At 35.1% G+C, this 66507-nt stretch overlaps 4 protein-coding genes and 1 non-coding gene across 6 annotated transcripts; 3 read left to right on the plus strand and 2 right to left on the minus strand.

The window, feature by feature from the left end:
- Positions 1–5506: 5506 nt before the first annotated feature.
- On the plus strand, positions 5507–5588 carry Trnas-gcu (transfer RNA serine (anticodon GCU)). The gene has a single exon. It is a non-coding gene; the product is annotated as a tRNA-Ser (tRNA).
- Positions 5589–5880: 292 nt separating this feature from the next.
- LOC118272230 (uncharacterized) lies at positions 5881–14459 on the plus strand. Of its 2 annotated transcripts, none has more exons than XM_035588606.2 (13): positions 5881–6075; positions 8574–8814; positions 8997–9171; positions 9285–9439; positions 9536–9837; positions 10006–10265; positions 10417–10615; positions 10894–11163; positions 11251–11442; positions 11561–11716; positions 11919–12144; positions 12940–13148; positions 13600–14459. In XM_035588606.2, exons 2-13 carry the CDS (start codon positions 8582–8584, stop codon positions 13737–13739), a joined length of 2517 nt encoding a protein of 838 aa, XP_035444499.2. In that variant the 5' UTR covers positions 5881–6075; positions 8574–8581; the 3' UTR covers positions 13740–14459. The 2 variants fall into 2 exon arrangements, with proteins under 2 accessions (XP_035444499.2, XP_035444507.2); XM_035588614.2 differs by lacking the exon at positions 5881–6075 and adding an exon at positions 8443–8460.
- Positions 14460–14972: 513 nt separating this feature from the next.
- LOC118271582 (RING-box protein 2) lies at positions 14973–56538 on the plus strand. The gene is made up of 2 exons (XM_035587667.2): positions 14973–15221; positions 56289–56538. The coding sequence occupies exons 1-2, from the start codon at positions 15068–15070 to the stop codon at positions 56468–56470; spliced, it is 336 nt and encodes a 111-aa protein (XP_035443560.1). The 5' UTR covers positions 14973–15067; the 3' UTR covers positions 56471–56538.
- On the minus strand, positions 16578–20756 carry LOC118279046 (facilitated trehalose transporter Tret1-2 homolog). The gene is made up of 3 exons (XM_035598578.2): positions 20553–20756; positions 18328–18447; positions 16578–18244 (listed from the first exon to the last, which is right to left on the minus strand). The coding sequence occupies exons 1-3, from the start codon at positions 20634–20636 to the stop codon at positions 16976–16978; spliced, it is 1473 nt and encodes a 490-aa protein (XP_035454471.2). The 5' UTR covers positions 20637–20756; the 3' UTR covers positions 16578–16975.
- On the minus strand, positions 26666–33070 carry LOC118271571 (facilitated trehalose transporter Tret1). Its single transcript, XM_035587640.2, has 4 exons — positions 32584–33070; positions 29580–30035; positions 28761–28874; positions 26666–28554 (listed from the first exon to the last, which is right to left on the minus strand). The coding sequence occupies exons 1-4, from the start codon at positions 32656–32658 to the stop codon at positions 27304–27306; spliced, it is 1896 nt and encodes a 631-aa protein (XP_035443533.2). The 5' UTR covers positions 32659–33070; the 3' UTR covers positions 26666–27303.
- Positions 56539–66507: the final 9969 nt, after the last annotated feature.

Below are 66507 nucleotides of genomic sequence, written 5' to 3' on the forward strand. Positions count from 1 at the left end.
TATTAGATTACGCGATTCATTTGTAAAATTTCAGTTTATTACTGATATTGAAAGCATTAATAGCGTCACTGAATAATTTGTTCATTTCTAATAATACACTATTGAAATCTCATTGAAGTAAAGATATACTGAATTAGTGTTAGATGTGGTACAACCAACCTAAATAAGCAAGAACAATGTATATCAATGCGGTATCCTGCCCACAGATTCCACAAAGGTATGAATATGCGACAACAGCTCTCCAGGACACGCTGCGGTGTAGAAAGGCGGGCGCTCCGTCCATTGCCCGCTCCGCCGCACATTTCCGACCTATCCACACAATTTGCCTGCGCCTAGATTGAATAGCTTCCGACGACCGGCCCACTGAAGCCTTTCCACTACACACAGAATAAACTCGGATTCGCGCCGTAATAAAACCTTATCAAACTTTCGCGCTGAAGTTGAGTTATGATGCTTGTTTGTTTTTATACACTGCGTAATAGTTTAACGCTGGAAGCTCTAGTAAAAATAAGAGTAAGAGAGATTTGATACAGCAACATATTATGACGATGTCGGTCCCTACTACGACAAATTGTTTCATCTTTTACCTAGACGGCTAAAACTTGTCCTGAAAATGAGATTGTAATAAAACAAGCTCAAAAAATTGCTGCTTAAGGAAAAGCAGACAGATTTTATACCTTCAAGAAAAGGTGGGGAGAAAATCCATCTCGGGAAAGTGGATAATCCTTCAGGCCGCGTCACAGTGGTGTGTTGTACTCTTGAAATATATTATAAAGGAAACCTTTTATGATCAAAGAATAGTTTCCCACATAATAAGATCGATAAAGCTATGGCGGAAAAGGCGATATATCACTGTTTAACAAAAGTCTACGAGGGTTTCCATATTCCTGAAAAGGATAACCTTTTTAGTTATTGAACACTGACATGGGAATGAATCACTTCCGAGCTTCTGACCTCTACATAATACATGCATTCTTTGTGCTTTGTGCAAAATAGTTTCCATAGTAAGGAAACCTTACCTTTGTGCACATGAATTATTATGTGGATCTGTTATCGTACCAGATTTTTTATGGTTTAAGCCAATAAACGAGCAGACGGATCACCTGATGGTAAACAATAGACGCCGCCCATGTACACCCGAAACCTCAGAGGCGTTAGAATTGCGTTGCCGGCGATTGAGGATTCGGGCATTGGTAAGATTGGGCCTCCGGTTACCTCATTCACACACATTCGTTTCAATTAAATATGTAATTTCATTTAATTTGAATGGTTGTTTTAAATATTGTATATGTATTCATATATTTTTTTAAATAAGTACACTTCACTGGCCATTTTGTTGAAAACAATTTGTGATGATGCCAAGAACTGTAAAGAAAAAAAGATTTTTTCTTTTTTTTATCGATCACTGTAACAGCATCTTCATATTTAGATAAATAGATACCAGTAATTAATTAATGAAATCGTTTTAACAAAAAAGGTTCAATACTGCTTTTCATATTTTAAAATGTCACTGGCCATTTCGTAGAATTAAATCGAGATGACGCCGTGAATGCAATAAAAAAGAAAACTATTTTTATTTACTGCTCTAATGGCATCTTCATACTTAAATCCCAGTACCTATTTAATTAATTCTTTTTGAAAACAAACAGGTTATATTCCAAGCAAAAACAAACCACATTTCTATTTCAATTTTGTTTTATTAAAATGACACTTTTATCGGTTTCAGAATCCGTACATTGTGTTGAACATAAGCCGAAAATATTCCGGCTCAATAGGAAATCTCAATTTACGTAAAACAAAAGAAGATAAAGTTATCACGAGGGAGTTTCTGCAATTTTTTCCCCGCAGTCGAAGTTGTAGGGAAAATGCGGCTCAGTCGAGGCATTAGATCGATTGAAATAAGAGCCCGCAACCTTAATCCCATGAAATTCAGCGAGTCTGAAGACCTTTCGATGTCTTCGCTTTAAACCCGACAAGTAAGTCTCGACATTTTTATGACTTCATTGAAAAATATAACCATAAATATGGATATTGGTAGAACTTGTCGCTTGTTTTTCTTTGTCTTCTTCGGTTTTTGTAGCTCTGAATATCAGTGCGTGTGACTAGTGCGGTACTTTTAGGCGTTCTTTAGACTTTTCTAAAACTAAAAGTTGTAAGCAAAATATTGAATACACAATTTGAATAGTACCTAACGACTATGAGCAGTCACTAGTATGACCATTTCTATTTTGTGGATAAAGGGTATCTCGTGCAGGTACCGACCGCGACGGCAACAGAGACGACCAAAAATGCTCCGTAAAAAGTTCAAACATAAACTTTAATACAAAAGTGAAGCAATGAAAATAACAAGCAGCTTTTACTTTTGCTTGCTGTCGCTACATTTTATGTTGCAATAAACTTTTTACTGTACCTAGACAAAGGTACAGAAAAACCAATTTTATTGAAGATTTTAGTACAAACCGATTTATGGTGTAAGCAGCGAGTTCAAAAACCGCAAGCGACATGAATATTAGGATTGTAAAATACTGACTTAAAATGTCTGACCGTACAGGGCAAGTATTTATTTTCTTAGGTAAAGTTTAAGGCGGAGCGTGACTAGCGCGGGCTGGCGAGGCTGCGGGCTGCCGGCTGTCGAGACGATGTCGTGGAAGCGAAGCACGTCTCCAATCCTCTTTAGTGCTGCTAAAGTACTTGGCCCACAATGAAATGCAACGGTGAGCTTCAACATTACGTAAACGTATGTGATAGGACCGAGAACATTTTGCCAAAGAGCACCGTCTCTTGACGAACACATGCAATATATTTGAAATTCTCCAGGGCATCTTAGTACGATAGTTGAGAGTACCATTTTAAAACTGCATTTTATTGAAACTTTGTATGATCAAAGTCTTAAGTATTTGGTCGTTTTGTATTGGTCCTATGAATTTGTTCTTTGACCGTACTTCACAAACGATTTCAGTTATAAAGTAGGTACTTACTTAAAAAGCTTTTAACGTAAAAATAGAGACAAAGCACCCTAAAGCTGCAATTCCAGGACTAGACAGTTCCATTCCAATTGTTCAAAAATTAATTTGTATCGGGAAACAGTTCTGTTTAATATCAAAATAATAACAACTGCTGCTCAACAGTATTGCGACGTATTTTCAAGTGCTATTATTATACGGATCCGATTCCCGTGCACAATGCCACATTGGTTGCAGACAAGGGAATTGAAGAGACGATATTGGAAATGCAATTCGATACAACAATGATATGTTCACGTAAAACCCTATTCCCTGTGTGAGTCTGAAGAGAAATGGAGTGTTCGTACGAGACGGTCGGTCGGACAGATCAATGTGATGTGGTGCAAACTCGAAAGCAATCCAAATGAGCCCGTCTAGACTGCGGGCCCTAGATCGCAGTTTCGCAGCTTAATTAATAAAGTCAAACGGATCGGACCGATGTGTTCGACAACGGCGTCGACAGCGCGACTATTTACCGCAAACCTCTTCACTCTAATGCCAATTAAAATACTGACGTACGGTCTCTGTTTTTTTTTTTCATTTATTAGATTCAACAAAAAATAAGTAGGTAAGACTTACTTACTTATTTTTTGTTACTTAGGTAAGTATATCAAATAACGAGTACAGTTTAATTGATAATGTTCTTTTTGATCCGATTTTATTTAAGAGTCTCGTGTAGGCACGCTCTTACTTTTGTAAAAAGAGGTCGTGACCCTTGAACTTAAGTTCAAAGCACCTGTTTTGACCTTCTTTTACTTAGAACTTGAATGAGATTTATAAGTAGATCGTGGGTACACATACGTAAGTTAATAAAATATCTATCCAACTACATGTGCTGTTTGCTATGAAACTTAGACATGAGTTAAAGTTTACTTTCTTTTGCTTTTTGTAATTTATTAGTGTCTACTAAAATAAAAACTTAGTTCAAAATTGTTCACATAATAAAAGATATAATAAACAATTGTTTTTCATATTTTTCATCATAATAATTAAGATTAAAGTAGGTTAACTAGTATTTTGATTTACGACGCGTATGAGTTACGTCTTAATTAATTCGTCATTTACCTACCTATTCAATGTTCAAGTGCCCAGTCAGTAGGTAACTATGAGCTAAAATACTTATGCTATATTGCTATATGACGATATACATGTTAGAAATATTAAAAAAGTGTTGTTGATGTGATGAGTACACATTTAGATTTATCAGATTTATAAAAACCTGACGTAGATATCACTTAACATTTAATATTATACATATGATATTATATTAAGAAGTTACTGATGGTGTAGTTAAATATAAATACAATACCTTAATCTATGCTAAAAATAATCGTCTTTACCTACGTATGAGTTTATTTATATCACTTCGACCGGTTGCTAACGAAGCGTAAATATCACCCAGGTAGGTACTTATTTTAAGGTATCCCACAGTCCACAAGAACTACTTATAACGACTTACATTAACGTAAATTAGAAGCTATTATTGTTTATGTGGTTATTTTGGGCCTGCGCCATTTATGAATGGAGGGAGGCCGACAGCCGGCAGGTTTGCGGTTGCCTAGCAACGCGTCCCTCTCCGAGTCTCCGGTCTCCGGTTGACCCTGAGGTCGCATATCCCAATATATTCCCCTGTGCTAACATGTTGCCAAATTTTTTGCTCGATAAATTGAACTTTGTTAGCAAGATGTGTTTTGTACGTTTTTGTTCGATATTTTTTTACATCATAAAGGTCAACAGTTTTTGTTACAAACGTTAGTTAGGGATGATACATTTCTTTAGTACCTTACGCTATAAATATATGAAGATCATGATTTATGGCAGTAGCGTTTTTAAGCCATTGTTAGTTAGACGAAATCCGAAACAAAAATATAAACAAACTTGTTTATGTTGTCGTTAGTCGTATTCTGTTCTGCTAGAAGGATTACACTACACTGGGATATATGCTCAAACTGCGGTTGTAAATATATTAATAGCATAGATTTTCATTATATTTCGAAGAAATCGTTTTGTAAGAGAGTGATTCCGTTTCAAAACGATTACAAACAACTATAGAAACTAAAGATATGCTATACTAACGCCATCTGTCGATCATATAATAAAAGATTCACTTAGAGGTTAGGCAGAAAATTCAACAGATGTCGCACATTACTCACGCCTATAACATAAAAAAAGAAAAATATAAATTCAAAAATTTAATAAAAATCGTATTTGCCAGTTTTTTTGTAATTTATAACATTTCAAAGGTTCCTAACATACTTACATTTCACTCCGACAACCAAACAGTACGTAGTGCACAGTTTTGAACATAGATGTCGCTGTAAACAAGATAAATACAAAATGCTTTTTGTTCATAAAACAATACCTAATAAGTACGCTTTTATCTTGATTAGATTAATTAATAATGATTTTAACTTAGAAGTTTGTTAATTTTGTAGTAAAATTATTATCTAAATAAAAGCAAGGTCAATTCATTGTAGTCGCTAAATTTGCCATTGATGTCATAAGACGAGGTGGCCGAGTGGTTAAGGCGTTGGACTGCTAATCCAATGTGCTCTGCACGCGTGGGTTCGAATCCCATCCTCGTCGATTATTTTTGTTGCAGCTTACCATTTTTTGACCATTTTATACATATTGTTTGGTAAATAAAAGTATTAAAAATAGAACTATTCGTTTAATTTTAAAGTATTACTGAAATTATGGGTATGTTTTAAATTGTGTAAGTTTTTATTTATTGGCTCGGGAGCAAGTCCCGTCTATAATCAGGTGTTATCTTTGTAATCGCTAGCGAAAACTGATATCAGCATCGTATGGCTATCATTTGTTACGAATTTATCTAGACCTGTTTTCATTATCTTATCAGGTACCTGGCACCCTTTATTTTACAAGTTGCTAGTGTTGGCCGCGCCTTAACTAGGCAAGGACTGTGTGCCGTGTTATAGTGAAATAAATTAACTAGACTATCATAGTTGCTTCTAGTGGTGTCTAATTGGACATGTGATATTTTTTCAAACTGTTACATACTGTGTTTGGTTCACAGAAGGATTGCAGGCTCACACGGTGATTTTACTCGAATGTAAGTCCTTATCATTGTTCTATAGAAACATTCGATGTTTTTGAAGGTTTTAATATAATAAATAGGACAAACTTATCGCGACGGAAAATGTTATCGCATTTTAATAATCGATCGTAGTGAGAATGAGAACGTGACAATTAATGAAATATTTGATCTTTTTACCTCTGTAATGTAATTTGTTCAGTGATTCGTTCGACGTGAACACTCACTAAGTAAATTGGTCATTATCTCACCTACCAACAGATTACCAAGCTGTAACTGATTATGCACTGTATGAAAATTGTAACCTTGTCATATACCTACCTACTTACTAATTACCTACCTTTAATAAGTTTTCAAATTTGACATAGGTAGTGTTGTCTGTGTCCAAGACATCTGTAATAAAAGACCGTACCGAATTTCTTGTTATCTTGTTGAACGCATTTTTAAAACCGTTTCCTTAACTGTTTTTCTTTATTTCAAATGATGCTCTTTGTTATACGGCACGTGGTGGTATGGCGTACGTAATATGTAGGTACGGTCTATTGGAATAACAATGTCCAGTTAGAACAAAATACTTTGATAAGTTACCAAAATTCAGGCGTCACTACAAAGGCAATATAAATGTGTCATTTGATAAACACCAAAGTCACATATAAAGCAGTTGATCACATCTACTTAGATTTGATAACAGAATACATGTAGATAGGTAATACACAATTATGTGTAAAGAAAATTCAAATTAATTTCATAAATGTAATAAACCGGAATCCGTGTTAAGTAGTTCTCAGTAAACGGTTTAGTACCAAAGGTAGTACTAACATAGTTATCGTTAACAGAACCAAAGTACTTCAGAAATAATTCATACGTGATTCATGAAAATGCGCCCTATCAGTGTCCACATAATATAGCTGCCGTTATCAAAAGTAGAGCGAACAAACAAATACCTAGGTACAATTGGGCAACCTTCTAATTTTGATTGCATTTTCTGATAAGAATAACCTTAAGGTATAGGTACTCATTAACAATTTTACGCTAGAAGTAAACTCATTCACCCATTTTAGATTTTACCCATTAATGATAGATACAGAAAAATGATAACATACATCTCGATCGATTTTTATTTTCCTAAGCCCCCAAGGGGTACTATAATATTCCTTGTATACCGCTTATGAGGCCCAAGTACCTACTTAATAATAAATATTATTTTGCTAACAAATAGTATTTGAAAATATTCAACCAATGAGGTACGGTATTCAAAATGAGTATCTATAAAAGTACCCTACACGAGCAGTATCAATATAATGATATTGACATAAAATAGGAACATACATCGACTAGTCTAGAATAGAAATTTCGTACCGGTTGTCAATTTTGAATAAATAAAAATGCTTAATAGTTGTTACGGAGTACCTATTAGAGTTTGTCAGCAAAATTGACTTCCATTGGACCTATCACAATCCTGAACCTTAATATAGATCAATCAATGATGGATATAAACCGAAAATGTGGAAGCGTACCTACCGCTTATCATAACAGTCAATTAAAAATGAGCTCTCTACACCTTACTCTACCATAGAATAGTCTTTTCAAATACATATACATATAGGTAATTTCAACGGAACCTACACTTTTAACAAAGCTTCAGAGAAAGATGTCACATGGTGTGAACAAATACACTAAGTAGTGGGCTTTTACTTGATAAATGTTTTGTAGTGCAGTGTACCTACCCTTTACCTATATTTTTATTACACCTTCAGGTATTGCAAAATAAATAAAAGATCGTATGAATAGCCATTTCGGACCACTTTCTCCACCAATAGATGGACCTAAAACGATTGATTAGCAAAGTTATAGCTCTAGCAGTGACCAGGTTAAATACTGGTCAGAATTGTTGTGCCGTAAAACTTCACTTTGTCTTTGAAGTTGTGAGACATTCAGATGCTTTTTGTAAAATGTTGTCTAATCTGGTAGAAATCAATAGAAACAGATATTTAAATTTCTACGATTAATGCTAGTCTAGTGAAAAGTCAAGTGGAAACGGAAGAATTTCCGATGAATCATGAACTAACACAAAAGACTGGTTATGACCGATAGGACATCGTTTCTAGATCTGATTCACGTTAAAAACTGAAGTACTAACAATGAAAATAGATTTTAATTTCCGTGGCCGCTCCCTGTGTACTGATAAAATACGTTGTGAAATACTTCAACAAAATCGTCATCGACATTTTTTTATCTTAATCTTGCTATTCACTACCTAAGTATATCTTCAATACAAATGTTACACCCGCATTAATGGACGTTGGATTAATCACTGTGCCAGTGCTTACTGAAGTACTTATAATTCGAAGTAACTTATAATTTATTTTTATGAATAGTTTAGCTTTTGAAAACGGCTCAGAGGTAATGAGGAAATATTTTTATTGATAATTTAATTCAAGCTTTTGAGATTATTGATAGGTATTGTTATTGTTTTAAGTAACAAGTTATTTAAGTATATTTTTTTTTAATTTCAGATATCAAGATGATTTGGTTACCAATATTTTTGGTAGCCGCGGTCGGCTGCGTGAGCGGCCAGGAGACAGCACAGACGAGGGTTGCGAGCTCACTCAGTGAATGTTACAGCAGTCCATATTTTTTGGACAGGAACAATTTACCACCAGTCACTATGCCAGTCCTCATTGACGTTATACGTAAAATAGAAGATAACACTACCACATTGAATTTAAGAGAGATAACTACCCTACTGCTTCACACGTAAGTCTGTTTATTCTATTATTTGTGCTGATCAGACTACCTATGATGATATTTTTTTGTACTTTTGACATGTGAGTTTTGTTATCAGAACTCAAAATTACCGCATTTTTTATGTATTCCATACTTTTAGCGACCTCATAATAAAGTGCTATAGAAATTAACTTGCATGGTTTTCATTCCAGATATCGTCAAGATGGTATCCAGTTCCATCAACCAGAGAACTCGGTCGCTTCTGCTAACGTGCTTCCGTTCGCCCCAACTTTCCACTCGTTCCATCGTAACAGGCTGCTACTGACCAAGCTTCTTCCTGAAAACAGGCTTACTTTGAGTGCTGACACACTACCCTCAGTTTTGAAGGTAGAAATAATGTAACATTGTATAATTTAATAAGACTCCATCATGAGGTGGAGATCGATAGGTCCCTGAACCTAGTTACCATGTTTCTTATACGTTTATGTGATACGTTCCAGTGTGCTCTTCATCACATGCTCTCGACAACTGTAGACACAAGAGTACGAGGTGACGAAAGCAGCTGCAGTCAACTATCCCAATACCGAGCTCTAAGAACTGCGAGATCCGGTCGCTCTATTAGCGACGATGTCGAAATTATGAAACCATCCGACTTGTAAGTATAATATTATTCGACTGCCGCAGTGCCACTATTGTAGAAAGATAGATTAAATTATGGTACAGGTGTTATAAAGTTAAAACCTTTTTTCAGACGATCCGCTAACAAGAACGGAAAGATGAGGCAGTACGATCCTAACAATGACGTGGAATTCGGTAACATGGGTGTCGGATCCATGTCTGAGCGACAAGTGGCTGAGAGCACTTGTCCTCTGTTGGGTGGTGTGGTGGACACACCGTGGGGCGCCGTGTCTGCAGGAAACCTGATCGCCGGTATTGCAACGGGAGCTCAACCACAAGTAGTCAACATCATGCAGCTGGTCAGGGATGCCAGTCCAGTTAACTACAGGAATGTTCAGCAAACTGTCAATTCATTGTTCCCAGCCACATTATCTGGTGAGTATTGTTTATTGAAGTGTAGAATTTTATCCAAAACTATTATTGAATTTTCGTTTTTTTAAGAAGCAATGTACTGTTGTTACACATAGAGTACCTAAAATAACAACATAGTCTGGCATATTTTACAAAAGTTTCATAATTTCATAATATTTCGTAAATTTTCAGGTGATCTGGCTGAAGCCGTTCTCATTCAAGGAACCGAGCGAGGCAGCAGCTCTATCTCAATTGGTACTGCTGGTGGCTGGAACAGTACTCAAGCTCGCAGACACTTTATGTTGCAAAACCGCATTAACGTTGAGATGACAGACCCTGAGATCAGAGGAGGTATCGATGGATTTGTTCTTGGTAGCAATGTTGTTGCCCAATTGGGAATTGCCAGCAATATGAAACTCTCACAGCTCTTGGATATGTACTACTCACCTAGGGTAAGGTTTATTTTAACGAAGTATTTTTACCCGGGCGTACCACAATATAACCAGTGCCTTGTATGACTTGATATGACTATAACAATAGCTACAGCATATTAATCTTGCCATATGACTATAGTATAAAGTTATACTTACATACACTTCACAGAATGGTGCTTTGGACCCCAACCTGCGTGCTTGCAACCGCCGTGAATCCTTAAACAGATTTGTAACCAATGAGCAATTGGTCTCTGAAACAAATGCCTTCGCCGCCGCCTTGGACACTAACATGCCTCTACGTGGCACTATTATTGGAGGACTTGATCAACTCGTCACAAGCGCCGTCACCAATCTGCGATCCTACACCAGTGAGTATAGCATTAATTAATGTATTAGTTTATAGTATTTTATATGGGCCTATGAAGCCTGAAATAAATGAATAAATAAAAAATATTAATTACTTAAACAGATCTGCTTTAACACCAGTTTACAATTGTTTTTATACCTTCCTATGTGATGATTGATTGTTATTTGACAATTGGTACAGGTACTTTAACTTCATTTTAATTAATTTGGTTGTATTTGCAGAGGGAAAACTAATCCAGTTTAAAAGTTATGCTTTTGTTTTATTAATTATTTATTCCAGATGATGTTTTGAACGACTTGAACTGTGATGCGTCACAATCACAGAGCAACAACTTCCGCACTAAGACCAATTTGTACATTGTGTTGGACTCCTCCTGGCAGTACCAGACTGTGATGCCAGCCATCGCATACCTGGTAGACTCTATTGAAGTCGGCAAATTCGGATCCAGTATCACTCTTTTGAGCGCCTTTGATGGAAGTGTAGTAGTTAATACAACCTTCTCTCCTGCTGATTTCTATGCTGAATACAATGCTTTAAGACACACATCAAGTAAGAATCTCCTTCTACCATAAATACATTTATTAAAATCCATTTTTGTCGCATAGCATTACAGTTTATTAATATTTTTATCCATAGTGACGGCGGGAATCAGTTTTGAAAATAGTTTGTCAAACGTTAAGCTGATGATGCAACAAAGAGTTGTTGACGAGTCTTCAAGGAACTACGTCGGTGGAAACTCTTCAGTGTTGTTGTATCTGATCAATGGCAACTTACCGATTTCTGACCGTGCTTGGGAACAAGCTAACGACATAAACAAAACCCTTCCTGGTAAGTTAAATAACTTTTATAACAAACATCCCAGTAATGACTTCATTGATGGACCTTTACCTCAGATCCACCATGATGACATTACAAAATTATCTATTGAATGATAAATCTATTTCAGATCTAAGAGTGTTGTTCGCGACCACTACCAATCAGTTCGACTCATTATATTCATTCGTGCGTGATATGTACAAAGACATTTTCACGGTCTCCCTCAACTCTGTGGGAACTGGTGTGGATACTGCCATGGCTCCCATATTACAGCGAATTCAATCCAGTAAGTTAGATTTTATATTATTGGTAACCGCTGCATACATAAGTCTCATTAGTGTTCTGGATAAGTTGAAAAAATACTTACAAAGAACCTACATAAGTTGTGTTTTAATTTAAATTTTCTGATCTATCAGATGTTATTTATTTTATTTTATTGATCAAACACATACAATACAAAAATTGCAATGATTTTGTTTGTCCAACAGTTGGCAGAAGAGTCGTAAACCCTGCTTGTGGTGTCTCATTCACCGGAGGATCATCTGGTGCTAGAACATTTGACGACTACGTTGAGCCTGGATACGTGAATTACTACAGAATAAGTCCTAACTACTTCTTCGGTTACAATGAAAACAGAAGGATCAGGGTCAGTCGCACCAGCAGTGGAATTGGAGGTCTCGTAGTTTGTCACTCTCGAACTGTTGAACAGCCCAGGTAAACAAACGTAAACTAACAGCACGTCACTTACTCATCACACCAACATCATCATGCACATGCACTTTTCGCCAGTTACTATGGGTCCCATGTGGAAGTGTTCACTAAAAAGTGAACCTATTGTTATAGCTACAGTTGCTGAAATTTTTCGAAATCTGAATGTCTCAATAATACTTTGGCTGATCCGAGAATCGAACTCGAGACCATTTGGTTTGTTAGTTATGCTTGCGAGCACTCGACCAATATAACGAGGTTTATCGAATGATAACGTTACCTACTCTTGATAAGCTAACACACATTTATGATTACCGGATTCGGTATTATCTACTTCCAAGAATTGTTTTTATGTTATAGTTTAATCATGAATAGAATGAACACTTTCGAGAAACAAAGAAATTATGTTTAGGAAGCTTGCTTGTTTTGCGATAACACTTACGGATGTAAACAGCGGAACTTGATGCTTAGGTTTTAATGTGTCTTACTAGGAATTCTTCTACTCATAGATCGTCGAAAAAAGATGGTATTACAGTACATGGTAGACAAGAGATATTATGATAGACACTTGTTATCTTAGAATCAATATGTACGGCTAATTATAAAACCCCTAACAGGTTCAGCCCAAACGCCCAATTTGCATGTAACTGTAACGTACTGTTACGAATTTAAGTAATTTGTTGCTCCTCTGGTGGGCAGCGCTGATTGCTGACTACAAAGTGGTTTTTCTGCTCTTATAATCCAGAAAAAAATAAAGGAATACAAAGCCTGTATTTAATTCGTATTTATTTTTCTTTTTAGACGTGATAACTCTACAGTGCTCATTGAAGGCAGTGAAAATAACCCGATAACATGTCAAACTTTGAATACTGGCAACGTGGAGATCGGCATGCAGAATCTATGCGATGGCTGGGACAGCACCAGCTCTTGTCCTCCGTTCTATATGTCGGTAGAGTCTGATACCGGGCTCGCAGCGGGAGGACTCTCGTCTGCATCTGCCGCGTGCACAGGTAATAACAACCCCACTGATGAACACTTGACTTAGGCCCGTGCCATCAGGATTTCCGGCTTGCTGGAGATACAAAAAGTATATAAATAAATAGTAATCATAACCACTATGAATATTAAAGTGCTTTTAAACGGGCAATATTTTATGCGTATTATGTGGTGGATCTATTGAGAACTAATTAGGCGACCATATTGGTCAAAATAAAAAAAAAATGGAAATTCGCAATATTTGGTGTAATGTGCAATTATCCAGATTGTAATACTTTTAGAGAACATGGTATAAGTAATGTAGCCTTCAGGGTAGAGTACCTACTGAACTGAAAGTTAGTTAAATGAAAAAAAATATAGTACCTAATAGAACATAATAGGACCTATAGGTATATTCTACTACTATTATTTTTTTCAGTCTAGACCACGCTAGACTTAAATGCTTTCAACACTTGATTTTTTCAGATCCGAACTGCAGATTCCCATACAACATCAGGTATGCGATTCAAGTAGACGAGCTGGGATGTTACAACGGAGCTAGCAGCCTCGCAGCCAGCTTCCTCGTCCTACTCTCCGCCTTATATCTAACACTATACGGTTCATAATTAGTTCTAACACATTAAAATTAAACCTACCGATTATTTTTAATATTTTTTTTAGTTAGAACCTATAGGTAACAAATCAAAATGACAACAGACAGTAATATGCATTTCAAACCCAGAATTCGTAAGTGAATAATGTAGGTATTTATTAGGTTTAATTCTTTATTTTTTAATTATAAATAAATATACCAAGTATAAATGTTGTTAAGTAAATGTTAGTAGTTAAGATTACCAATCAAAATATAAATGTATCTATCTATATAATATTGTGCAAATACATATTTATTTTAGCGTCAATTACCTAATTCAATTTAGTTAATGCACAGGGTACAATATAAAACATTTTTTTTTTTAATCTTTAGGCCATGCTTTAAGAATGCTTATTTTTTTATTAACTTAATTGATGTTATTGAATACCTTCGAACAAAGTTCACCTACACGTGATAAATATCTAATATATTATGTATTTACTACTATAGAATTTATTTATTTATGTAATTAAATTTATAAAACGCTTTTTTGTAACATATTTATAGAGATATACTTGTAGGTTATATTATACATACAATTAAAGAATTTAATATATTAAATAAAGATTATATACCAGTACCTATAATGTTAAACGCTTTCAGTGATAGGTTTTGTTTATGTTAGGTATTACAAATAAAGTGTTGTAATTTGTTTTCGTTTTTTACCAATAAATAAATAGTGATATAACAAAAATAGTTTTATTTTTAAGTAGCTTTTGCCCTTCTTCTATTTCGTCGTCTTTAGAACAATTTTTTTTGTCTTCCGGTGTCCAAAACTAAATAGGTATGCTGCATTTGAGCAAATGCTGTCAATTTTTTTTTTATTTAATTAAATAAAACATTGAACCGAAAAAATATAAAAAGAAAAATTATTAAAGGTTAAAAGGAAATCAAAAGTGGATAATTATTTAGTTTCTATTATTGTAAGTATTGTAACGCGAAGTGATCGTTGAAGTTCGTTTTCATTCGAAAAATGGAACGTAGCCTAATGACGTTACGCGGAGCGTTTACAAGGTAAAACGCAAAATACTTTATAAAAAAATTGTGTTCGTAATTGCAAAACAAATTCAAGCTGTATATAAAGAAAAACTTAATTTAATATAAATTTACACAAACTGATTTTTTAAAATGGCTAAACTCTTATGTTTATTACAATAGAAAAATGACAACTCATTCAAAATTTATTCCAAAGCGAACTTCGTAAATAGACTATACGTAAACGTCACAAGTTGAAGTAAATAAAAACAAAGTGAATTGGGGGTATTATTGGCTAAATTATAATAAAATTACCTACTTTTTAAAATGTCCGGAGAAGATTGTGATGCCTTTGATCGAGGAGACAACGACGGACAGAAGCCAGATAAAATGTTTACTTTGAAAAAGTGGAACGCTGTTGCCATGTGGAGTTGGGATGTGGAGTGTGATACCTGCGCTATTTGCCGCGTCCAAGTTATGGGTAAGTTACCAAAAGTTTATTCAATAATTAACTATAATTGTATACAATATCCTAAACTAAATTCCTACTGTGTTCGAACAAGTTTCTATAGCCAAAATCCATGTCTACCTACATATTTATAACAATCGATGTTGTTACCGAAATGACAATGTTTTGTATGTTTCTTACGTTAAATTCAACCTAACAGTTACTAAGGTACTTTACAATGGAATTTAAAATTATTTGATAGCGCTGTATGTATGTATTTGCTTCCAATTTGGCAAGAAATCCATACAAATATGATCATATTATTTTCCTTATCTATATTGTCTAACAAATGAGTTAAAACTGATGTCATAGAACTAGCTACATTGTTATAGTTTTATACACTGTAGTCTTAATATATTCCTTTCACAGATTTGACTATTTTCACATATAATTAGTTGACTTGTTCCTATGAAGTAGACATTGTTAAGTTTGTAATAAAACACAACATTCTTAATATAAAAATGTTTTGTCGTAAGTTATATGAAACACACTGCCCTAGTTGTGACATTTATTAGCATAAATCACTTATCCTGTCTATGTCCTTGAAAAAACTAAATGGCATGGATCAATCAATAAACACGATGAAGATATTTGCCAATTTTGTTTTCCTTCCTCATTCTGACTTGAATGAAGTAATATAAATGGAGGTGTGGACCCACTGAGGCCCAGTGGGTGTGATCAGTACCGTAATAGGGGTTAATTAACCAATTTAGAAAAAAATGTAGCAGGTAATTTTTATGTAACAGATCAAATGCCATGGTAACAACCAATACCACAATAAAATTCAGAGTAATAATATAAATGTGAAAGTTTGTTTGAACGGATTTTGATTACATTTGGTAGACAGACAGGGGTATGAGCTGACTTGGTTGACAGGATATTTTTATTTCATGGGAATGTGGGCAAAGCCACTGGTAGAAGCTAGTTCTAATATATTTTGCCGAGGCATGTAGTATGTGTTATATAGTTATCCATGTTATATAATTTGTTCAGTGGCTTACATTCGGTTATCTGAAGATTGTTAACCTGTTGATTGTCATTATAATAAGATACAATAGAAAAATTAATATGTCTTGTTTAGATCAATGTTCCTGTCAGGAGTTTATAAATATGTAAGTTTTCTTACTTGGTTAAGTATAAATAAATATCTATTTGTATAAATGCTTTTGAAGGTTACATCATATTTAATGAAATGTACCTAATTGATTCACCAACTTAACTTTAAAATGTAATGAATCAATAGTACAACAAGAAACTTCTTTTATAATTATAATAATGCAATGTTATAAGAAACAACTACTTATAAAAGGTGCAAATAAAACATTCTCACTAGAAAATAAATGTATTTAGCTTAACTAAAAACATAATCTAATACTTAAATTAACAGTTTTTGGTAGAACAGAATGCTTACATTAAATATAGAAATAAATTAAAAACAAAGATATTTACATTAAGTAGGTTGCTTACAATCTGATTGGTTACATAACGGTAATATTACTTAAATGTAAGAGAGTTAAATGAAATGTGTAATTAATTAAGTAGTTTTTACTAATGTCATTTTAGTGTATAAATTTTTATATAACTCCAATCTTGAGGTAGCATATGCTTTCCCTGTATTTAAGTAAAACACACACATTTTAAGTAATAAAAGTGTCTTTACAATTTTGAAAAACCAATTGTGTTTAGATAGCTCGACATTCACAACCAAAGTTTAGTCTTCCCAGTAACTAACATCCATTTGGTAATGGTTTAATGTTCGCGATGGAACTCATCCTTCGGGTCCTCGTGCTGCCTCTACCAGAGAGTTTGTTTTCAATCTGTTCGAGACTCTTTCCTCGTGTTTCGGGAACAAACACGACAACGAAGAAAAGTCCCACGAAACAGATACATCCGAACAACCAAAACGTGCCGGCCGGTCCTATGCCGACCAAGATATTGTGGAACGTTTTAGTTACCGTAAACGTACATAGCCAATTAAATGCAGTACAAATTGAAGCAGCACCTCCTCTTATTTTTGCCGGCAAAATCTCACCCATCATTAACCACGGAATAGGACCAAAGGCTAGAGAGAAACCCAACAAGTAAACCATAATACAAGTCAGTGGTATCCACCCTAGAGTAGATACATCTATTTTCATGTCAGTTTGTACGTAGAAGAATGTTCCGAGAACTACCAACGTAATAGTCATCGTCACAGAAGATATGTAAAGCAACACTTTGCGCCCCGCACGATCTATCAGTGCGGTGGCAATAAACGTTGACACAAAGTTAACTATTCCTACAATAATAGTAGCCAAATTACCGTCTACCGAACTTCCTGACATTTTGAATATATTTACCGTATAGAATATTACTGCATTGATTCCCGACAATTGCTGGAATGTCATTAATCCTAAGCAAATTAAGATCGACCTCATGTATTTAATGCTGAAAAGTTCCCTGAGTTTTATACCCTCTTTACCCATTTCTGCGTCTGCAAGGGCTATATCACGGATTTCGTTGTCAATTTTGGCGTTCTTGCCTCGAAGCCATTGTAGTGCCTTTCGGGCTTCCTCATTACGTCCGCGAGATATATACCAACGAGGCGTTTCTGGGATCATAAGCATTAAAATGAAGAACGGTATAGGCAAGGCTGCTCCTAGATATGCAAGTTCATACCAGTTTAGATATTTACCAGCAGCGTAGCAAATTAATATACCAATGTTTCCAATAGCGGTGGGAAACAAGCCTAGCGTACCACGTACTTCAGGTTGTATAGTTTCACCTAGATATACAGGGAATGCGAGTGATCCGATACCGACACACAAGCCACAAATAACACGTCCTGTCAGCACCAAGTGTATTATCCTTGCAGTAGCTATGAGGATCCAACCGAGGAAGAATGGGGGTGCGATAAACAAAATGGTTCGTCGTCGGCCGATGTAGTCTACCAGCGGACCGCCAATTACGCCACCCGCGAGTGCTGCTAACGGCATCAAACTTCCAATCCAACTAGCCTGTTAACAAAAAAATGTATCTTAATTAAGGACGTCAATTAAAGTACAAACAGATACTTTATAAATATCAACTAGTTTATTACTTCCTCCTCCGTGACTGAAATGACAGTACTGTTCATCATGGTCACGAGGGCTGGAGATGTGTACGCGGAAGAGAAACCGATGATCATAGAGCCCATTGACACTGCAACCGCAGCAAGGACCTGGAAAGTGAAAAAAAAACTTTGATTTATTATGAATATAAGTTTATTATCTTGCGCCACATAATAATCATGATGTTGTCATCATTGTTCTTATCCAGTTTCAGGGTTAATATCCTTGGTTCGCGGTCTAAGAAGTACCTTTATAAGGCGCCTATAATTAAATACACAAACAGTATTCTGTCTAGAAAAAGAAGACACATGTATGTCTACCTTGTCAACTGTTATGAAAAGTATCAACAATGATATAGGCAATTGTTAACACGCAAATAGTAACAAGTTCGCGATATTTTCGGTTCATTACAGGCATGACGTTATTTGCAGGGAGGCGTGTGCGATGCGACGCAAACCGACTTCTATTAATTTAAGCAATCATTGACTTTGATTGGGTCCACTTACACATCGTCACTGTAAATAAATGGACATTGTAATAAGATTGCTTTTGCGATCGGGAATGTTTTTACATTGCATAATTATATGTATATTTACCCTTGCAGGCTTTTAAATAATAATATGAAAATGCAACCAGACAAATAACTTGATAATGTTTCTCGCCAATTTCTGATTCTGATAGTTAAAGGCATTATGTAGTATTTACTGATTCAAATAAACTGGGGCTATCTATTCCATAGTATGTAGGTTACCATGACAGACGAAGAGTGAACGTACTCTTAACTATCTGAGTCTACTTTTGAGGAAAAAAAAGCACCGTATCTGAGAGGTCACTATATTGTAATAAAAATAATTGAAATTCATAGTAATGCTGTGTGACTTTTACTGCCATATAGGTATTTTATTATGCTAATTAGTAAAGGACACAGCTAGTTATTATTAACATAAAATTTATGTCCGTAACGTAAAATACACGCAATAAAGTTTTGCTTGACATATTTTTCACGCTGCATTATTTTAATGCATTTTACATCTTTAAAGCTATAATTTAATTATTTTTAAATATCGTGAGTGATCTATGTAAATGCATGAATGTTATTTTACATACGAAATCCGATTCTTTGCAGAATTTAACATCTTCAGCTACGATGTACCTAATATAATTTGTGACGATTTCAACAATACGTATGTCTCATGTACTTTATACTAATGCCTTATACTAAAGGTTTTACTTAGCAGATTCTATTTCTACATATTATGTAGAATATGCATATTTCTATGAATAGTCCTCAGGTAAAGGGATCTATAATTTTTTCTCCACGAATTAGACTGTCTACACATAGTCATTCCTTTAATCCAAAGTTAGCAAACTGTGTTTTGAAGATGCCATAATGAGATGGGGACACTACATAGATATACATATTATCAGATACTTTAATTATAAAATAGATTAACTTTCACACAATTATGTATGTCACATTATGACACGTAATGCCGCTACACCATGTACACCCACTTTTCACCATTGTTTTGTGTTTTAAGTCCCATATAATAGGGGGTGAACCTAATACAATTATATACCTACTATAATAATTTTAAACTTGATGGTTGTCATAGATTTGCTTCTAAAATGTAACTGAAAAAGTACTTATTGCCAAGTTTTAGTCATGGCCTAGCATAGGCTTCGTTGATTTCATTTGTTATTATAGTAAAATTAAAGCAAGTCGATAACGTAACGCGCCGTAAAAATCGCGATTCATGCTTTGAACGGAATAAATGCGAGAAATTCTGTTTTAAAGTGAATACTCAAAAAGAGTTAAATTGAAATCCCATCAAATAAAATTTTAATTGAATTTTAATTTCACTCATAATTTGCAACACGTTATAACTGTATTTCTAAGAGTTACAAGTGAACCAAACTGAGTTGAATGTTAAGCAAGTAGCAACAGATTAATTAACTAGACAATTGGTCGCCTCGTGTTTTACTTCGCTGAATTAACAACTATCATACAAGAACTGAGGATACGTTCCTTGACTTTTTTCGTGTATTTTCAAATATTAATTGCATATTAACTGATGTCACAATTGTGTTTGTAGAATAAAATAATGAGGCTCGTATTTTACATACAATTAAAAAAATCCGATTCGGAAAGGCCATAAAAATTATCTTGACACGATGCAGTTGTCAGAAATTATTATCCAATATCTTTGCCTACCTGTGAGAAAGTATATTTCGGTTTTTCATATTCACTCGTGTACTGAATGCTGTAATGGGTATCCGCTCTCATTAAAATCTTCATGATTGTGGTAGTAAGTTGAACTGGTCATAGAATATCACTGAACACTTGTAATAATTAGACACCACGGCACTATGTGTTCTCGTCATAAGTTACTGTAGAAATGAGTTTGCCTCGCTACACTCGCTGCGATTTATATGGGCACAAATTGATTCACAAAACTGATTGGCTGGAGGCTGTGCGATTCAAAACAATCTTCAGTACATGAAAAAAAATTACGTCGTAAATAGGTATTATGGCTGTAACCATAACCTATGCTTTTGACCTAACATTTGTATTCAGAATTGTTAGAGGTGTGGTGCACAGATGTTATGGACCTAGATATTAAAATTACTTTATTTAAAACAGTAGCTCATTGGTCTAATAGTCCCAAATGCGATTACAGAGCATGCAGTCTTGGATTCGAATGATTGGGCTTTGATGTTGAGTTTTCCGATATCGAACTTATCAATAGTAAATTGACAACTATAACTTCATGCTATGTGCTGCTGAAATCTGCTTGCTCCTTCAGGTATACAAAAGGCAAATTAGTGTATTAACAAAATAACTCAAACCTTAAAAGATTACTCGAAATATATTTCATTTGAATATATCATTAGTCCATTAGCTTTTTTACTACGATTCAAATTAGCAAGCCTAAAACTATCATACAGATGACAATAGCTCTCAAATATTTTGAGTACTTCCTTGTATTAAGACGCTAATTTGTTATGATGTGTCGTTACAACCATTTATAATACGTTTGGTTTTCATGCCACTGAAACTATGAAGGACCTTTACATTATTTGATTGGACGATATCGTGATGTGTGTGCAGAGTGGGCGTTACTCTAAATTATTCTGTGGACTTGACATTTGTAGTAATAAATACTACCAACATAGTAGAATCCGTACCTCCTATTTAGTAGCCGCGTTTACAACTAACGTGATTAGACCTTTAACTAATAATTAATAAATCAACTAGAATGCTTGATACAGAAAATATTCACAGCTGATTACGATTTAGATTAACCTTGCTGTTAAGCTAACAAATATTGATTCAGCAGTAGTAAAATAGACCCTTATAATATAATCAGTTATTATAAGAATCACCGCAGTAAATTATACCGTTAAGAAGGTCTAATTTTACACTTTATAGTTATTATAAGGTTTTTATATTGCCTACTTGAATTAACAGCCATTCGTTTATTGTACAATTTTATATACCTATTTGCACAGTAATATAACTGCTGACGGTATTTAAACCTCGTATTTATTTATACAATAAAATTCTGTTATAGTTTTTCTAATTTAGTCTGTTGCAGTTATCTGCGTTTTCCTCATAATGTAGCTTTGTCAATTACTAGGTATTCACAGTTGTATGAGTTAGCTATATTTTCAGTCCATTGTTATCAGAAGCCCCTATCACCTTCTTCATAGGACGCTTTTGCGCATTGCATGGCATGTATCCATATCAATTTACCTCATTATTGTAGCTAATGCAACAATGGAAGGGTATTACAAAAAATCTACATCAGTGGTCATAGAATAGTTTGTCAAGGTAGAAATTTAAATAAAACGTACCACCTATTAGTTATTTCCCAATAAAGTAGCGATGCGGTGTTACTTATAATATGTTTGAGGGCCTTATTTTATTAAACACAGTCACGTGACCAGTCGCACAATCGCAGTCTACTGACAGACATCAGAACAAGTACTAAGGTTCTTCTGGTAACCAAACACTAATTGACTGACCACAACAATTCTGCCAGCAACATTTCATAACAGTAAACAAAAAGGTGTGCAGGTCATTACTTTGAGTAATTTATTACTAATCACTGCTTTGGTCTAGATTCTAGATGAGTCGTCAGCGCCAACCAGATAATTTATGATGTTGATAACGACGTCTATGGCAAACAGAATTACCTAGTTTTAATTTTAGTTGCCTATGAATGCCTTTTTGGTCAAGTACCAGTAAAAAAACTCATAAGGTTTTCCAGTTTTTCGAAAGTTATTGTAGTAGCTCGTTACATTGAAATTGTGTTCAATATGACAATAATCTGGCCCCTAAGGAAAACCATCACTGTAACATTATTATGTTCACCTCTACCTAACCTTTAGGGAATAAAGCCGCGCCACGCCTTCTGCAACAACATATTCTAATTATAATTATGCAGAAATGTATTGTTCCGCAGGTAATTTATTAATTCCACTATTGGTTGATAAAGCTTGATGACTTGTTCGTTTAACAAAAAAAATAATTATTCATTTCAAGAACTATGCAGCAGCGATAAAGTCTTAAAAAATTATGAACACGTGATTCCAATCTATGCATAAGACACGGTTGTTTAGTCACTATTGTTCTATGGAACGAAAAAATGTAACCAATTAATACCAGAGAAGTAATATGAAAACTATGTGTCGTATTTAGGCGCTATTTTGCATCTATATTTTGTTTTTTTTTTTATGGTATAAGCCGATAAACGAGCAGGCGAGTCACGTGATGAGGTACAACAAGTGCGTTACCGTCTTTTTGGGGGTTAGAAATTTAAGGGTTGTTGGGGCTTCGGGGATTGGGAAGATTGGGGAGGGTAATTAGGGTTCCGGTAACCTCACTCACATAACGAAATACAACGTCAGCTTTGTTTCACGTCGGTGTTCTATGAGGCCGTGGTATCACTCCGGGCGAGCCGGCGCATTCATGCCGAAGCATGGCTCTCCCACACTTTTTATACATTTTATTTGAAGTAAATATAAGAGAGTTCCTTTTAATATATTTTGTTTACGGACATTCTGTTCGATCGTTAGGTGTGATAAACAGTTTTTATTGATCTAATCGCCTAGCATGTGTTCCACATGTTGACATGTCGACGTCTGTATGGAAAGCTATAAAAGGGCAATGCACATAGCCTTCTGTAAACAAAAATATACTAATGTTTTGCATATTCCTTTACACTTGGTCAATTAATGTGACCTTCAGCTCACAGTTTTGACGGAGTCCCCAGTAGCCCACATAAGTCTTACAAAACAATTAATGAACTACGGATAATGGGTTCATGCACCTACTGAATTTTCCTACAAGAATAACCGTGATTTTATTGTAACTTTCGTGAGACATACACGACGCGGCGATTGTCGCGCTGCTACTGCAGTAGTCGCGTCGTGTGTCGCGAAATGCTGCTCATGAATATGAGCCTCTTGCATGGCTTGAAACTAGTCGAGTTTCTCGTCAAACATTTACGTGAGTAAGCCGATCATAATAATTAAGAATAACCGTGTTTATTAGCGTTTATTTTGACAAGTGTTTCAATTTATATCGAATGAAAATTGAAGGTGACGACCGGTATTCTATTTAAAAATATACAGTTTAAGAACTACGATTTAATAGTCGTAAACATTCGTTCCTTATACCTAAATGACTTTGTATAATTGCTGTAAAGTTTCGCTCTAAAACTTGCTCTTAATTTTACTGTAGGCCTTGTATTATTAGGATTCTACAAGACAAATATGTAAAGAACTTGTAGCTCGTAGTCTGACTAAGGCTGTGGAAAACCCGATACGTCACCGCCTAGTCGCGTAGTAGCGTAGTCGTAGGAAGACAACCGTCACGTACCCAATGTATAAACATGACAGAGTAAATACGAAGCAATCTCTTAGTTACGAATTGGAAGATACGTAGCCGACACATAGCGTCTAGTAGTTGATGCGTAGTTGACGTGTAGTAATCGCCCATTAGACGCATAGTCGATAAATGAAACCTCATAGCCGAATCGTAGTCATGCTGTGGAAGAGACTTAGTCAACATATAACGGGTTCTTAGAGGCGTAGCAGATGCGAAGTCGATAAATAAATCCACGTAGCCAAGGCACACCGTAGAAGACGCGTAGTTGCCACGTAGCAAGCTCGTAGTAGAGGCGTCGTAGTCACGCTATGAAAGACGCGTTATCAAATTTTAGCGGGTTCGTAGTAGAGGCGTAGCAGATGGGTAGCCGATAAATGAAGCCACGTAGCCGAGTCGTAGTCATACCGCAGAAGACGCGTAGTCGCCACGTAGCAAGCTCGTAGTAGAGGCGTCGTAGAGGTGTAGCAGATGCGTAGCCGACTTGTAATCATGCTGTGGAAGGTGCGTAGTCGCTACGTAACCGAAACGTAGTGGATTCGTTGCTTAATACGTTGGAGGCTAACAGGCCACTACTGGACTAGACAGACTACAAGTAGCGAATACATTAAATGTATGTATATTGCAGATTCGTATTATCTAAAGTAGCGAAGGCCTTATGCGCCTGCCTCTTTACCTTCGCAATGTATAGTTGCGCGTGTCAAGTTTTCTAAATTTAAGGCGTTTAATCATAATACCTAAATTAAGTGCTACTATTATAGGTATTATACATCTTATTGTAGGTTAACTATACTATGATATGTATGTTACTAAAATCTACTTGCGACCGCGAACTATTAAGGCAACCTGTCTTGTTAGTTAGTGGTCGCACGCTATGAACTCAGTTTTGGCTATACGTTACTGAGATTTTCGGGCTCCCGAAATTCTCAGATCAAGCCTTTATTGCACGTGACTTATAATAGGTAAAAATTTGGTACTACTAGTACATGCAAAACTCATTTCCATTTAAATATCCTATTCTTGCTGTATATAAATGATGTTATTAGTATAACCAAACATCAATGTATATTGTTTGCTGATGATATTACTATCATTGTGGCATCTGAAAAGGTCAATAACTGTATAAATAACCATGAGGCTGAAATAAATAACACTATAGATAAATTGATACAATGGCTTGACACAAACAACTTAAAAATAAAGTCTTAATAAATCCGTATATATAAATTTCAATAAATGTAAAAATCCTAATTATAATATTAAACTTAATATAACAAAAATTGAAGAAGTAGCACATACAAAGTTTCTTGGTATAATTATAGATGAAAATTTAAATTGGAAAGAACATGTAGATTATATTTCTAAGAGAATAAATAAATTCGTGTTTGCACTTCAACAAGTCAAAAATATAACAAGTCTAAAAACTGCTATTATGACCTATCATGCATACATAGAGTCACTGTTACGATACGGGCTTGTAATATGGGGTAACAGCACGGATATGATCAGAGCTTTTATTGCTCAGAAAAAGTGTATCAGGGCAACGCTATGGGATGCACCCTGAGGTATCATGTCAACCCATATTTAAAAAACTAAAGTTGTTACCGCTGCCATCCCTATACATATTTGAAATATGCATGTTCGTCAATAAACACAAGGCCTTGTTTAAAACGGCCAATGACATGAATCCGCGGAACCGGCGGGACCTTATACAAAGACTCAGGTTCTACTGATGTAACTAAGCTTACCAAATACAACAATAAGCGAATGTTTATGTAATAGTGATTCGTATTCTATAATGAAAGTTACCGAATAGCATAAGAAATTTAAACTCTAGATTATTTAAAATTAAACTATATAACTGGCTAAATACAAATAACTTCTATAGTCTTAAGGAATTTATGGATAGGAAATATTAATGTTTAGTATTAAGTTGAAGATTTGCATGCTAAGTACACTTTTAGCAAAACATGTAGCTCATTTTATATTGTAACACCATTTATACCATGTTTTACGCAAATAAATATATTATTATTATATTATATTAAAAAACCTAACGAATCTTTTAAATAAAATCTGGTATAGCTAACCAATATATACTTAGTTAAAATATACGCTTGCTTAACATTGACATGTTAGCAATGTATGAAAATCTATCTATGTATGAAAAACTAAATAAAACTGCTGCAATTTATATACTATATGGAAAAGCGTAGAAACATTCTGTCTATCTCATCTTCGAGTTTACACAAACCCTGGTCATTCTAAATACGGTCGTGGATATTATCATTTAGGACAATGTCATACTGTTATCAATATGTGTACAGTGACTGTCCAATATACCAATTAGTGAGTTCCTTGTTAAAAGTTTACCTAGATATCACCAATAAACAAAACAAATAATCTATTGAAGACCCAGAAATAAAACAAAAGCGTAAATTATAAATTATTTTGTATTAAAAATAACAACAATAAATATTAACTCCATAATATACGGAGTCTCATACATAGAAACGGAAGAATATACATTTAGCTAGTGCTTAAAATAATTATTTGGTTACTATAGTACTTAAAACAGATTTGTCATGACCATTAAATAAAATATTATAGTTTACAGATCTACATCAAGCTTCTTATGAGTGAATTGAACCTAATTTCAATTCTGAGTAAGCATTTTTAATTGTATAGTTAACTCAATACGTATACAATGCAATAGGAAAGCAATTTTTCATCTATGTACAATTAATTACAAGATAATTATAAATATGAGTGAGTCTTCCAAAACAGATCCAATATAAAGTTAGGAACTAAAATAATAGCGAGCACCGTCGCAAAGCGGAATGCTACTACAATTTTATAACTAAAGGAACTGTTTCAAGACATTTAACTATTCTAATTTTCTACTATATACACCTATTAAAATAACACTTATGGCTACATTCCCATTCAGTCTTCAGCCCGCACTGATTCAGTGCTTTGCCTTATTACATATTCTAAAATTTGCTTCCTAATACAGTTCATAACTTAGTATTTGGAATGTACATAATTCCCGACCATTAGGCGAATTCTAAAATTAGCAATTTTGTGATTGCTTGCTGTTAATGTTCCGCACTCGTCGCGACCCTCCGGTTAATTTCCTTTCTATTTCTTCCAAACTCTTGCCTCGGGTTTCAGGCACAAAGAATATTACGAAGAACAATCCCACTAAACAGATAACAGCAAACAACCACACGGTACCGTACATATTAATGGCATCAATAATATTGTGGAAAGTTTTGGTGACAATAAAAGTACATGTCCAGTTAAATCCAGTCGCCAAAGAAGCGGCTGTGCCACGGATCTTTGATGGCAGAATTTCGCCCAACATCAGCCATGGAATAGGTCCAAAGCCAATAGAGAAACCAAGGACATAAATAACAAGGCAAGCAAGTGGTAACCAACCATAAGCGGTGACATCAACTCCTGAATCCTTAACGTAGAAATATGCTCCCAAAGATACAAGTGTAATAATCATAGCAACTGAGGAAATGTACAATAACATTTTGCGACCCAGGCGATCAATAATGGCAGTCGCTATAAATGTTGAAATAAAGTTGACAATTCCAATAATAATACTTGCCAAATTTTCGTCAACACTACTGCCAGCCATTTTAAAGATTGATGCGGCATAGAAAATTACTGCATTAATTCCACTCAATTGTTGGAACAACATTAATCCAAGAGATATAAGGACGGCTGGCATGTATTTATAATTAAACAGTTGTTTAAGTGCATTTCCACCTTTTCTATCGGAATCTGCCTGTGTCAATGTAAGATCGCCCATTTCTTTTTCAACATTTGTTTTCCTGCCTCTGAGCCACTGCAGGGCTTTGCGTGCGTCTTCGGAACGTCCCTTGGACACAAGCCAACGTGGAGTTTCTGGTGTCAGCAGCATAAGTAAGAAGAATGGTACAGGAAGCACAGCTCCAAAGTATGCAAGTTTTGACCAGTCAAGGTAGCTACCCACAAAGAATGCCAGAAGAATTCCAGTGTTACCGAATGCTGTGGGAAGCAATCCGAATGCACCTCGTACTTCAGGCTGTAGTGTTTCACCAAGATATACTGGGAAAGCCAGGGAGACTACTCCAACGCATACGCCACAGAAGACTCGTCCAGCGAACACCATTATTACATTTGTCGCCGATCCTATTAAAATCCAGCCGGTGAAGAATGGTAGAGCCATTCCCATTATGGTCCATCGTCTTCCAATACCTTCAATCAGAGGCCCTCCTGCTATGCCACCCACCAACGCTGCCAGGGGCATAAGACCACCGACCCAAGTGGACTGTAATAGAAAGAAAGTAAGATTATATTAACCATCTAAAATAAGTGTCTATTTTAAAGCGGAAAATGCCTACACCCTTTTTATTTTCAAAATTACGAATATTATTGATAAATAGAATAAAATTTGAAAATTACCAATTACTTTTAAAAATCTGAATTTGAATACGTTTTGCTTAAAGTATTGTTTTTTAATAAAATGAACCTTACCTCTTCTTTAGTCATATGCAGAGTGCTGTTCATGCTAATCAAAGCAGGAGAAGTGTAGCCTGACGAGAATCCGACAATCAGTGAGCCCATAGACACTGCGAATGCCGCCAAGAGCTGAAACAAACCAAAACAAAATATTACAATTAAGCCATTAAAAACGTATAACCTGCCTCATAACTGGCACCTGTGATGATCCATGACACGACATCTTATTTCCTAGTTAATACGATAGAGAGATTTTTGCAACACGTAGTATTGCGGACTTTGTTCAGAAAGCTATGAAGTTCTACGGGCGGTTCGCTTTTATTATGTACCCCTTGCCACCCCTACACCCAATGTTATAAAGTTATTTACGTAGGCTAAGTTTACCAGAACTGTGTACATACTGCACATAACCGGGAATGTCCACAGTTTTACTTCAGAATTATTACGTTCGCATGTTGATAGAAAGAATAAAAATAAACTTACAGCGTTTCTATATCTAGTTATAGGAAAGACGTTTATCTTTGTATTGAAAAACATTTCTTTATTTTGTCGTGCAACTTTAAAGCGGATGCGTGATCTGTGCTACGAATAACTGAGCAATGAAAAAATGGTCGAATCACAAGGAAACGATTGACTGTGTGTTACTGCTCTTTTTTACATTGAATGCAAGTCTTATCGAAATCGTCGATTTTAGTACTTTTATGAAAGGTGTTTGTGAATAGAATTTTCCATTTATTCACTTACAGCGTAAACGAAACGCTTACGTTTATATAAATGCATACATTTTAAAGAAAAAAATGTCGGAAGGATAGTAAAAACAATTAGATGACTTACTTGTGTCCACAGGTAAAGACGTTGTGTCGTCGGTGCATATGGCGGAGTATCTCCATTGATGCTGTAGTCACGCTTCGCGTTGTTGTCTGTACTCAATTGTTTTACATATGGGATCGAATTCCGCAAATTCTCTTCCTTTGCGCCTTGGATTTCCATCTCCATCTTGTACTTGAACTCGTTTCCTAGACTGATCTGGCGAAGTTGCTGGAAATGACGTCTGGTGTTCTCGAATGAGTCCTGTTCGTCTTCACTGCTGCTCTCAGTAGAAGCGTTCTCTGGGATCGTAGCGTAATTGGGCACCAAAGTTCCCTGGGATCCGAGAGATGCCGCCAAAGATGTTGAAGTGGTTGAAGCAGAAAGTGTTGGCTTCGAAGGCACACGCGAGTACTTGGGACCGCGTGTCCTATATAGCCTTTCCTCGTCGCCTTGTCCTCGGCGAGCTTGCTCGCTCCCACCCTGCAATTATTAAGTTTATTTTATTATACCACTCATTAAATCAATTACACTTCTTGCTGTTAGTTTAAAATTTATAACACACCGATTGTTATTGAAAATTGGACCGGTCACTCAAATTCCCTAGACATAACTGGAGAATCATCCGCAAACATACCCCATTTATTATATATCCACTATCTAATGTGCGTAAGTCAAGTCCCGATGATAAGGATTGTAAGCCCAGTCGGAGGTCAGATCGAGAATACACACATTGCTTATTGACCACAAACTATCATATGGCCATTGCATGTTCCCGATAACCTAGTGATATACGTAGTTGGTGCCATGACCCTAGCTATACTCGGAATCCTGTTCCAAACACCACTTCACACAGGACCTCCGCGGCTTTATCATAATGTGTCCGTTTTACAGAAAATTCGCGAATAAATTGACAAAAGAGGCAGTCAGCCGGCCTGTCTATAACGAGCACATCCGCCACTACTGTTCACGTACAATATTCTTGACGTTATCGTTCGATTGTCCATTAGTTATAATGATGTTTATAAAACAGTGTATAAACACTTTCTTTTACATGTCATACCTGTAACCAATGGTTCATTGACTGCAGTATGATGTTTACATTCTGCTGAAGACATGGCCGGACACAAGTATGACTTGTTAACTTAGTTCCACCTAAACCTTGGTTCTATTAGGTCTCTACTTACTTTTTATATTCTGATTACCTCTGACTTAGTACTGAATGTAGCATAACATTTTATCCGTGGATTATTCGTGAATTTATTATATTCCATTCTATTAAGAGAGTTTTTTTAATGATTTTACTAAGTACAACGAGACTTGTATTTATTGAATACGAAATGACATTATTATAAGTCATTTCTTCTTTCTTTATCTTGTTTATTATTCTTTAGTTTGTTTATGTTCTAGGTATGTAAAAAGTTTCATGAAATAACAAAAACTTCGCGAATTGTTTACTCTTTCTTTTTCTTACATTTGATACAACTACTTTTAATCGGTGTTAGTATTTCAAAGAAGACTTTTATAATTAGGTATTTGTATTTAAGAAATCATTAATGGCTCCTAATCAATCGGTTAAGTTACAGACGCGAGAGATTGACGTGATTGACACTAAAGTCACGGTTCATTAAGATACCGCTCACGTGTTTTGATTGAGATCTAATCAATGTAGCTGGCTTAGGAGGTCAATCAATACTATTATTCCATAATTAATTATAATAACCAGATAAACCAATGAATAATTTAAAGAATTAGGATAAACGGTGATATGAAATACAAAATGTTACTGTAATAAATATGACAAAGTGTGTTTACGTTTAAAAATAAAACAAACAAACAAGTTTGATGTCAACATTGTCCATTGAAGAAAGTTCAAGGACGGTTAGGATTGTTCCATTCAATAACTGTTTATTTTTACATAACTTTTCAACCTTCAAAAGTAATTCTACACTTCCAATTTTCTTCCCTCATTAATCATTAGTACTACGCATATTTTGTTAGCATTTATACTTTAATTAAAGTTAAACACGAGTTTGTAGTTTATAATTTATCTGCACGTGGTCAGATTATGATAAGGGGCAATCTAAACAAAGTTCATAATGTAGCAAAGCGCCATCTATTAAAATCTGAGAAAAGTTTTAACTACTGCCTGCCTGAAGAAAATTCACTTAGATTTGTACCAAGTGATGGCGCTAGTGTCTTATTGCAAGTTTAAAGTTATGAAAGTAGATGGCTGAAGTAAAATATTTTTATCACATTTCTGTTATATTTTTTTTATTTAAAAATAAAATAATACTCTAATTAAAATATCTAGATAGTATTTTCTATATCACTTAACACTTAAAAAAAAAAATCCGAAAAAGTTTTAGCATAATAATTTATCTATTAAACTGAAATAGTTTTAATGTCCGTTACAATAATGTAATTTATTGCTGCAGTTATTAAGTTAAATTACTTCGGCGCCATCTACAGTTGCGCCTGGCCTTGCAAGGCCGCCTTGATTCAATACGACCGTGAATGCCGCCGCGAACCTGTGTGCATTTTTGAACTATGAAATTGGAATTCACGTGCATTTTTGTGTATGGTGTACACTAGTGTATTAAAACCTAATTGTTTTTTTTTTATTAATAACATTCGAAGTGGTGTTAACCCCTGGTTGCCTGGCAACGGGAACCGGCATCGACCGTCTGCCGGTTCCCTTTGGTTTAGCTGTGCCGTGAACCTTTTCCAGAGCCTTCCACTCAACACTTGCTTAGTAAGCATTCTAAAATTCAATTCGGATTCTTCCCTTCCATTAAATTCAGTGGATATAATAAATGGAGCTACATGTTTTTGGATGAACTGTTAATTATTTATTTTGTAAGTAAACATATGTAATGTCCAAATAAAAACAACTGTTCGATGGTACCTACATGTTGAATGTACAACGAGTATTTTTTACAACTTGAATATAATAAAATTGTTGACTGTAACTGAAGGCTTCAGTCACTTTACACTCACAACAATAAAAAAAATATTGAAATCAACTTACCATCTCGGTGGAGAGCTGCTTGAGGTAGTCCATGATTTTCCCCACGGCATTGGGGTTATTTTTATTGAAGCTCATCTTGCAGGCTTCTTCAGCTGTTAGCTTGAAAACTTGTCAAGGAACGTCAAAATGATAATGTTTATGAAAAGTAGCACTTTGTAATACAGTGTATTGCAATAGTTGTTTATAATCCAGGTTCGGGTTGTCGCCGGGAAGTAATCCACATCACTCTGTAACAACTAGAGGATGCCGCCTTCTGCAGGCCTACGGTAACACACGAACGCTATGGCACGCAGCTGCGAATTGACACAATTTTACCGCCGACGTGTTATTTAAATTTATTTTGTTTACAGTTCACTAAGTTCATTCAACAAATTATATTTCCCGCGCTTCTATTTGTCAAAACACAACATTCAATTTTCGCAATAGTGGACAACATGAGATGTTGGCAACGCGTACTGAATTCTTCAGCAACCGAGTTATCTATTGAAACTTGCAGATGGCAGCGCAATGTTTTATATAGGAAGGTGGCAGTCGGGCCGCCGTCTGCCCCCTCTCCCGCGCCCCCTCCCACTACGGCGCGCCGCCGCGCTTGTGTGCGTGAAAGTTGATAAAGTGTGCACACCACGCCACTCACTCACACTAATACCATATTGGCTGTTTTAAACTGAATTACTTTGAATATTTGTTTAGTTTGTTAGAATTTGAATAGCCAGGTTACGCAGGTATACAATGCCTACGAATAAAACTAATAACAATCGTGTAATCATGGACAGCGAAAATTTCGTATTATATTCCCAGCCATCATCTCGACATAGTTATTAAAGCAGCTTTGATACAAGCCTCAAGTTTTAGTTACAAGGAAGTATTATGTTATGTGTATTTTAATCCTGAAACTGCCAAGGTTATTACAAAACGTTATCCGTTTTTATTGTATGTAGGTATAGCTTGTGTAATTAACCGATTCTTATAATTATGCAATGCTCTACCAATAAAATTTTATTTAAACCTCGTTACGAAGAGCATTTCAATGTTAGAAAGGATTTTTGTTTTATTATTGGAATAGTGATTCCTAATTAGGAAATCCTCAAATTTATCTCAAAGCCTAAATAAATATGTAGTTTTAATTATACTTATTTTCGAATTAGAATTTAAAGTAAATTATTTTTCTTGAAGTCTTTTCAATGGGATGATAGCTTGCAGATTTTTTAATTGCATATTCTAGTATAGTACGTAGTCTGTTATGGTATCTACGACTACGAGTTATTAAGTTTCTAAAACCGCATTGGCAACATTTGAGTGTGAGTGTGGTTGGTGCACACTGCACCGGTCGCGCCGAGTCCCGTAACCGACGACCTTGCCTGTCTTTACTTAGTCCGCTACGTCTCGTCTGGGGGTGTGTCCGAGGCTCGACTCTACGTGACACACACAGCGTTTGCCTTCGACACTCAAAAACATTTTCCTTATCAAATCTGTTCTCTATTCCAACCATTTTACCTGCCAACATTCCATTCCAGGGGAAAGTTATCCGCAACATTTTCTTTGCAAACAAGTTCATTGATTTATTAGATCAGCTTGGAATTATGTAATGGGAAACTTGTTTTGCTTGTGTTCAATCAGTTTAAAGTTAATTTAGGATATTTGAACAAAATGACGGATACCTGTCATCTTATAATAATGACTATTAATAACATTATGAGTGGAACTGGAGATGGTCGCCAGATTGGCGTGTGGTTTTGCGGCGTGTATTGTATTGTGGAGAACAATTGTAGGTGGGTCTCACACGTCATTGTACTTACTACTGTTTTACTCGACGCAATATGACTTGCTCGATTAATCCGAATGGACAAACTCCACTTGGAATTATGAAAATGACTCGATATTTTTCTAGAGATTACACTTATCAGACTGCCACACCTTTTTATGATTTAACTCAGACATGTATTAAGGAAATATAAAGTAGGTGTGTCCACGATGATTCATGCTTTCCGAAAATAACATGAATAGGTACATTCATTATTTTAAGAAAAGGACTCAGTGTACACTGGTTTCTATAATTGTCTGATTCATTTAATCGAACAAAATAAGGAAGACGTGACAGTTGTTTCAGTTTTATTTCTAAGGATACAAAAGTATGTATGATGCAATCAACAGCTAATAATAAGTATTGAATACTTTTTACACAAAGCACTTTTAACTTTATTATTTGTTGTTTTAATAAAACTGAAACAAATAAGGAAGGGAATTACTTTTTCCCAATAATTTGATTTTCATCTTCGATTTAAAAATATCGATTCTAGTTACGATAGCTTGTTTAAATGATAAGTACATATAATTTAATCGAATGATAACATCAAAAAAACCAGAATTACCAAAAATTGCATCATTTTCCTCAATTTTACTGAAATAGAGTTTATAAATCTCACTGAATACCTTTTCTGGGGGTTGTTTTGTCTTCAAGTCTCGTAATGTGAGGTCAGATGTCCTGAATGACCTTCCTCATCAGAAACTGAACAATAATTCGCGTTTAGTAACCTAATCATGCTAGCAAATGCATTTTTTTTTTCTTAAGAACTAATGATTCTGCTTTATCTTGATTATCCTGAGAAGCATGTTTATTTAAAAAGTATCGTTTTAGAATCTTATGATTATATCTTTTGCAATAACAAATGTTTTATTACGTATATCGTTTTAATCTCGTGGAAAAGGTGTGTATTTGTTATGTACCTATTTATATTATAAACATCGAATTTACGTCGCAAAATTATGCTTTCTGATTAGATACATATCTGAAAAACCCATTAAAAGCAGTATCGACCCAATAATATCATACATTCCATTAAAAATAGTATCTGCCTAATAATATAATGATAATGAAACTGATACAAGATATTAGTTCATGTTTATGTTCAGCGTGGGCGTTATGTGCATATTTCAGCTAGAGGAGGCTTTCGCGCTTGGGTATTGTCTAACATATTTTTGTCTGGGTCATAATAATTTATGTGTAATTGTTGATGTATGTATGCGCGTGCTCTGTGTCACGTGCGCTCACTAAACTGTCTGGCGGCGGCGCACACAGCCGGTGTTCCCGAAAGCTCGGCCCCGCCCCCCCTCCGGAGTCCCAAACACACACAACATCACGAGCTTCTACGTCACATAGTAATACGTCACACACGTGAATAACCAAACCCACCAAAGCTTAATGTGGACGTGACCACACCGATGTTTCAATACACATATTGCATCACTTTGTTAGCTGTGGTTTACCGACGCGGTTTTAATTTAACTAGGTATTCCCATTTAAACATAATGCAATTAATACATAATTCTTACCTGAAAATAAAGTAGGATAATTTTATCCTCAAACAAGTTCCATATTTTCGTTTTGTCATGTCAGTCTTTTAGTGTGACGTCACACGAAGGCATCGTAATTCAAGAAACGGGTGCACACAGACGCAGTTGTGTTAACCCATAGCATTCATTATTCACAAGGGACACACACATCACACAGTCAAAAATGACAGTGGAATATTCCGAAGTGAACTGGCAACTCCCTGGTTTTCTCGAACGTTCCACGTCTCGAGAATCTTTCCATGCCGAGTGCAGCTATGGTGAGCGGAGCATACTTGCAACATGAAGTGTTGCAATACGAGATTTGCAAAAACAATTGATGTATTTAGCGCGTGTAATACTAATTTATGTTACGATACCATATTGTATAAAAGGCATTGTGAAAACTTGTACCTTTCCTAGGTGATACGATAAAAGATAACAATATTATAATGTTATAATAGTTATGCACAAATACATCACACGTTCCATCCAAGCAGGAGTGTTTTATCTTATCAACAACAAATCTAGATACACTAACTTCCGATTATTTTAACTTTTCCATCGAGAACTGGTAAAAAGTTTCAACACTTGTACCTATAAAAAAAATGTTGAACCCCATTGGAATTCTTTAAAGTTGCGTGACCTTACAATGGGTGATATCCACCTTACATCCACCTACGCATAATTTCATTGAGCTTTTCTTCAATGAAACCGCCATTTTATATATTTGTTCGTTCATGTAGGTAGTACATAAACCGCGTCGTGGAACATTCGCGTTTCTAGAAAATCAATATTTATTGCGGTTCAGTGCTTAGGTAGCGTTAGCAGGTATTACGGCGGTCGATAACACTGCATGTAGGGCGATCGATAGTCCTTAACCTGACCGAGCTAATAAATTATTAAAAATCTGACTCAATACTGAACTTTTCATTTTAAAATTGGACTACAACCAACAGGCCTGCAGACGGTAATTATATCGTAGATTGGAAAATTAATCATAGTTTTTTAACTTAATTGTATCATCGTTGTTATTACGGTAACACTCAACCTTCAAACGTTCAATTCGATCTAGCCAACTGTAATCCCTCTCAGAAAATTACTTTAATACTAGTAATAAATGGTTGAATGACAAGGCTAGACGGAGCCAAGTATTATTATGCAAGTGAATTATACAATTCGGCATGAATGACTGTCTGATCTTGCCCACTAGAGAGCGAGTTTAACTGCCCAGCCAGCCTTGGCGAAGCGCAGAGGGTTACAGAGGTCAGACTGTACACACCCTTCGATGCAGCAGCCACCAATCTTGTTATGAGCTAATTATAACAACATGTGCTTCTACATTATACATATTAAATCACACAAAAACATGTTTTTAAATACCAATCACAAAAATAAATAAAGACACCTTGCACTTCAAGAGTAAGCATTCTATGCTAATGTTATCATTCTGATAATATTGATAATTTAACACCTAGAGTAGTTCTCTAGGTTCGTTATCATTCCTATATTACTTAAGTATTCCTACGTAGACACTGACCACCCGCAATCATTTATCTGAAGAACCTCAACTTGCTAGTGCCATAGGAAGATGCGCTTTACCTGTAATTAAAACTGCCTTTGCACTTATCCTGTGACTCTCAAATCGATTTTTATGAGTCATGAAGCTTATCATAATGCGCTCAGACATAACATGATAAGATTTTAGGGGTTAAGCTAACAAGCTAAGCTCATAAACCTACATCATATATTGCAGATAGGTAAGCGACAGCGTAAGTACATAAAATATTAGGTACTCTCATAAACAATGCATCAACCGTTGTACATATTAATACGTTTCGATACAGCAACATTAAATATTCTTACGAAGCGTTGCATCGGTGTACGTAGTCGGATCTTATTATTATGTGCATAGATTAAGCAATAATAGTACTTGTAGTGGCGCAGTGTCCTATGAATTAATTCCCACACGAGTTGTATAAAATGCACCCTATTTATAGCACAAGTGAGCTGTTCCGTTTAGCTCAAAGCGGTATTCTTTGGAATCCTAAACGTTTGTAAATTTACTTTCGCATTTCTAGAAGTCTTGTATCGACCGCACTGCTATAATGGAAGTGCTACAACACTATTTGCGAAAACAATCACGTTTTGTTTGAACCGATTCTTGCAGTTCTCGATTTTGACATTGAAATTACAATTCACGGCTTTCGTACTTTTTCTCATTTTCACTGACACAGTTATTTAATGGATCATTATGATAAAGCCGTTCAAATATGCACGTGGGAAGCTAATTAACATTGTCAGTTCAGTTCTAATACAGTGGATTGCACGCAAGTAATCGTCGCTAACGTGCCCTTGAAGCATTGCAGTTCAAACATCAGCATTGGTGAATTATGGATGTAATTTGACCTGCTTAATTATCCTTCTTTTCGATTATTAGGCAATATTTATTAATAATAAATAGTGGAAAAAAACTTAAGACTAATCTAAAGGTGAGCGTTGATTCTAGATGTGAAAGTTAATTCTTGGAAATGGAAATACCCCTCCTATATTGGAAATTTTGGTAAAAACGTCATTAAAATTTCATTTGAGTCATAAAGGTAATGTTAATGTGACGCACGTATAGCTATTTTTATACCGAGATTATAAACATACCGTACTCGTAGCTAATGATGCAGAATACTGTCGCCGTACTAAAAATAACCATGGAAAATCGTTGAAATATTTGTTGTAACTGCGTGAAATTATAGTGCGCCCGCAGGATTTATTTAACAATAGTTGTAAGTTATTTTTTTAGTAACATAACGATAACATCTGAGAATATTCACGTGGTAGCCTAAACTAACAGAAAAATATATAATTTTATTTTGACTTTATATTTCTAGACGCATTAGATATACAAGTGGCCTTTAGGACAAACAAGCTGGTCGACTAATGTAGGTGTCGTATTTTACTATGAGGTAATCAATCAGTACTGACCTATACAAGATAGTCCATCAGTTCTCTAAACTACTTTAAACACTATATCTGTTCCCATTTTTTTCCGAAAAACAATACGTTGTGGAATCTTTCCACCGCCAGGTCGCATTGTGAGAGGCATGGCGACGCGCCTCGCGACATACAATGAATCACTTTTTATTCATAACATTTAATTACATTTCATGTATGTATTCGCATTCCTTTCCCAGACATGAAGGTAAAAGTAAGTAGTACCACCAACAGAAATCCCAGTAAGATGCATCGATCACGCACACTCGGCCGTAGGTGGCGCCATCCACTGGAATGTTGATTACCATAAAAGCATTTTATTAATCCTTCGGATGTAGGATGGCGCCTGTAAGCTCCCTTCGATAACGGTTACTTGCTGCAAACTCAAATTCTTTAACTTTCTCGTTCAAAACTGCATTACCCCTTTACAGACGACATAGAGATCGCCGCCACTGTATTATTAATTGTTATTTATGAAAAGGAATTATACACCGTCTGTTGAAAGGTCCAAGAAAATTAAACACAGTCTTTCCGAAGATTTAAATGAAACAATGTAGTATCGACAACCATACGAACAGTTACTCGATCAAGATAAAGTTTGGGCATAAATTATATCTGCATACATGATAACTGGATAAAAGATGTTCCAGGAACAGACTCTTTCAATTATGTGTAGTGTGTGTGACACCTCGCCCTTATAAGTAGCGTAAGTTAGTTGTATAAGAGACACTTAATTAAAGTAAAGGTATTCGTAAGAACAACACGTCTCCTTATTTACTCCCGAAGTCTCCGCATTGCAATATCCGCGTTGTATTGATGAATTATAAAGGAACTCATTATTTTATAAATTTATGCACTAATAAAAATAATCTTAATACAGTACAGGCTCAAAGTCATATTATGGGCCGAAAGTCGTAAGTCAATCGTATACAGTGAGTTACAATAATTCCTGTGTGTGAGTGGAGCAAGTCTATTCGTCGATTTCAAATAGCCGTCGCAAATTAAACGAGAATCGAACTTTAACATTATGAAATGTACATAGCTATTGCGAAATTAATATTAGATTCTATTGTATAAAAAAATTAACCCCAAAAAGCTGTTAAAAATATTTAATTATTTTCTATACTAGTCCTTCTACAATCTGCTTATACCCATCCGTAATAAAACGCAACGTGTGTTGCGACCTCAGCGTATGCGCCAAGGCACTGATGGAAAAGTACTGGAGAAAAGTAAGCGACAGGCGTGGTCAACATTTTCTTAAATCATGCAGACCTTGCGCGTCCTTGGATTTTTGTTTGGTGTAACGGTTTATGTACCTCCAAAAACTATGAAAACGCTATGACGCATTCATTTCCTTAAAAAAAACCCTGCCTAATTATACTGGATTGTTTATTAAATGTCAGTATTAACATGACATTGTTTGCGAGTGATTTTAAACTGACATCTGTTTTCAGAAAGGTTCTTTACCACTGCCGAACCTGAATCGTTCGACAAACACTAGCGTGTAACACCCACACGTTGTAAACGTTTTGTAATGCGTACACGTCACTCACACACACACTAGTAATACGCACCACCACGCCACTCACTCACACTAATACCATATTGGCTGTTTTAAACTGAATTACTTTGAATATTTGTTTAGTTTGTTAGAATTTGAATAGCCAGGTTACGCAGGTATACAATGCCTACGAATAAAACTAATAACATAATCGTGTAACCATGGACAGCGAAAATTTCATATTATATTCCCAGCTATCATTTAGACATAGTTATTAAAGCAGCTTTGATACAAGCCTTTAGTTTTAGTTACAAGGAAGTATTATGTTATGTGTACTTTAATCCTGAAACTGCCAAGGTTATTACAAAACGTTATCCGTTTTTATTGTATGTAGGTATAGCTTGTGTAATTAACCGATTCTTATAATTATGCAATGCTCTACCAATAAAATTTTACTTAAACCTTGTTACGAAGAGCATTTCAATGTTAGAAAGGATTAATGTTTAATTATTGCGATAGTGATTCCTAATTAGGAAATCCTCGAATTTATCTCAAAGTATAAATAAATATGTAGTTTTTAATTATACTTATTATTTAATTAGAACTTAAACTAATTCTTATTCGTGAAAAGTATTTTTAATGGGATGGGAGCTTGCAGATTTTGTAATTGCATATTCTACTATAGTACGATGTCTGTTATGGTATCTGCGACTACGAGTTATTAAGTTTCTAAAACCGCATTAGCAACATTTTAGTGTGAGTGTGGTTGGTGCACACTGCACCGGCCGCGCCGAGTCCCGTAACCGACGACCTTGCCTGTCTTTACTTAGTCCGCTACGTCTCGTCTGGGGGTGTGTCCGAGGCTCGACTCTACGTGACACACACAGCGTTTGCCTTCGACACTCAAAAACATTTTCCTTATCAAATCTGTTCTCTATTCCAACCATTTTACCTACCAACATTCCAATCCAGGGGAAAGTTATCCGCCACATTTTCTATGGAAACAAGTTCATTGATTTATTAGATCAGCTTGAAATTATGTAATGGGAAACTTGTTTTGCTTGTGTTCAATAAGTTCAAAGTTAATTTAGGATAGTTGAACAAAATGACGGATACCTGTCATCTTATAATAATGACTATTAATAACATTATGAGTGGAACTGGAGATGGTCGCCAGATTGGCGTGTGGTTTTGCGGCGTGTATTGTATTGTGGAGAACAATTGTAGGTGGGTCTCACACGTCACTGTACCTACTACTGTTTCACCCGACGCAATATGACTTGCTTGAATAATCCGAATGGACAAACTCCAACTTAGAATTATGAAAATGACTCGATATTTTTCTAGAGATTACCTACACTTATCAGACTGCCACACCTTTTTATGATTTAACTCAGACATGTATTAAGGAAATATAAAGTAGGTGTGTCCACGATGATTCATGCTTTCCGAAAATAACATGAATAGGTACATTCATTATTTTAAGAAAAGGACTCAGTGACTCTGGTTTTTATAATTGTCTGATTCATTTAATCGAACAAAATAAGGAAGACGTGACAGTTGTTTCAGTTTTATTTCTAAGGATACAAAAGTAGGTAATGATGCAATCAACAGCTAATAGTAATAAGTATTGAATACTTTTTACACGAAGCGCTTTTAACTATATTTTTGTTGTTATTTTAATAAAATTGAAACCTGTAACAAATAAGGAAGGGAATTATTTTTTCCAATAATTTGATTTTCATCTTCGATTTATAAATATCGATTCTAGTTGCGATAGGTTGTTTAAATGATAAGTACATATAATTTAATCGAATGATAACATCAAAAAAACCAGAATTACCAAAAAATTGCATCATTTTCCTCAATCTTACTGAAATAGAGTTTATAAATCTTACTGAATACCTTTTCTGGGGGTTGTTTTGTTCTCAAGTCTCGTAATATGAGGTCAGATGTCCTAAATGACCTTCCTCAGTAGAAACTGAACAATAATTCGCTTTTAGTAACCTAATCATGCTAGCAAATGCATTTTTTTTTTCTTAAGAACTAAGGATTCTGCTTTATCTTGATTATCCTGAGGTGCATGTTTATTTAAAATTTAAAAAGTATCGTATTAGAATCTTATGATTTTGTCTTTTGCAATAACAAATCTTTTATTATGTAAGTATGTATATCGTTTTAATCTCGTGGAAAAGGTGTGTCTTTGTTAGGTAGGTACCTATTTTAATTATAAACATCGAATTTACGTCGCAAAATTATGCTTTCTGATTAGATATATATCAGAAAAACCCATTAAAAGCAGTATCGACCCAATAATATCATACATTCCATTAAAAATAGTATCTGCCTAATAATATAATGATAATGAAACTGATACAAGATATTAGTTCATGTTTATGTTCAGCGTGGGCGTTGTGCATATTTCAGCTACAGAAGGCTTTCGCGCTTGGGTATTGTCTAGCATATTTTTGTCTGGGTCATAATAATTGTGTGTAATTGTTGACTTATGTATGCGCGTGCTCTGTGTCACGTGCGCTCACTAAACTGTCTGGCGGCGGCGCACACAGCCGGTGTTCCCGAAAGCTCGGCCCCGCCCCCCCTCCGGATTCCCAAACACACACAACATCACGAGCTTCTACGTCACATAGTAATACGTCACACACGTGAATAACCAAACCCACCAAAGCTTAATGTGGACGTGACCACACCGATGTTTCAATACACATATTGCATCACTTTGTTAGCTGTGGTTTACCGACGCGGTTTTAATTTAACTAGGTATTCCCATTTAAACATAATGCAATTAATACATAATTCTTACCTGAAAATAAAGTAGGATAATTTTATCCTCAAACAAGTTCCATATTTTCGTTTTGTCATGTCAGTCTTTTAGTGTGACGTCACACGAAGGCATCGTAATTCAAGAAACGGGTGCACACAGACGCAGTTGTGTTAACCCATAGCATTCATTATTCACAAGGGACACACACATCACACAGTCAAAAATGACAGTGGAATATTCCGAAGTGAACTGGCAACTCCCTGGTTTTCTCGAACGTTCCACGTCTCGAGAATCTTTCCATGCCGAGTGCAGCTATGGTGAGCGGAGCATACTTGCAACATGAAGTGTTGCAATACGAGATTTGCAAAAACAATTGATGTATTTAGCGCGTGTAATACTAATTTATGTTACGATACCATATTGTATAAAAGGCATTGTGAAAACTTGTACCTTTCCTAGGTGATACGATAAAAGATAACAATATATAATGTTATAATAGTTATGCACAAATACATCACGCGTTCCATCCAAGCAGGAGTGTTTTATCTTATCAATAACAAATCTAGATACACTAACTTCCGATTATTTTAACTTTTCCATCGAGAACTGGTAAAAAGTTTCAACACTTGTATCTATAAAAAAATGTTGAACCCCATTGGAATTCTGTAAAGTTGCGTGACCTTACAATGGGTGATATCCACCTTACATCTACCTACGCATGTTTTCATTGAGCTTTTCTTCAATGAAACCACCATTTTATATATTTGTTCGTTCACGTAGGTGAACATAAACCGCGTCGTAGAACATTCGCGTTTCTAGAAAATCAATATTTATTGCGGTTCAATGCTTAGGTAGCGTTAGCAGGTATTACGGCGGTCGATAACACTGCATGTAGGGCGATCGATAGTCCTTAACCTGACCGAGCTAATAAATTATTAAAAATCTGACTCAATACTGAACTTTTCATTTTAAAATTGTACTACAACCAACAGGCCTGCAGACGGTAATTATATCGTAGATTGGAAAATTAATCATAGTTTTTTAACTTAATTGTATCATCGTTGTTATTACGGTAACACTCAACCTTCAAACGTTCAATTCGATCTAGCCAACTGTAATCCCTCTCAGAAAATTACTTTAATACTAGTAATAAATGGTTGAATGACAAGGCTAGACGGAGCCAAGTATTATTATGCAAGTGAATTATACAATTCGGCATGAATGACTGTCTGATCTTGCCACTAGAGAGCGAGTTTAACTGCCCAGCTGGCCTTGGCGAAGCGCAGAGGGTTACAGAGGTCACACTGTACACACCCTTCGATGCAGCAGCCACCAATCTTGTTATGAGCTAACGATAAAACATGTGTTTGTACGTTACATATTTAATCTCACGAAAACATGTTTTAAATACCAATCACAAAAATAAATAAAGACACATTCCATTTCAAGAGTAAGCATTCTGTGCTAATGTTATCTTTCTGATAATATTGATAATTTAACACCTGGAGTAGTTCTCTAAGTTCGTTATCAGTCCTATATTACTAATGCATTCCTACGTAGACACTGACCACCCGCAATCATTTATCTCAAGAACCTCAACTTGCTAGTGCCATAGGAAGATATGCTTTACCTGTAATCAGAACTGTTTTGCACTTATTCTGTGACTCTCAAATCGATTTTTATGAGTCATGATACTTATCATAATGCGCTCAGACATAACATGATAAGATTTTAGGGGTTAAGCTAACAAGCTAAGCTCATAAACCTATGTACATCATATATTGTAAGCGACAGCGTAAGTACATAAAATATTAGGTACTCTCATAAACAATGCATCAACCGTTGTACATATTAATACGTTTCGATACAGCAACATTAAATATTCTTACGAAGCGTTGCATCGGTGTACGTAGTCGGATCTTATTATTATGTGCATAGATTAAGCAATAATAGTACTTGTAGTGGCGCAGTGTCCTATGAATTAATTCCCACACGAGTTGTATAAAATGCACCCTATTTATAGCACTAGTGAGCAGTTCCGTTTAGCTCAAAGCGGTATTCTTTGGAATCCTAAACGTTTGTAAATTTACTTTCGCATTTCTAGAAGTCTTGTATCGACCGGACTGCTATAATGGAAATGCTACAACACTATTTGCGAAAACAATCACGTTTTGTTTGAAGCGATTCTTGCAGTTCTCGATTTTGACATTGAAATTACAATTCACGGCTTTCGTACTTTTTTCTCATTTTCACTGACACAGTTATTTAATGGATCATTATGATAAAGCCGTTCAAATATGCACGTGGGAAGCTAATTAACATTGTCAGTTCAGTTCTAATACAGTGGATTGCACGCAAGTAATCGTCGCTAACGTGCCCTTGAAGCATTGCAGTTCAAACATCAGCATTGGTGAATTATGGATGTAATTTGACCTGCTTAATTATCCTTCTTTTCGATTATTAGGCAATATTTATTAATAATAAATAGTGGAAAAAAACTTAAGACTAATCTAAAGGTGAGCGTTGATTCTAGATGTGAAAGTTAATTCTTGGAAATGGAAATACCCCTCCTATATTGGAAATTTTGGTAAAAACTTCATTAAAATTTCATTTGAGTCATAAAGGTAATGTTAATGTGACGCACATATAGCTATTTTTATACCGAGATTATAAACATACCGTACTCGTAGCTAATGATGCAGAATACTGTCGCCGTACTAAAAATAACCATGGAAAATCGTTGAAATATTTGTTGTAACTGCGTGAAATTATAGTGCGCCCGCAGGATTTATTTAACAACGGTTAAAAGTAATTCTTTTTAGTAACATAACGATAATATCTATAAAAAATCACGTGGTAGCCTAAACTAACAGAAAAATATATAATTTTATTTTGACTTTATATTTCTAGACGCATTAGGTGTGCAAGTGGCCTTTAAGACAAACAAACGTCTGGTCGACTCATGTAGGTGTCGTATTTTACTATGAGGTAATCAGTCAGTACTGACCTATACAAGACAGTCCATCAGTTCTCTAAACTACTATAAACACTATATCTGTTCCCATTTTTTCCGAAAAACAATACGTTGTGGAATCTTTCCACCGCCAGCAGCATTGTGAGAGGCATGGCGACGCGACTCGCGACATACAATGAATCACTTTTTATTCATAACATTTAATTACATTTCATGTATGTATTCGCATTCCTTTCCCAGACATGAAGGTAAAAGTAAGTAGTTCCACCAACAGAAATCCCAGTAAGATGCATCGATCACGCACACTCGGCCGTAGGTGGCGCCATCCACTGGAATGTTGATTACCATAAAAGCATTTTATTAATCCTTCGGATGTAGGATGGCGCCTGTAAGCTCCCTTCGATAACGGTTACTTGCTGCAAACTCAAATTCTTTAACTTTCTCGTTCAAAACTGCATTACCCCTTTACAGACTACATAGAGACGTCGCCGCCAACATATTATTAATTGTTATTTATGAAAAGGAATTACACACCGTCTGGTGAAAGGTCCAAGAAAATTAAACACAGTCTTTCCGAAGATTTAAATGAAATAATGTAGTATCGATACAACCATACGAACAGTTACTCGATCAAGATAAAGTTTGGACATAAATTATATCTGCATACATGATAACTGGATAAAAGATGTTCCAGGAACAGACTCTTTCAATTATATGTAGTGTGTGTGACACCTCGCCCTTATAAGTAGCGTAAGTTAATTGTATAAGAGACACTTAATTAAAGTAAAGGTATGTACAACACGTCTCCTTATTTACTCCCAAAGTCTCCACATTGCAATATCCGCGTTGTATTGATGAATTATGAAGGAACTCATTATTTTATAAATGTATGCGCTAATAAAGATAATCTTAATACAGTACAGGCTCAAAAGTCATATTATGGGCCGAAAGTCGTAAGTCAATCGTATACAGTGAGTTACAATAATTCCTGTGTGTGAGTGGAGCGAGTCTATTCGTCGATTTCAAATAGGCGTCGCAAATTTAACGGGAATCGATCGTAATCCTTACGAAATGTACATAGTTATTGCGAAATGAACACTAGAATGAATTGAATAAAAAAATAAACCCCTAAAAGCTGTTAAAAATATTTAATTATGAATTTCCTATACTTTACTATAGGTCTTCTAGAATCTGCTTATACCCATCCGTAATAAAACGCAACGTGTGTTGCGACCTCAGCGTATGCGCCAAGGCACTGATGGAAAAGTACTGGAGAAAAGTAAGCGACAGGCGTGGTCAACATTTTCTTAAATCATGCAGACCTTGCGCGTCCTTGGATTTTTGTTTGGTGTAACGGTTTGTGTACCTCCAAAAACTATGAAAACGCTATGACGCATCCATATTTTTTTTTAAAACCCTGCCTAATTATACTGGATTGTTTATTAAATGTCAGTATTAACATGACATTGTTTGCGAGTGATTTTAAACTGACATCTGTTTTCAGAAAGGTTCTTTACCACTGCCGAACCTGAATCGTTCGACAAACACTAGCGTGTAACACCCACACGTTGTAAACGTTTTGTAATGCGTACACGTCACTCACACACACACTAGTAATACGCACAGGAGTCTGTAGGTGTGTGAAAGTGTAAAGCGAGGCGCCCTCTCTACACCTACAAGTCTGGGTATGCGTATGTGTTAGTTACTTAGAACGGTAGCACTCGAAAGGTGCACTATTCTTTAAAGAGTTAGGCAATACAAACTTTAAAAAAAGTCGGCTGCAACGGGCGTGCGGTAAGTAAACAAAATACAAAAGAGATGCTGCATTAAATTCGTAGATTCGCATTTAATTGGAGGAAAGTAGGTAGTACGTAGTAATTTTGGAAATAATTTTGCTGTTGAATACTGTTTGGAGGAAAAGATATAAAATTAGTCAAGTTACTAATTCAAATCCAAAGCTTTAGCGGTTTTCCTGTAACTGTAACTGGCGTTATAATTTGTGTTATTCCCGCTGTATAAAAATATGACATGTGTACGTGATGTACTGTAAGTTTCCAATTGCAATAAATACACCTACGTACGTACTAAATTGTAACAGTAACGCAATCGTGAGTCGTGACGCATGATCAAAGAAAACAAACCAGTCGAAATATACATAATTTCAGTTTTTCAAGTCAATTTAGTATTTATACAGAATATGGACTTTGATTTGCTTATTTGTTATACTTATAATGGAGTTTTATACAAAACATAAAATTACATCATGCCTTTTAGTCTCCGAAGGGGTAGGCAGAGATGCATATAAACAATGTAAATTCTATTCAGGTTTTTGGTTAACAACAAAATTGGTTAACAGTGTAAAGTGAAACTTGTGTTTAACCTTCATAAAAATATGTTTATTTGCAAACTAGGCCTTTCTAGTCACTCATTGGGTTACTTATATGTCTGAAAATGTTGTAAAGCAAACTAACGATTTCTGTATTCTATCCCGAATACGTATTAAACGCACGTCCAATCCAATCTTTGAAAAAGAGGCTAGTAAAACTTTCCACAGTTAAATGAACTGATGAATGACAGTAATATATTAGGTACAGTTCTAATAATTGTAGGCACTTGGTTACAGAGTAATGCGTGAATGCACGTACTCATCATTCGATGTTATTTTTAAATGTCCCCATACTTCATTTCTTAGCTGCGTGTGACAGAGCACGGGATTCAAGGGAGCAATCACCTTTTGCGCGCGAATCGCAGTACATCTGGGACACGCGAATCGACTAGAGAATATTCTAGAGAAATCTATATCCGGCCGACGCATAAACCACGTTCCCTGTCGTTAGAATATTTGACACACTGCCTACAATATCAATGCAAGTCCATCTCTTAACTAAATGAATATCTCTGACGATGAGTATGTATCGCTCGTTAAGACTAATTCAGATACAACCAGTATTTTGCACGATGTGACTGTCATTTGACCCTGATCAACGACTCAATATGTAAGATCTTTAATCTTCCGAGAAACAATCATGAAATCATATAGGCAACTATAAGTGTGTGGTGCAAAACTTGATCATAGTTTAGTTAGAATTTAATAACTACTACATATGTATATTGAAGCTAAATGAAATTAAGGTTACATTTTATAGTCCTTAAATAAGCAATATCACGCAACAACATAAAGTATCGTATCATACATCCTAAACTATAATTTCAATATAATAATTACATGTGATGTAAACAAATTAACCGAGCATTATGTTTACTTTAACCTGTATCATTGTTCCTAGACAATGAGATTGTAAAATCTCCACGTGCTGTTCGCAACATGTAAACAGCGTGTAAAGTAGGTAAGCAACACCAGCAGTTAGCTTATGACGACATTGGCATCTGAAATAATAAGCACTAAGCATAAGGCTACGCTCGCACTCCCACACACTTGTCGCACACATCGATAAACATTGCAAATTCAAAAATAGCTAACAAAAGAAATGTTTCGACACCTGTTACTTATATAATTTATGCGCTGCTCCTGCACTAGTGTGTATAAATCTTAATATTAAGAAATTAATACTGTCGCGACAATTTCGCATAATTGCGACATTAGTGAGCTTTAGCTGATGTGGCATTCACTATTTTTAGCTCGTTATTGTGAAACTTATTGGGATATTTTCGAGGAAGAGTTTCCTTTACAATTTTTTTCAGACCTCACTAATTAAATGTTTTTGTACTTACTTCACTCCTTACCGCAACCAAAGAGGTAAGAACTTTTCTTAACAAAAAATTGGCATCGTCATGTGATTTGGCAACATTAGCAAACCATTTATTCAATTACATAAAAAATATAAATCACATATGAATATGAATGGTTGACTGTAGACGGAAATGTGTGAATAAACTCTAAGATGGTTGAGACCTTGGGAAACTTGATGAAACATAAATTTTACTATGTAACCGACGCTTAGACACTTTGGTCCAACATAACTCTTCCAATCATTAAATTCTAAAAGTATTGGTTGCTGCTACAACTTTTCTTTTTAATGGAAAATAATAAATCTCCTGATCAATTTCGATTAGGCAGTCTGTCTAACTATAGTCTGGTTAGACCCACTATGCAAAAGATATTATAGTGCACAAGACAGTGCAGACTCAAACACAGGTGCACTCTCTTAACCTAAGGGGACGGCAGACGGACACGCCACGAGTGAGGTTAGGCGCAGGACCAACGACTAAGTATACGTGCTTTCGAGGCACGGAAATTTTCCTTTTAATAAACTTTTCGGCTAAGATTTTTGTCTTTGGGACACCTTTAGAAGTTCGGCTGCTGACAGTAAACGTTATTTACGTAGTGACTGACGTGTGTACTTTGGTACGGTACATGAACTGATCGCAAATATTTCTAAGTGCAAAAGTCCCGAACATTGATCTTGATCTTTCCTCTTGCAAATAAGTTATTTCTTTAAATGATTTATCATTATTATTAGCAACATTTCGCTAATTAGTTTCAATTTGCGACAAGCACATGACATTTTGGGTTTTTAAATTATCACCTCAAATGCCTATTTGTACTTTGCACCAAGCTGTATCGTTTACATTACACGCGCGGTTTTTTGTTTTAGTGTTGTGTTCCTAGTATCTGATGTCATATTTTTTAATGCTCTACGCATATTTAGCAACTTTTTAACAAGTGTTAATATTGCTTTAACTTATTTCGTCTGCACCATACTTGTATATTTGCATGACATCATCAGTTACACGCTTCTTTCTTCCGCAAAATAGTCATGTCGTAATTTCTAAGTTTATTGCATTAGGAGTTCCTGTATCTAAAAATAATTCAATATGTGATTTTATTAGCCAATACCTAACGGGGACTGCAAGAGGTCTATTTGTCCAATCACTGCAGCTGTATAATATTGAACGATCAATAAGGTGAGACTACCTAATTCCCTATTAGACGAAAAACTAAAGGTTCACACTAGCGCTATCTGGTAACCAAAAATACGGTGGCTCCCATTGTAGAGCAAGAAGATGAAAGAACCATTCCAACTATTCCTTGCTATAATTACTATTTACTCTAGTGTTTCAGTGCTAGCAATTAAATAGCATTAAAATATACTGCGGCACCTTCCTGAAAACCACATCAAGTGGCAAAAAGTTGGATTCTCCGTCTACTATTGTTCAAAGTAAAAAAGTAAGGCTTTTGTATACCAAATGAGAAAAACATAGCTAAATAAAAATACCCAAATCAAACCTGCTTTATATGTAGTTGTATTATTTCGCTGAATAAAATAAAGGTCAATATCGCAAATTGGGTAAACATGCTCCCGCGCAGCGTCTGCGTTGCCGTGATTGAAGTTGATTGGGGGCGGTGTCGCCTAAATTGTAATTTATTGGTCGAAGTGTTGCGGCCATTGTGTACACACCACACACCACACCCCCCAGTTGTATCATACAATTTATTAAACACGTGACTTTAAATTTTGTGCCTAGCGCTTATGACAACTCCCGCGCAAAACTGTAGCGTCTGAACGTACCATACAGTTATTTAGTTCTGTTCCACAATTTCATTTAGCGGATCCTCTTTTTCTACCTAAACTAAAGGTGAAACGCTAAATATGTTTTGCGAGTTGACTGCAATTTTAAATAATGCATTGACACACAACCTTCAGATTGGTCACATTACCACAAATAATTTTCCCATCATTTTACATGATCAAAGAACATGGAAAGTTTCTGATTTATAACCAGCACCTATAAGTAGCATATGATGTATTTTTATTGCCAATACAGCCAATAAATCTCGATTCGTGTAAGCGATGAATATAAATTAAGTATTGCGGGTAAATAACCACTTCCTATTAAAATCGTCATACCATCTGAATATCATATTGAAGTACAGATAGCAACAAATTTTGTTCAAAGTCCATGCAACAACTCTATATCAATATTCGATTTCCGAACACCGTTTTTAAATTGGTTTTTATGAAGTAAAATATTAGCAATGTGTGTTGTCTCCGAAAAATATTTGTGTGTAAGCTATATTTTTTATGTGGAAAGATGCGTGCTATGGATGGCTTCCCTACTATCGATACATCGCATATTTGATCGCGCATCTTCGTAGCATAGCTACTTATCACATCTCTGGTGGAAAAGCACGCTTAGCCGGCGGAACCCGTGCTATACCCGGGAAATACTGCTAGTCATATATGTATCGCACCCAATATGGAAATACTATGTATGAGGTGGTCACACATCAGTATATTTTACTAGTTTGAATAATGGCGATTATCTGAACCTGTTGAATAATAATTTTATAGGCTGTTGCTAATTGTAACTGGTTATGTATTAATTTTATTGAAGGTTATAGTGCTAAATATTAAAAAAGGTAAAATATATTTTCTATTAACATTACCAATGAAGTCATACTTCCACAAATATGCCTGGTAACCTAGATTCAGTTATTTATTTTGTTTATCTCGTAACTAGCCCACTCTTTTCGATAAAACAAATTCGCACACAGTCTAAGGAAGTTGATTGACGCATTTCCCGTTGGCATCATTTTTAAATATTATGGTGTTTATCGGAAGAAGGAAAACTGTTTTTATGGAAATATTTTTCACCCACTACAGTTTGACTGTAATCCACAAACACTGGAATTCAGTTATAGTAGTATCTACATGAGTAAAAAAAGAGCGGGACAAGCCTCCTTAATCTCCATCAAACCTCTCTATTACTAGATTTAATAATATGAGCTGCAAGGATTAAATAAAGTGCACTTTTTGTCAGACCCCCGACCCGTCATGTAAACATGCAACAACCAGATTAACGAGGAAATAACGCTTCAATAAAATTGAAATTCATATAGACAAGTACTAAACATGTGTGACCAATGTAATCAAACAACTCGCACCTAGATCGCCCTGAACTTTTGGAATTTGACATTCAAATCTTAATATTATTCTCTTCGTTTATATCAGTTGGACACTAAACACGAAAATTGGAGAATAAAGTGTACAAAACTGGTCAGAAGTCAGAACTTGTATATATAGGTACTCAGGATTCATTGATTCCGGATTTTTAAAACCTTGACAATACGAGTTCTTTGGAGATAGTGTTGTTTAAACGATGAGTGTGGGACGAATCTTGTTGTTTTAGTGCTTTCTTGCACGTGATGCGCTCTGGCATGTTAGCGTGCGCGTGCGCAGTAAACTCATCACGTCAGGATCATGGTGGCGTTGTGGCACAACGTGCCGTACTGTTTATTCTTCAGCCCGCCGTCACAATACACATATTTGTAATACGATTACTATATTACCTACATACAATTAATAACATTTAAGACGTTAATTAAAATTGATGTGAAATATGAATTATGAATGATTCCGACAAAGCCTGTAAATTCTTCACTAAAATGTGGATGCTGGCACTGTTTGTTTTAGAAATTAAGAACTCACAGTTAACGATAAATCTCTCAATTTTAACTTATCTAAATCAGTCTATTAACCTGTCAATAAGAACTCATGGTAGGTACATGAAATGAACAAAAAATATATGTAAAGAGGTTTTTCAGAAACGCCTTTCATATACTGATATCTGCTACATTAGATGAATATTCAGTTTTTTACAAAATAATATATTGACGTTAAAGTTTAAATTTAATTTATTCCGTGAATATTTATATACATTTATTTTCATACAAATGATAAAAATATAAACCACCTAAATATACATACACTATAATAGGATAAGGCATAATAGGTACCTACCTACATAATATTCGATATTAGTTACATGGACGAGTATTGTTATTTTTCTTACAAAATGAATATAATTATACCAAAATAAGATAAGCAAACTAATTTTAAGTACTGTATATACTTAGTTTTAGTAGAGCTATAAATTAATCATCTGATTTAGAATTAAAATTATTGCAGCACAAATTTATTGAAATAGATCTAAAATTACAATTTAAATATTCAAATGTTACATATAAAATCATATACCAAAATAAATAAATCATCCGGTATTCGGAACAACGTCCAAGTTGTAATATTTCAGGTTCTAGAGATAGAAACCATACCATTTTATTGAGGGAGGAATATCATCAAAATTATTACCGTTTTAAGCGAGGCGAGAGGGAGTGTCAGATTCTTACTAACTGAAAACCACCCCGTTCCTACTTCAAGTTTTTTAGCCCGAGGCTTGGTAACTCGCTAGGCAGTCTGCAGCAGAACCAATACCATACAATGCGTACTTTTCACTTGTTGTTTAATTTACATAATTTATTTGCTAATCAAAGACAAAATACTCCACTCTATAATAGTGATTAAACACCCTATGACAAAATGCTAATGCATCGATTCTCAGGAATTCCCTTTAAGCAAGATTTATTCCAATCTAACCCATATGGTAGCAACGTCATTCCAATGGAATTTCTAATTAGTAAATGGAATTAATAAATACTAATACATACATTAACTATGTAGTTACAAAAGTATTACATGACGTCAAATGTAGACAAACAAGTTTTCGCGGTTAGTAATATAAATTAATCATAATATTAATAAATTAATAATTAACATGTATGTGTTATAAGGTTGAATATAATCTCTTAGTGTACTTAGAAAGTCGAAAGTTTAAATTTTTCTTTAAGTACCTCGTGTCTTAAAATTGATATGTAATAAAGTGAGAATTATGATTTTATGTATATTTATTTTTAAATTAATGAGGGATCGTATTACTTATTGATTGCCGCTTGCTTAGTGAAATTGATGTATGATTTTACGTAATGGGTATGTTACTGACTTGTATGATCTAAACACTGCTTGTTATAAGTATTCTGCTAATGACTTGACTTGGCTTGGTTTCTCCCCAAAACTCCAATTCAAACAAAACATAGTTACTTTAACAACTGAACTGGCCATTACTGATAAATGTGCTGAAAACCGTATGAAAATCCGTGTGCGTGATTGTAGTCATAAGTGTTGAAGTGACTATGTAGCCATTTATGTATAAAAACGAAAGTCGAAAATAGCACACAAAGGAATAAAACCGTATTAATCGGAAACGTAGTAATTCTGTGAAACGTTTCCATGGTAGAGTAATTACTGACATATTTATTTAAATTCCATAAAAAACGTGTCCGTACTCGTTCCTCATATATGCCAAGGGCTGAAAAACTAGTGACGTGAATCAGTATGGCCTCGGTCTTGTAATAATACCAGCATTTTATGTTCCTCAATTAACCATACGAGCCGCAACCCATTATTATGTAACGAACTGCCTTATTGAGCTTGAACTGGTACGAAGGCAGTATGTATACTAGTATCATTTAAATACAGCGCCTATTGTATCCTCTCTTTGATTGATTATCATCGAGAGCTTAATAATTCTGCTTTAAACTGCACACACCGACAAAAACCATGAATGAACTGGAAAATCCAACGTACCGGATTAAACACGATCGAGACACATTTTTTCAAGGGCAGAAATATTTTTTAAATAGGTCTATGTTTTAGTAATTAATTTTTTAGTAGCAATACCGCAGAGGACAAAAAATCGACTTCATTTAACCAGGTTTAAGTGTAAGAAAATATAGCATACATAACTAGGTGTACTATATTTACTAACGTTACTTCAATATAGTAGGAGACGAGCGTATTGCACCTGGCACCATTCCAGACTCTTACCGTACTGAAAAATTCATTAATGAACTGAAAACTTCCTAATACTTTACCGAACTCAGAAATTAACCAAAACAATGGCACAACTATGCTTACGACCGCTTTGTCTTATACAGGTAGTTAGATTTTTTTCTATTTATCTGACTATGTTTCTTTCTATTTTAAAATTATTTGGTACTTTTTATACGTTCGTTTTTGTACAGAGATACTAAAACTGAACAACACGAGGAAACAACAATGTCACGACTGTACATAATTAATTACACACCCTGTGTGTCAACGATCTTTACCACTTACTAGACACAACAAACAGGCTTATGGATTGCCTTACTAAAATATTTGATAAAGTACTGAATATAAAGCGTCTAGTCTCATCAGTCTTCTTGATTTTTAAATATATTTTGATAAAGAAAATGTTGATTTGGCTTATCTGTTCTGTGTTCTTTTCCACAGATGCCTGTCTGCGCTGCCAAGGTGAGAGTAAGAAGGATTCGTACGGCAAACAAGATTGCGTCGTGGTGTGGGGCGAGTGCAATCACAGCTTCCACTTCTGCTGTATGTCCTTGTGGGTGAAGCAGAACAACCGGTGCCCACTCTGCCAGCAGGAGTGGTCCATACAGCGCATGGGCAAATAATTTAATCAAATAATACCAAGAATGTACTACATCTTAGATGTCTTCTTATAATAAACGTTGCAATCTCAGTGTTTGTACATTATTTTGATTCTTTTTTAGAAATATTTTTTAAGTATACATACATTGTGGTTAAGGAGTGTGTTACGTCGTGGACATATCACCTGGCTCTTAGTCACGAAAATGCAAAAATGTAGGTAATAACTACATCATTATCTGCATAACAAATCTATACCAAAGTAGACTGTGCAACTGTGCATGTGCAATGTGCATGCTTAGGGTACACTAAGTACTTAAGCAACCGTACCGTTTTAATAAGTCATTGTAATATTTATGTGACTAGTATTTTACGAGGGGTATATCAACGATTAAAACGAGATGAGCATTTAATATCAACACGTGGTATACAAATGTAATTACTTATTGTAGACGTAGTGCACATTGTTATCATCTTCTTATCCTATTGTATTATAATAATCTACGTCTCTGATTTCTTAATGAGACAATCCTTCAGCACTATCCTTCAATACAAGGTCAGTGTTAGCAAACCACATTCACCTTTAATTGGGGACCAAAAATGCGAATCAGCAACTTTTTATGAACATATGGGCGTAGCCTGCTCTAGCCGCGAGCTGGGCCGCGTGGCGGGCTACCTGTTCACCTTCTTCATTGTAAATCTGAGTTCCTGTTCTAACTTCAATAATACCACCTACTTAGCGCGCGGTAGATAAACATTAACTAGTTACGGCTTAGGTCGACATTATAAAAAATGGAATGCTCACATCCATAACGAAATTTTAGAAAAAAACACTAAATGTCAATAAAAAAAAACTGGTGATACGACCTTTTTGAGTTATTAAAAGGTCAAACTGTTTCATGTTCCCAAGTAATCGAGCGGACGATGCTTGGAGAGCAATAAAATCTAATGAATATTTAGCTATCTCGCGAACAAGAACTGCTTCTTACGTCTCTGTTGCTAATCAGAGAGTTCCAGAAAATGGGTGCTCGGGCATGACATCATAACCCGTTCATTTACAGGGTGATTTTCCACGTTGTGATAACATGGTGAGTTCACAACTGCCATAATTTACAAGTGAATTTACATTCGTTTTCCACGATGCGTCTGTTAATGATGATTGTACGTTAGTGCGGATCGTTGTTATACATGAACCCAGGCTCTCATTGCTCTCAACTCGCTGATTGCTAATGACTGCAATAAATCACGGAAGCTAAACAAGAACGTCACTTGTATAAATTATCATTTCCCACTTTATTGCCAATGAAGAGGGAAGTTCTTTATTGATGTAATGTATTTTTTAAACTACTTTTATATTATCACAGTTTTACATTGCTTACGGCAGTGGGGTAGACCCACTTGATAAAATGTCATACTCAATTAATGTGGATTAATTTTATCATGAAGGTGTAGTGCATCTAAAAATATCAGTCTAATATTTTATCGCAATTGCAATGAATCAAATTAATAAAAATAAATTAGTGTAAACGAGGTTAATTCTATATTTTTAAACAGAATTAAGCGTATGCCTTTTTATTCGTAGATTTATGCACTGACAGATATAATTGCGTATAAATAATGCATTTTAAATACTTCTCAGTTATATCATTATCAATTCTTTGCAAGGTGTGAATAGAAACTTAGAAACTCATTCTATTCATAACATAACTATTTTCACAGCGAACAAAATGAGTTCATAAAGTTTAAAAATTGTTTCACTACTAATTTGGATTTAAAAAAGAATGTTCATCTAATATTTTGATGTCTCCATCAGATAAGCAAACAATGGGTAAAGTTACGGAAAGATTGTTAAAAAGAATTCACTAATGAGTATTTTAATTATTCAGGTTAAGTAGTTCCTAAGTAGATAAGGTGTAATTTGGTGCAGATTATTCAATTTTAAGCTTTAATTGCGTCGATCGAGAGGTACTAATTGCAATGTTTTTAAGCTGCTTAAGACCCTAATCCGAACACAGTATATAATCTGGATAACAACTGGATATAATCCTTATTTTTGTCTTGATTTTACCTTTTCAATCACCCAGTTATGTTCTGTTTTATTTTATTTTATTTTCTTCGGAAAATTTACAACTACGATACAGAGAGTTGAGAAATATTGAAAGAAGGCTAATTACAAGTTTCCACAGGTAGAATTATAGTAGAACAAGAAACAGTAGACAGGTAAGAAAAAAGAAAGAAGTAAAGGCGCTTAGAGCAAGTACATTGTAGCATTGAAGAACATTTCATTCCAACTGTTATTGGGAGAAAATACAGAACCCAGTAAGTATAGGTACAGAAGATTTTTTGTTTCATGCTTAGGTACACGAGGCATCAATGTTTCACAAAAAACATAGTCTTCATTACATGACTGGCGAAAAGTGGATCTATTGTGTACATCTGCAACTTTAACTATGACTGTCAATTTTCTTTTTTGTAGTAACAAAAACCTAGCTTATCTAGTAAGCATGAATTTTGTAAACTGCTGCTGGTACGTCAAACTTGTCTCACAGCTTTTAGTACCTACGTAGTTATCGTTAGAATACTAATTAAACAACAATGACGCACTCTGAAAAGCTAACGAAGGTAGGTACTCATCACGCTATGTGCGTCACATAGTATGATCTACTACATACATAGTATAATACATAGTGTATTAGATGATATAAGATCGTTACGTCTTCTTGTAATCTGTCTTACATAAATCGTTTAGATGATGTGCTGTAGAAATAATCTGTAATGTAAAGTACTCCGGTATTAATACTGTACAGTCTGGGTCATATGATTAGTAAATGTCAAGTTATGTCGAAATGTATTTTATAATTATGTCTTTCAGCAAATACTGAATTACAGGTGGGTTATGTTTTTATCGGGGTTAAATAATAAAAAATATATATTCAACAGCAACGAAGTAAAATGGATGAAAACTTTACAAAATCTGTTAGACCATGACATAAGCGGGTAAGCCTAAAGCCTCGTATTCATGGTAAACTTAGCAACAGTTGATCAACGTTGTTTATGAACGGCGAGTCAGTTGCTGGAAACTTTGTTAAAATCAATGTGGCTTGTCCACACACGCCAGTCTGCGTTAAAATGTCACCTAACGCTTATAATTGAAATAATTCTGTTAAATGCATGATGTTATCCTTGCTCCACACTACCGATAAACAGTTGCAAACACGTCCACATGCGTCAATATTTTTTGATGAACTGATCTTTTCGATCGCCTGCCTTCAACTCTGCAACACGGCGTGATCAACTCCGCAACACAAGTGCTACCCGCAATATGTTGACAGCAACTCGGCAACATGTTTCATGCAACCATGTTGCTAAACAAATGTTTAACATGAGTACAAGGCTTAAGGCTTAAACCTACCTAACGTAGGTCAGATTACATATTATGTATTTCTTTCTAAAAGAGGTACCTAAGAAAGCTGACGAGAGTATCAATAACAGACAGGAAACAAGGGTTCCATGATGTCATTTGTATAGTGTTACTCTGAACAAGTACATGCCTATCAAAACATTAAGAACCTGAGTACCTACCATACTTCATACCAATTCATCTCAGTGATCGACAGTGCCAATGTCAAATCAATAACAATCACTTGAAACGTGGAATTATTTTGTAGGCGACGCACATCCATCGGCGGTGACCTGATCTCTCTTCATTTTAACCTACCACTTCGCTATTGTATTTATATAGATGAATAATTCAGCTGGTTTAAGTGTTTTCATATTATTCTGCGCAGCATGCTCTTTTATGATCATTTATGTATTCTGTGTACAAGTGACCTCTAGACGATAATCGTCTCACAACACGGTTTTTAAAGCCTTATTTAACTAACCGAAATTATAATAACGAATCCTCCTGGAAATTTGTTAAAAATATGTTTTATGGTCCTTTTATTTTAACTTAGAATAGAAATCCGAACGGGAAATACTAGGTAGTGAAAATTAATAACATTCCATTTCAGCTGTGCACCGATTCCCGCTCCTAGATACTGGATAGATTACAAGATCTGTGCCAGATTATTTCGAATATTAAGCCAAGATTCGTGGGCGTTATTACACGTATTGTGTAATTTTATGATAATCCAACAATAACTAGCTTGTCATAGGTCATTGCCCATTACACGTACAAACGTAACTATAAAATGGCAAATTGCCACAATATTTCAATGGGAAGCTTTATACGTACGTATTATATTAAAAAAATTATACGTAAATACTTATCGGTGAGTCTACCACCAATGTGTACGAATAGTAGGTGTGTCACTGATAAGAAGCGGAATCTTATCGCCTTTGTTTGCTTAGATACTGACGACGCAACATGATGATACATCATTACCAATAAGGTAATCTCGTGACCAATTTATTTTGGCAGAAAGTGATTAGGAATGCGCTGCGTGCCGTGTGGCGTTTCCAAAAATAGCAACTCATTTACTGAATTGTAATTGTGATGCAATTGTGTAATAATTGATGAAATGTAATTAATCTTGTAATTAACACTTTACATAAGAGATTATTTACATAAAATCATGTATAAAAAGAAGAATAAGTAGGTAGATACCACTCGCTCAAGGTTTTGTGTACCTACCTAACTACTTTTTCCTGTTTTTGGATTAATTTATGCTTTGTTAATACCTAGGTAAAATAGTATTTTATTATTTTGATTCAAAACAGCATGTCTATTAATTCACCATATTGTTTATTTACTCGTATTTTTTTATAATGTAGTATTATTTTACATAATAAGTAGATATCTACACAGGTCGGTAACAACACCAAATGGTTTCATTGAAATATGACCATTTTCTATTTGTATACGGAACAATAGAATATATTTTACAATAGAAGTGCATATCTACGTAGGTATAATAAAACGTTCTTACCAACGGTTCTTTTCAACCGTTTCTTAGCCTTTCACAGAGTTATGATTCGCTAGTCATAAAAATGATGAAAGCACGTTATTGTCGCGCGAATCTAAAATGCGGACTTTCGTCTACGTGACACGCTAGTGCTTGTATCCAAGTACCTGAAACCGGTATACACGAAGATTATATTTATTCTTTCGCCTCAAAGACTTGTGGCGCTTGTCCGAACAGATAAAACAAGTCCATGATATCCTGTTTGAGACATAAAAAGGTTCTGCATTCCTCGCAAGCCCTGGAAATAGGCGCCTGTAATGTTTACTTTATAAATAGATTGATCCTTTATAATTAGTTCTCTGCGTTCTCTGTAAAAATAAACTAGAAATACCTATACATCAAAGTCCTTTGTCCTTTGTTAGAATGTTTTGTGCAGGAAATTTTACTGAAGGTGGTTTTATAAATAGGAAGGTGCTATTGCATATGCATTGAGTACCATAGGCAGCTAAGTATACCTACATTCATTAATACTTATTCAAAATTCTATTTCAGCTCATTGAATATTTTGATGTCTGAACATTTTCGCTAGCGCAGCGACTGCACGGTAATGAAATAGGGCCTTATTTATGCAAAATGAAAAGACTTACAATATCAGGCATTTCGTATCGCAAAACTTCCTAGTTTACAATAATTACCTAACACAAAACGACCTCGATGTACAATCAAAATTGTTTCGCGTTTGTGTCATACGATCGATTCAGCAATTGCAAAATCGGAGTCTGCAAAAAATATGCTAACATTACGTGCCGGTTCAACACGCCTGTTTATCAGTCTCAATTAAAATAGCTCGTTACTTAGTTCCTTGAAGTTTTTGCCCAGTAAGCGTACCTTAGTACTATAATTTTGAGCGGAGTTCGAAGCGAGTGCGGCACGTTTCGCCACACCCAGCCAGGCCTCCGCTGCGAACCAATCGCGCGCCGCCACCGCCAGTGTAATCAGTACTTTCGATGCATCGGATCGGACTATAGACAGCCTTGTACAGCAATAAATAAACAGAGATTGCGTCAGGCAACGATTATGATCAACGAACTGTTTTTGTTCAGTTTCGTCAAAATTGCTTTGTCAGAGGTAAAGGATTTTATCTGTTTATCATACCCACACTATATTTGGCTGATGTAACAGTCTGAAATACACATTTGACGCATACATTGGGTTTTACTACTAAATGATTCTAATGTTCTAAATTAAATATTCCTTCTGTAACTTGTTAATTGTTTCAGCATTTGTTAGGCTAACCAAACGTTATGCAATGAAATATTTTCCATGATGCAATTAGAGTTTATGATTGGAGACTGAGAGCTAGAGTTAGCCTTGTGTTCTTGTTCTTGAGACAACTGTAATAAGATACCTACTTAATAGCTCGAAGTGAAATAGTAGCACTACATTTTTCATACTCCTTGTTTATTGCGGTTTACAATAATATCAATTTTAAATTTCTTGATAGAAACTTCTGGTGAAGACAGATAATGAACCTTTGAACGTCTGACACAGATCTTCGTATCTAAGCACCCTTATGTATTTAATTTCCGAAGAATCACTGAGATGTCTTTTGTATTTCAATATCTCGAGCAATATATCAACAATATGGTCACTGTAACCTCCACAGGCTTGGCAGTAACTTTCCATTCGATGCGAATGGCTGCGACCAATGGATAACGACTCGATGTTTATGAAACAAAACGCCAAAGAAGAGTGTGTGTACATACATAGGCGCTATTCGCTGCAACACGAGGCTCGCTCGAGTATGTTCCACTGCATTGGCGGGAAAGCACTGTTCTAGAACGAGATTTCATCGGAGTTCGAAATTTAAACAATGACATAAATCAATAAACAAGTTCACATGCGTAGTTTGTTACTAAGGAGGTATGTACACGGACTAAAGGTTAGCATGAAGTTGGTATCTACCTCAAAATGACTTGAATTCCTTCATAAAAAAATTACACAGCTAATTGCTGCCCTCGTGTTTCCACCGAACAACATTTACGGTGATTAAGGCCCATGTCCTAACAAACCTAAATTGGTGAGAGTTAACGACTATCATACCACCATAGAGATCAGTTTAATTGAAACTCTCACAAGATAGGACCAGTTTCTACGAGAACCAGGGATCTACTAACATGGGATGTTGATGAGCTTATGGTACTCTATCATGGAATCATGTTAATGTTGCTGATTTGAAATTAAATAATAAACATCGTGCACGCGTCAAGTACTTTGAGCCTTGTTATGTACCTATATGTATTGTAGACAGAGGTCATGATCGAATGTGTGCATCTACTACATCTTTGAGTAGATAGGTAGGTAGGTGTTCTGTTACTAGTAAAAAGATAAATGTTTAAAAAAATTAACCTTCAGTGGAATTTTATTTACTTTGAAACTATATCTACACAGTAAACAAAGGCTCTTGAAAACCCGAAAAGAGTTCAGAATCAGAGCACTAAAGCAGTGCTAATTTGCAACACCAAACAAAGCAGTTACTGTTGTCTAATCACTAATTGCCAATTAAAACTTAAATTCGTGGCCAAAATGACGAAAGGAAATCCGTTAATTGCAAATAAGTCTGTGCGTTAGTATTTATTTAAAATTACTAAAACCTTAACTGATTATCTAGTAGATATTCGTATTGTAGGAAAATGATATAAATCGAGTTATAGGCTGTCGAAGTTGGCCTGAATAGTTTCAAGAAAACGATGGTATAACCGTGCCGCCAGATAAATGAAATCACTATTTATCAAGTTCTTTAGCTAGCATCCCTAAGAATTTGGAAGAACTCTCTGTTTTCTTCCTCGATGTAAATATAGAAACATAATTAAAAATATGAAAGTAGGAAAATGGTTTTGAATATAGGTAAATGAAGAAGAGTTTTCTTTTTACAGCGATGACGTTTGTTGTTCCATATTTATGCTGTTGTTGTTATTTTCATTGCCAAGGCTTGCATGAATTATTAAGATGAATGAATCTGTCCAACTCTTGTATTTTTGGAAGCATTTCTGAAGTAGGTTTATAATATAAGTACTTATTTATGATGTACATATACTTCCGCACTTCACATTTGTCACATATCAAAACATATTTTTCTAACAAACAGATCAATTTATCCTAGTTGGTGCATTTCATGTCAATAATGGACTATTTATGCCATTTTAAAGAGTAACGGAAAACTCCCAGTCTTGATCGATAACAATTATACCAATCAAGTCGGTTGCCTGATTGTCCGCGCGATGTCCAATTTCATGATGCTGGCACATATGAAACATTGTATTGTATAAAATAGACCTTTAAGCCTCGTATTCATAGTAAACATTTGTTTAGCAACATGGTTGCATAAACATGTTGCCGAGTTGCTCTCAACATTGCGGGCAACACTTTTGTTGCGTGATCAACTATGACGCCACGTTGCAAAGTTGACGCCCGGCGAACAAAAACATCAGTTTATCAACAAATATTGACGTATGTGGACGTGTTTGCATCTATTTTTAAATATGCGAATTTTGAGATCTTGCCATATTTTCTTTTTCTGTAACCTATCCACAATTTTAGAAAGATCAATCAATCCATATTGACGACCATTAAACAAACGAGATTGTTCTATATAAAAAGTTATATATAAACATGATATAATATTATACTACTACTCAAAACGAACAAGTTGCTTAATATGCACGAAGCTATATTATGTATTCAAAAATACAAATTCAACCTATCTAAACAATAAATTAAAAGTAAAAGGTGAAAAACGTGTCCTAAATTCATGGCTGCTTAAAATTCAGAGCTAATAAAGTAGAACAATATCCGGAACGTGAAAAAACTAATTTATTCGGACTGAATTTAAATTAGTTTTCAACGTACAATAAGTAGTCTAGATGTAAAAATAAAAGAAAAAGAACATTATAAGTAAAATTATAATATAAGATTGTACATAAGTTAGAAAAAAAAATACCGCTGCACTGGGTACCGGTGTATCTCCATTTGGTAGCCTTTTCTGTTACTTATAGTTTTTTAGACAATTTAGATCACGTCCAATATTTATAGATGTGATGTGAAGACTCCAACTATACTTGAAGACTCAACGAATTCTTTTCAAGATCCTATTTTAAATAAGAATATGTAAATAAAATTCATAAAGCATTGGCCAAATTTCATCATTTTTTACGTATTATACTGTCTATATGTAGATGTATTGTACAGACCGTTTCTAGGCAAACTTTTGAGCACTTCTCACGTCAGCCTTGGACTTTGGACCGCCACACCCACACCCGTTCGCTGTAAGCACGAAGGATTGCATACTAGAGACCACACGGTGTCATACATAGGAGATATATTAGTCACTTGAACAATGAACACCATTAATTTTAAATAGGTAGTTACCCAACAAATTCATTTTGTGCAAAATATCCTTAAATATGTGTCTGCTATTTTGATGAATTGTTTTATGCTAAATTAATGTGGTTCTTGTATCTACGTGCTTGCTCAAAAAGGGTTTAAAGATTTGTATTCTTTCATCATTATGAATACAGACGATTTATCCTATTTGCACCTAACAACACAGTAAACACAAACACTTGAAAAAAATCCCAAGAACGCTGAGGAAAAAAATATTATTTTATTATTAAACTTATGAAATACTTTATAGTGACACACCTCCGTCTATACAAGGTAAATGTACAGTACAAAGTTTACTTAGACGTACCTATTACAATTTACAAATACATAATTACTGCTTTACTGGAGCGAAATAGAATATTCAGATACTTTCACTTTGAAATGTAGCAAAAATACTTTAAAATGAGCCGGTAAAGAGTAGATAGATAATAGACATGTAGGTACGTGTTAATGAAATATAATAATTAACTATTGTATACGGTGATGGAAAACTCAAGTGGAAATCCACGCAGTACAATAAATTCCTCACATTTTTTGTTTCAACTAATTACATCATAACGAAACGTTATTATAAGAAATATAAAATAATGTTAAATTCCAATAACTTAGGTACGTAATGTTTGCCGATGAAGTCACACAATTCCATTTACTGGAAGCTAAACAATATTTTTTTCCTGTTGGGAAAATATTTGGGTTTTCTGAATTATTTAAGG

The sequence above is a fragment of the Spodoptera frugiperda genome, chromosome 15, assembly GCF_023101765.2.
Source record: "Spodoptera frugiperda isolate SF20-4 chromosome 15, AGI-APGP_CSIRO_Sfru_2.0, whole genome shotgun sequence".
In the NCBI taxonomy this organism is placed as follows: domain Eukaryota; kingdom Metazoa; phylum Arthropoda; class Insecta; order Lepidoptera; family Noctuidae; genus Spodoptera; species Spodoptera frugiperda.

Coding starts and splice junctions, on each gene's coding strand:
- LOC118272230 (XM_035588606.2), top strand. CDS start 8,582: ATGATTTGGTTACCAATATTTTTGGTAGCCGCGGTCGGCTGCGTGAGC. Junction 8,815..8,996: donor ACTACCCTACTGCTTCACAC/GTAAGTCTGTTT, acceptor TTTTCATTCCAG/ATATCGTCAAGATGGTATCC. Junction 9,440..9,535: donor ATTATGAAACCATCCGACTT/GTAAGTATAATA, acceptor ACCTTTTTTCAG/ACGATCCGCTAACAAGAACG.
- LOC118271582 (XM_035587667.2), top strand. CDS start 15,068: ATGTCCGGAGAAGATTGTGATGCCTTTGATCGAGGAGACAACGACGGA. Junction 15,222..56,288: donor TTGCCGCGTCCAAGTTATGG/GTAAGTTACCAA, acceptor TCTTTTCCACAG/ATGCCTGTCTGCGCTGCCAA.
- LOC118279046 (XM_035598578.2), bottom strand. CDS start 20,636: ATGAAGATTTTAATGAGAGCGGATACCCATTACAGCATTCAGTACACG. Junction 18,448..20,552: donor CGAAATATACTTTCTCACAG/GTAGGCAAAGAT, acceptor TTCACTTTCCAG/GTCCTTGCTGCGGTTGCAGT. Junction 18,245..18,327: donor TTTCAGTCACGGAGGAGGAA/GTAATAAACTAG, acceptor TTTTGTTAACAG/GCTAGTTGGATTGGAAGTTT.
- LOC118271571 (XM_035587640.2), bottom strand. CDS start 32,658: ATGAGCTTCAATAAAAATAACCCCAATGCCGTGGGGAAAATCATGGAC. Junction 30,036..32,583: donor AGCAGCTCTCCACCGAGATG/GTAAGTTGATTT, acceptor TAATAATTGCAG/GGTGGGAGCGAGCAAGCTCG. Junction 28,875..29,579: donor GTCTTTACCTGTGGACACAA/GTAAGTCATCTA, acceptor GGTTTGTTTCAG/CTCTTGGCGGCATTCGCAGT.